The sequence below is a fragment of the Porites lutea genome, chromosome 7, assembly GCF_958299795.1.
Source record: "Porites lutea chromosome 7, jaPorLute2.1, whole genome shotgun sequence".
Lineage (NCBI taxonomy): Eukaryota > Metazoa > Cnidaria > Anthozoa > Scleractinia > Poritidae > Porites > Porites lutea.
Genome location: NC_133207.1, coordinates 33,060,428 through 33,131,698, shown reverse-complemented (window position 1 = coordinate 33,131,698; position 71,271 = coordinate 33,060,428). Strand labels below are relative to the sequence as shown.

The following is a 71,271-nucleotide window of genomic DNA, read 5'->3' as shown; positions in this document are numbered from 1 at the left end:
ATGTGCGAAACAATTAAGGGTTATTTCACAACATGGCGGCTTAATAATATCCTCTAGTGGATTCGAAGTGCTTGAAAATCTGCCGTGTTTCGCGTTTTCCCAACAGTGTTTGCCCTTATTTTAGTAACACAATCGAAGAACAAGTGGTGGAAGACTTGTGCATCAGGTGGCGACCAATGGCTTCAAATTATCTGACAAAATGAGATTTTTCTTTCGATGCTTCCGGCTGAATTTTGATTGTTATTTCGATCCATGAATCATCTTCAGTTTCGAATAACACTCTTGAGAAATTTTTTGACGCCTTAAAAAAATTACTGGGACATTCTAGAGATATTCTAGTTGTGTTGTGTGTTATAAATGTGGAAATGGGCTAGACGGGCGTGAAGCAATGACCGCTTTCGACTATGCTTTGAGGGAGATCACCAAGACTCGATGAATGAACGTTCGATATATACTTATGTTATATTTTTGATGTATTTCTTATCACTGAAGAGTGTGTTGTTGACTAGTTACAATAGTGAGGACTGATACAGCGATAGAAGAAGAAGAAATTGTGCCGTTTCTTTCGAGACAGGATTGAGAGCCCTATGGACATGTCAGGCCGTGGAGCGTAAATATCGGAAAAGATTGCACTTAAATTCACCCATATAAATTCATCCGGTCCGTGATTTGCCATAAGTGCAACGAAAAAATGCTTACTCAATTTCACGCTTTGCAAAAATCGGAAACCTGTTCAGTGGCCACATTACGAAATTCGGCCGACCTTCGATGAAAAACATAGAGCGAAAGCTTCTTCTACGGGCTGGAACACTCCTCAGCGAGCGAGGCTGAACAACACAAAGATGGAGATTACATGTCTTATCTTTTGGAGGTTATTATTGGAAGTTATTTGCTGTGGAAAATTCTTTCTGAATTTGAGTGAGCAAATGCTATATGTCTATTTTTGCCTTTTGCCTCATATTGAGCTAGGGGTCATAAAGCTGGTCTGTTTCACGCTCATTGATTTCCTGAAATTACCGAAATTACGTCATCGATCAACTCACGTGTGAGATTATGGAAAATAAACCACTCGGGTCCCGGAGGTAGCTTTTATGAATTTTACGAGTGGTATATTTCCCCGTAAAACACTCGTGTCTATTTAATAAATATGTATATATATCAAAGTGCAGTGCTCTTCATATATACTTCTTAAGATATATATCTGTGTAGATTTCATACAAGGTGCCTGCACTGAGTCTCTAGACGGCCAAGTCCAAGGAGCAACTACACACCCTCCCCACCCATGAAGCTTATGACTAGTCAATGACTTCCCCCAAGCTCGGCTAGTAGTGTTATGATTATGAGTCACCGCATTGATTTGGCTGACCTAGGCCACAGGAAAAATTCTCTGACTTTGCACTGCTTTCTGACATAAAACTCTAATGAAAGTGACAAAATCTCCCCTCCCTACCCCCCTGGTTTTCACACAAAACTAGGAAGCCACCCACCCACGGATAGGTCTGGGCCTGGGCTCTCTGCTGACACCTAGCAAGACGCCAAGCCCCCTGGTTTTTTCCGGCTACACTGGTTTTAACACGGGCGATGCCCGTGTTCAAGCGAAAACTTAGCAGACACCGTTTAGCAAAATCACACAGATATTCAAAACTTGCTTTCAACATTCGGTTCGACCCGCTCAGATAGGAAAATCATCTCATAAATAATCATTTCTCTTTCCATAAGGTTATAAATTTTTATTGGAAATCCAAGATAGCGACAAAGACGGCTTCCATTTTCAATGACGTCATCACAAGCTAAGGAACACTGCCGACTTTGCGGATCGATAATATTTTACCTCTTTAAATGTTCTCAAAACATAGCCAAAGTCTTAATGATGCTGACAGTTTTGATGACTGTCAGCCATCTTTGTCAAAACTTGGAAATCGTCAAAGGTGTCGCAAGCTTTAGATAGGCTTCTGAAGGTGTTAATTATTGCGATAAACGCGCCAGTCACTCTGTGGACGCCCCCTCCCCTGGTGCGGGGGTGGAGATCACTTGTGTCCATATGAGAGAAAGCTGATAGGCTCCCTCGTTCCTGTTCATATATAGTAGGAGTGTTCGATCTAATACATATGCTTTCCTTGATCCATCTCTTAAACTTGTCGCTTTCCTCCTCAACTATTTCACTTGCTTCCCAATTCATAATATGATTGTTCTGACGGACGTGGTCTGTTATGGCTGATTTATGGTGCTCATTGGTGGAAGCTCTGCGGGTGGATCTTGTGAAATTTCTTGTCAGAGATCTTTTCTGCTTCCTTTCTGTGTTCTGTGCCATCCTGGTTCCGGGCTGTCTCCCTGTTTCACCGATGTATACCTTTTCCTATGGTTGCACGGGATTTTGTACACCACTCCAGCCTTTTTTTGCTTATCAACTTTGTCTTTCGGGTGAACTAAAACCTGTCTGAGGGTGGTTTGAGGTTTAACCACTGTATTTTCTCCGTGAATGAGTATGGGACAGTCACCACTCCTCTTGATTTTCTTGTGCTTTATCTTTCTTGGATTCATCTTTTCTAATAGCTTTCTTCCTTTTCATTTGCTCTTTGACCCTCTTTATCGCCCAATCCGAGTAACCACATGTACAGAGGGCTGTTCTTATGTGTTCTTCCTCTTGTTTACGGTCTTCTTCTTCCGTGACAATGCTGTCACTCCTTTCCAATAACGTCCGTATGACAGCAAGTGTGTGCTGAAGTGGATGATGCGACTGAAACGAAAGGTACTGGTCTGTGTGTGTGACTTTCCTGTAAACCAGTGGTTTGATGGATCCGTCGTCCCTCCTGGGCCCATTTGTTCGAAGGCCGACTAGCGCTTAACCCGGGGTTAAATTTAACCAGGGTTTCTTTTTCTTTTGTTCAAAAGCATTTTCTCGGAAATTTTCTCTGTTATTTTTAGAGCTTCCAATCATCAACTTGTAGACAAAAGGAATTAAAACTAAAATGATTTTTAAGCTTTCAAATCTGAATTCAAATCTGGCACTAACCCTGGGTTATCTTAACCCAGCTTTGAGCAACTCGATTTGATATTTAATATTTAATTATTTAATATTTAATATTTAATTATTTTTTATGTTTAATATTTCGATTTGAATATTTGATTTCGGGCCCGAAAAGTTACCGGGACTCTGGGGCCCGTTTCTCGAAAGTCCCGGTAACTTTTCGGGCCCGAAATCAAATATTCAAATCGAAATATAAAGAATAAGAGCGCGGGTCCTGGCTAGCAAACTACTCCATTTTGTTTCACTAACTGATAGTTCTATCATGCTAGATGCAAAACTTTTGAAACCTCGATCTTTAATATAAACGGAGACGGCTTACCGGGCCCGTTAATTATCGGGACTTTCGAGAAACGGGCCCCTGGCCATTTTTCTCTGGTTCGTGCGTGAATTTGATGCTGTTTGTTTTGTCTATTCCGTTGAGATGACCTGTCAGAGCCTCCACCTCTCCCCTCTTAATTATTTCTAGGATGTCATCCACATATCTTTTCCATAGCTTAGGTTTACGGTCTATGGGAGCAGTGGCGATGGCCTGTTGTTCTAGCCATTCCATAAAGAAGTTAGCCAGGATCGGGGATACAGGGCTGCCCATGGCCGTTCCGAACTTCTGTTTGAATAATTGTCCTCCGAAACTGAAGTATGTGGTGGTGGCAATAAATTCTGTGAGATCCATTATATAATCAACCTCTAGGTTTGTTCTTTTCTTCAGATCTTGATCTTTTTCTAGGCGTTCTCTTATGATGGCTAACCGAATGTCTCCTGTATAGGGGTCTTAGTGAATAGTGACACAACATCGATTTCCAAGTTTTGACAAAGATGGCTGACAGTCATCGAAACTGTCAGCATCATTAAGACTAAGACTTTGGCTATGTTTTGAGAATATTTAAAGAGATATTAACTGTTCTAGCCTGATGAATGTCTTCAAGAATTTACGATAATATTTTAGCCGCCGGCTAGCTGAGACACTTCTGAAGTTAACACTGCGCTTTTTTTAAATCGATAAACTGTAAAATACGTTTCTTTGTACGCCTATTACACCATTTTTTTTGCGCTTAACAATTGATTACGTGCCTTTATATTGATTGAAAGGTGCTTGCGCATGCTTGAATATTTCTTTAACAATCCTCAGATTTTATCGCTATTAGTCAGGCATATAGTGGTGTCTCTTTACTTTATAATGTTGTTTACATGTTATCTGTAAACGACTATTACCAAACAAATTGCATTGTTGGGCGGCAGTCATGATAAAAAATGAACGTAACAAATTCGTCTGTTTGCTTGAATTTACCATACATTTGTTTGCAACATTTTTCCTTTGCATGATTATCTGAAAGGATTTTTCACACATTTTCATTGTGAACAATTATCCCCTCTGCAATAAAAAAGGTGGTCGTTTAATTGTCGCGGGAATTTTCATAAATGGATTCTTTTATGTAGTGTGAGCGAAGACGTATTTATCTGCTTTGTTTTTCATCCACTGAAGGGGAGAAGAGAAAAAAATGTCAGTTACAAAGGTCACCTTTTCTCTCACATTTTTTACTTTTAGCGTTTGTTTGCTATATGTAGCTGTTGAGTCTTAATATGAACTCAGTAATCAATGTGCAGGTGGTAAACAAGCGCTAATATACTAATTTGAAGAAAACCTGCCGGCCCGCAGACCGCAGTATGTATTGATGGATTGAAATGAATCTAATTTTATGTATTGTACATTCACATTGTGATTGGAAACCTTGGCGAATTCTAAATATTCATGATTGTCGACTTTGGTGAGTCGGTTAAATATGCTAGGAAATATTGAAGAGGCTACACGCATGCAATTGATGTCTTTTTTAATGGTGAGAAATATTTTTAAAATTTGACGCAAGTAAAAGTACAGGGTGTGTATTCAAAAGACAGAGTTTACACAAAAAAGCTCTTTTTATTTTATTCAGTTATATTATTGATTTCTCTATTCATGTATTTAAATCCAGGATTTTGATCTTCCTTTTTCCTAGTTTTTTTTAAGGGCTTCGATAAACACTGTTGTGCCCTGGCAATTCGCTTTTTGAAGCTGCTTTCAGCCTGATGCGACTTCGTATACAATAAACACCCCCATATAAGAACACACGATTTCGGAGGCCAGGCTGATTGAGTTCTTATTTATCGGGTGCTTAATAACAAATCAGCCTCAAAATGTTCTTAAAATGTTCTTAAATTTTTCTTTAGTAATACTATCCAAAACATGTTGCTAAAGGTATATTTAGCATATTTTACTGAAGAAAATAAATTAAATATATAATTATTCTGTTATTTGATTATATTAACAAATGAAGTTTTCTGACAGCAAAAATAAACTTACATGTTTTGTAATTATGACACTTTTTCCATTTTATAAGAACAAGTTACAATTTTCAGGCTGATCTTGTTCTTATAAAAATGGGGCTTTATTGGCCAAATTTCAGCCTGGTGTTCTTAATCCATTTGTTCTTAAATGCGGGTGTTTACTGTATATCTGTTTATGCTTCAGTTCGCCTATCTTACGCAAAATATATTTGACAGACTGTTTTTCACATTCACGCGAATTTCTCGATACCGCCAACAATAAAGAAGGGGGTTTAACGACGAATTGAGAAAAGCAAAAAATATCGAGACGTGATCATACACCAAAAATGAACTTCTAAAGTTTTCAACTGTTAATAATATAAAAGTTGTGAAAAGTGGAAGATAGCATGCAACGAAAACAACATAAACGATCAAGGCGTTATAGGCAGACTTGTTTTGACGGGTTATCTCCAGTCCCTGACGATTTTGTACTTGAAATTGGCATCGGATTTGGTTTCGATGAAACCTGACAACTTTGTAAATATAAATATAAACCACAGTAGTCAAAATAATTCCAAGAAAGACAACAACGGCACCTGTTAAGCGACTTCCTTTAAGAAGAAAAATAAGTATGGAGGTACCGATAGCACTTGTGATCCATAAAGCCACCAATACTATAATAAGCCTTTTTAACGTTACAAGCTCTTGGTAACGCAGATGGAGCCGAACAGCGAGAAGTCTATCCAGTGTTATGATGATAACATTTAAAAACGACGCGAATGAGAGCCCAAACATAAAATAATAACATACGGTTAGAACAGTCGGGCAGAATAAAGAAAAGTTGTGTTGTCCATTTGATAATCTTCTTAACATCACGGCGATAATGACACCAAACATTGGTTGCGACAAGATTCCTACAGCAAGATCAGAGATGGCAAGACTCAGAAACAACGTCTTAATGGTGGGTGGTATTAATGATGCTTTCCATAGAGCATGAATAACAAGGAAGTTCCCGAGAACCGCCACGAAAGAAAACACCAAGTTTAAGACACAAAATGAGAGCATGACATTTCCATGAAGGTGGACAAGTTGTGTTAGCTCTTTCAATCTTGTCTGGCAGAATTGCAATTCCATGATGAAGACTTGATATCAGATAGATCCAGTTCATATAACCAAGTATATTAGGGATGGTTGTTTGACTCTTGACTAAGAAACCTGTCATTTTACATATACATGCACTTATTAATTACACTTATAAATAATTTACGCACCAAAGCCTTTTAGTAGGTACAAGCTACAAGCAATCTTAGTTCGTTGTCGTTAAGCTAAGAAATGATCCCCCATCTGATGAAAATTTTTTATATGCCAACCGACGAAACTTTTATCGAGTTTTCACTGAGGCCTCGGTCTATAGTTCTGTTCTATTTTGCATTACTTGTTCTGGGGTGGAAGCTCGTTAATGATAATAAATAACGGCTGCACTCTTGACGTAATCGGTTCATTAAACGCAAAATTCATCAGTAGTTCGCTTAAGGTGAATTATGTGTGTGCTTTTAGCCAATCAAAATCGGGGAAATACGTTGAATGAATAATAAATAAATTAAACCAGAGGGGGTAAAGAACATTATGTGTAACTACAGCTGAATTAGCCGCACGTTTAATCAACTTATTTTTTATCTGAAATCTTTGTTTTCTTCACGCACACGCTCTCGCAATTTCTAGATTTAACCACAGGTGAACCAAGCGTAATATGGGCCACCTGTGGCGTAATATGAGAGTTTGTATGGGAAAAATAGAGTTTGAAACTTAGATGAAATAAATGAAGTAAAAGCGATAAAAGTTATCAATAAAGTGTAATTATTGTTACATGGAGTCGTTGTCTTTGTTTTTACGAAGTTTCAGAGCGATTTGAGTACTTTTACATCATTTGACCTGACAGTGTAATAATAAGAGCACTGTCAGGTCAAATGATGTAAAAAAAAGTTTTGATCCCTATAATATTCGGATCACTAGACTTTCAGCCAGGAAATCCGAACAGATGAAAAATTTTTAAAGGAAAAAATATGCCTATATCTACCGTTTAAATACTAAAATATGTTTAACAATGCTATGTTTAAGTGGATTTGAACTATATTCTCGTTGGGTGTCCTGAAATAGAAAATTAAGTCTTTCACTTCATGCCAGTATGTTAATGGTAGCAGATTGAGGCGAGAAAGGCGCTCATGATAAGAAATATCCTCTTGGCAGTGCGTGTTTAAGATGAATTTTGTTGCCCTGCGTTGAAGACTCTCTATTTTTTTGTTATACTAGCGATCGTACTGGGAGCCCATACCTCGCTAGCATAGCCAATACATGATCTTACAAACGTGAGATATAGTAATTTCCAGTGGTAACTAGTGTCATGAACTAGTCTCATCTCATATCTCATCACTGGAGCAATATTATGTAGGTCTAAATTTAATATGAGTCATGCGCTCCCATTCACGTTCCTCGTCAGTATACTCTGTGAGCAGAGTTATGTTACCGGCATGGCTTTTGGTAGACTCGATTGCCAGCCGCTGTTAGGGAAATGAGCCCGCGCTCCTCCCCCGCAAAGACGGCGAGCTGGACGCCATCTTGGAACCGGAGTCTTCTGGCTGACTCTGTCCATTTCCGTTTCTAAGTGTACGTCCAGTGGTTTAACACAGGTGAACTTAAGAAATTTTACAGTTTTCTTGCATTCCTGAGGACATTGATAGTATCGCAGAATATTGTGGCGAAATATTGATGAGATAAGGGCACTAGCTAATCAAAGCAGAATGAACTAAGCGAAGAATAGCAACGCAAAAGTCTTGTAAGTCCTTTAAATGAAATAAGGCACGGAAATTTCGTTCGACTGCTGAAGAAGCTTAATTTAAAGTAAAGGATCAACGAAGACGTTCTTTCTGCATTGGTTTATTTGGTTATCCCGAGCTCGTAAGACAATGCATGATCCTTTATTATCATATGGCTACAATATTACGCGCGCTCTGATTGGCTGTTTTCTTGTAATGACCGGGCATTGTTAGCTAGGTGTTTGATAGTGGACATCCTTATGGACATCCATGTTATGGTCGATTGACACCCGTCAAAAAAGGTATCCGCTGACCAGTGTCACATGACTGTATCGCGAGCTCAAGTGTACAACTCATTGAGGTGACGTATTTGTTAAAGTTATCCGCTGACACCTGTTAGTTTTAATTGATCGCAGGCTCAGGTCCATAATGGAAACGACATATGATAACTTATCTACCTTGTCCGTTCGATCATTACAGGGAAATCTGAGACCTCGGCCTTGATGTATTGACCTCGCTAAATGCATCAAGGCCGTGGTCTCAGATTTCCCTTTAATGATGGTTAAATGAGTGGTATACATAAAGGTTTCTAAGACTAATTGCAATTTATCTGAAGAAAAGGACTATAATTGTTTAAAATAAAAACTACGCGATATGTCGAACGACACAGTTTTCTTTATACAAACTTAGGGCGCTTTCCATTTAGGAAAAAAAACCCGAAAATTTCGGTGGGAGCTAAAGTGGAATTTCCGATTGGTAAAAAGTTGTTCTTTTTGGTCGTAAACCCCGGTACGTCGCGGTGCCCGTTTATTTCCCTCCGAGCATTTCTTTATCTGCCCAAGAGGTGATTGAGGGATGGGCCATTAGAAAACTTATTGGGGGGGTGGGGGGGGGGGGGGGGCGGGCGAAGTACAAAAAAAATATTCGCGCAAGGCAAAATTAAATGAAAAAAAATTCTTGCACGCCAATTAACCCTTAAAAATATTCATGCTACGGCCCAAAAAAAATTCATACAAGGAATTTGATAACGAAAAAAATTTCCTGCGGCTCAAAAATTCCCCACCCTCCCCATAACTTTTCTAATGGTCCGTCCGTAAAGTTCCTGACATCATAGCCTGCGTAGCAAGCGTTTCCGTGCTGTTTCGAGAGTATAACTGACCGCGCAACATTCTCGCGCAGCCAAAACCGAGAATCCCGTTCCTCGGTCTTTGTTTGCTCCGAAACAGCACGGAAACGCTTGCTGCTGCAGCTACTGACATCACGATCTTCCCAATTTGTTAGTTTGTTAGATCAGAATAGGGTGAAGGCGACAGATTGGAATCTAAAGCAGAAGAGTCCGAAGATAGCAAATGGCGGGAAAAGCGTGTCAGAAGAAAAATTGCAGAGATACGATCATTCAGTGAATACGAACCTCTGAATAAATATTGCTGTTACTCATTACTAGATACTTACCAATTAATCCAAGGCCAGGACACGCACTCGTGGTGAAAAAGTGCCTCCATTGTGGAACCAGCAAAAAAACAAACCGTGCATTTTTATGATACATGAGCTCGAGGGAAGCCATTTTGATTTGCTAACTACTGGCCGTGACAGATTTTCTTGCCGTGGACATGGAACTGGTACAAACTACGAGAAACGTGTAAGTGGGACACGAAATTCCGTTCGGAAATTCCAACCGGGAAAACGGGCCCACCTTTTAGATTTTTCCACTTTTTCTGGGCATTTTCCAGTGGGACGAACCGACGAAACGTGTTCCATTTACCGCCGAACCGGAAATTCCGGAAATTTTGTACTAAATGGAAAGCGCCCTTAAGCCTAGCAGTTAAAACCGGGTTTGAAAATTTAATATGGTTTACGCTGAAACTCAAATTTCAAAAGGTTATATATTTGGGGTGGATTCGTTCCGATACCGTCAACAATGTGGTTCACATCTGTCTGGGACTAGCAAACTAGTTTTTCCGTATTTTGATAAAATCCGCAGAGTTTTCTCGAAGAGAAGATCTGAAAAATCGAAAGCACCACATTTTAGAAAATGACAAGTTCTACACTGGTACAAAACGTCAGTGTAATTTATTTGAAACCCAAAAAGTCATTGCTATTCAGTGTAGCTAAAAATAATTCGCGAAGGATCACCTAGGGAATAGCTCTCTTAACTTTATCTTCTCTTGAATCAGTTTACACATTACAATCACATTACATAAACAATTGAAGAAAAGATAACAGTAACATTTATTGGTCTGTCCTGAATAGCGCTGCGCGCAGTTGCTATGTATAGACCCGCCACTCAGACAAACAAACTGGAATTAACATTAGCGAATTCCTCACTTTTGTCTGACTTTTGTCATTAAAATGTCTTGTTTATCTGTCTTTTGTCGTTAAAATGAGAAAAATGATAAAACTCAGACAAAAATTGAATTTAGTCACTCTGACGTATTCGCGCGCTACGCTTTTGAGAGATTAAAGTTTCCTCTCTTTTGTGATTGGTAGTTCAGTTTTGTTCCCCTTTACCGGGTATTATAATTCTCAGTATGATTATTATTGTGCGTCTAAAAGAAGCATTTATGTTATAATATATATCATGGTGATTACTCAGTTCACGGCTTTTTGACAAAATTTGAGATTTTTGCTTTACAGTGGAAATTGATTTAAGCTTTGACTATAATTATGTTTTCACTTTATAATTGATTTGATGGTTTTACTGTTCACTAAACTGAGCTCGACATAAATCCTTTCTATTTGATTCAATTTGTTTTCTACTAAAATTTCGCGATTCGTCCTTTAATTTAAGACATTTTGATCGATTTTTAATTCTCTGTGTTGTTGCGATCTAAACTTTACATTCTGATCAATGTGTTTTTGTTTAATTTAGTACTTTTGCGACCTTGCTTGCTCAAAACACCAGTTTCCACAAGCTACGCTTATATTTTAATGATCGATTATCTTTTATGTAGGCTTGTTGATAGTCAGTGTGATAGTCAGATTTTGGGCATGATCCTTATTAAATATATTGCTTCTTCGATCCGGTGGGGAAATTTGGCTTTACCGTTTGGCCGACAAAAGACATATGGGGTTTTCTCACGTTGATTGTAACAGACTGGCAGACACACAAAAAAAGCAACCTCGTTCCCAGGTTCTCTCTATTGCTCGTCTCGATCTCTCTTCGCTCCGTAGGGACGGGTAGGAGTGAACCCTGGGAACGGGGTTGAAAAAAAAAAAGCCAATGCTGGATTTTTACTGTGGCTCCGACGTTATTGACTTCGACGAATAGAGACATACGATTATACAAATCATAGTTGGTTTATAAACTGCCCACGTGGGGACACCGGAGGATGAAAAACCAGTCACGGCACGGAAAATAATTTCTTTTCCTTTTTTCCTGTTTGAGCTGATATATTCATGCCCCAAATTCCCTATTTGACCACTCCAGACAATACCAGAACATACCATAATGCTCTTTGTTTATCACCTAAACATTTTGCATAGGCATTGTTTTCAGTTTCTCTTGGGAGTAAAATGGCCCTATTAAAAACAGAAACTGATCTGAGAACAATAAGAGAACAATGCTTTTGCAAAATTTTGGGGTAAAAAACAAAGAGCATTATGGTATGCTCTGGTATTTTCTGGAGTGAGTCAATTACGCACCCGCTCTTACTATATTTTAACGTGCATGACCACGCAGTATAAATAAAACCTTTAATCCGAACGTACGTGATTGAACGTGACGCGTCAACATTTTTGCTTGCATCGTCAATCACAGTACATAGTCTATTAGTTTTCATGATGGATGTTTCTCATCTGTACACAGATTTTCTGCAGCGCAAACGATAATCGACATATTTACAGAGCTTTACGTGCTACGATTTAAACTCTCTTTTAGAGAAGATTTGGATCACAAAACGTACAGCAGCATGACCAACCAGTTCTGCTTTCACAAATTGGATCACCTGAGGAAACTCGTTGAACTGCAAAGAAGTTTTATGTACATCTTGTGTGTTTTATATTTGCTATTTTCGATCGTGGCGTCCATTGGAAATCTTACTGTTATTTACGCTCTGTGGAAAGCCTCCTCAATGCATAGTACCGTAAAAAAATTGTTCCCGAGTCTCGCTTTTTCTGATCTTGCTGTTGGAATACTGTCCCAACCGATGTTTGGCGTTATAATCGCAGTGATGTTGAGTATAGCGTATGCGGATCGCTATATCAGTTATACATCTTTCTGCCCAACAATTTTGAGCGTATTTTATTTTTTCAATTTTCTTCTTTCATGTGCATCGTTTATGAACGTTACAGCCATTGCAGTTGATCGACTCTTAGCTATTTCACTTCACCTTCGATATCACGAATTCATCACGTCCAAACGTGTTATTTCAGCATTGGTGTGTTTATGGATAGTAAGCTTTATCGTTGCGACATTGTTCATTGTACTGCCAAATGGCAATGACATGGTGGCTGCTATAACTGTATGTCTTGGACTTTTTTTGGCAAGCGTGGCATATATTCGTATTTACAAAGTTGTCAAGTATCATCAGAATCGAATACAAGGCCAAACACAGCAGCAAAATCCTCAAGAAATGGAACAACTCCGACAAAAGAAGTCTGCCTATAATGCTTTCTTCGTCTTCTTGGTTTTCGTAGCCTGTTATTTTCCACTATTTATTTTTGTAATATTAGATACGGTAAACAGTTCACAAATTTCACTGGCAGGGAAGCATGCCTCTATTTTCTTGGTTCTTTTAAATTCCTCATTGAACCCCGTCGTGTACTGCTGGCGATATCGAGAAATTCGTGAAATTGTGAAAAGAACATTCAAGGAGGTATTTTGCATAAAATTAACTGGGTTATCATCACATGGAAAGAGAATATTTGTACGCTCGATTGTCCCTAGACAATAAGGATAAATATTTTGTCAGAGTAACATTTTGCACTCGACATATTGTTTGAGTTCTACAGGTGACACGCGCCATGACACGTACTCCTCTTGACAGATTTATAATGCGTGACACGAAAATAGGGTGTACTACCCAAGAATGTAGTGTATTTTAAAAACAAATTTTTTCCGTGTTTCGGCGGTTATAACACGTACGTACTTTGAAAAAAGAGTTAAGCAGTGTAAGTATAGTTCTATTTACAACGTGCCTTTAGCTCGATAGGTTAGATTTCCGGCTGTCGCTCTATTATTGTTTCGTAACTTAACAGGCAGAATGAACAATATCTCTTGCTAGCCTTTTTAAAAGATAACTGAAAATGTTGTATAAGGAAAAATATATAAGTAATCACACACTTAATTAATAATTCATCAGTAAATCTGAAGTATGGCCACCAGTTCAGTTATTACGATATTTCAATGTCTGAGAGGATCAAGACACTGAAAAATTTTTGATGGCACAATTTTCCAAGTCTCTGTCACGGGGGTTTCCAAGAAATGTCGCCAGAAATGGATCTTTAAAACTTTAAATATTAATGTATAAAGAGTCTATTTGTTAACTTTCCTTTATTTAAGCTTAAAGCTAGAACAGCCAAATGTTACAGACTACAGTATAATAGATTGTACGCAACACGTGTAAGGAACGCGTAAACAGAAATAAAGGGCAGTAACGTACTGACAGTCTAATAGTGCTCTCTCATTAGGGACGGACCATTCGAAAAGCTATGGAGGGGCTGGGGAATTTTCGAGCTGCATGAATATTTTTTCGTGGACATTTCTCTTGCATGAATTCTTTTAGGGCCACTGCAGGAAGGTTTTTTAGGGCTACTGGGCGTGCATTGTTTTTTTTTTCTCAAACGGTTTTCCCTTGCACGGATATATTTTTTTGTACTTTGCATTCTTATAAAAAAAAGAGTGTAGTTGGATATAGGCCGCTTTTTTTTTGTTTGTTTTTATGGATCTCGACTTTTCTCGATCAGCCAAAATCGAAGTAACGGAACTTAGCCAATATCCATATCACAGCTTGATCTCAGTCCTGGCCGCAATATTCTTTATATTTTACTTTCCATAAGAGGTGGGATGAAGTCGTAGTTAAGTTAGGTGAGGCCAAATTGTGCAGATCAGGGAGGGTTTTTCACAGTTATTAAACTTTAACAATACTTTTTGCTATAGAGCTGGAAATTTTTTTCCAACAAGCGCGCGCTCTCATTGGTTACGTCGAGGACACATGACACCTAACAATGTAACTGTTTCCCGCCAAAATCTCTGAGTGGGCGACATTGTAAAATCTATGACGTCCGAGGGTAACAGTGTACATGTACCGTTACCCGCGAATGTTGACCGCTCGCGAGATTTATTTCATAAATTTGTTAACGAAAACGTTTTTTTTCTTCGTGGGCTATATATAACAAATCACTTAAAGACTGTTCCCTCGGGAAACAGTTAATTTTGCTTCCGTCGACTCCGCCTCGGCAAACATTGAGATTCTCGGGAAACAAAATTAAGACGGAGTCCTTCAGGAAATTGAGTAATTTCAATTTTCAGTGGACAAAAACCTTGTACCAGAATAATTTCAACAATATCGCATTCTTTTTTACATTTTTCAAGGGCTATAGATGTAGTTAGTTATCTGTAATAACACCAAAGAAAATTTCTTTAGACAACCAGAGAAAATGAATGTCAAATTTCACAAACCGACATATTACACATGAAATGTTCAGATCTTTACCTGTGTTTACACAATTCTTGTGAAATTTGACATTTATTTTCTCGGGCCCCCATGAGAAACAGTCTTTGGTGTTATTATAGATAACTAATTATATCTATAGCCCTTGAAAAATGTAAAAAAAAAAAAAGAATGCAATATTGTTTAAATTATTCTGGTACAAGGTTTTTGTCCACTGAAAATTAAAATTTCTGGATTTCCTGATGACTTCCGTCTTAACTATTAATAGGTGGGTTCATTATCCACAGTTTCGGGTCGTTACGAGTGTTTCTAAAAATACGAGCTTTTTGTGGCTGGGTTCAAGTTAGTGTGTCAGTCTTCCCATCATTGTCAGTATAGTTCGATAGTTGCGTCTTCTCTACGGCGGGTTTGAAATCTTGCCCTCAGCTCTGCACTGCCACAGAACACTGTTCAAGAACAGAAAGCAATGTAGCAAACCTATATAAAAACTGAACCTAAATCTAAAATACAAAAGGCCTCTAGCCATACAATCCATACTGGTGAACCATGTTTCATTCCGAAAAGGTGAAGAGAAAAGCAGTAATAAATAAAATAGTTTATTAAACTCTTGGTGTCTACGTTTTCCCCCAAATTACTGACAGAAGAGGAATACGATACATGTGGAAATTCCTGTGCAATATTTCCATTAAAACATTCTTTACCTTCTGTACATATTTATAATATTCTCACAATTAAAAATCTGTACATTTTCGTATTCGGGAAGACCGCGTGAAACGTTTGACTCCTGAAATTTATCACAAAGCCGTTCCCCTATTCCTTTTCACTATTCCAGTGAAGGCTATAGTGTCACAGTTTAAGATGATCTACAAGCCGTTTCTAACCTCTCTGGACGGAAAGATTTTCTAATATTACAATATTTCTGGAATCTGGCCACATGAAATCATTGACTACAGCTAAAGTACCAAGGGTGTTATATCTCGGCCTAAAGTTCATACACAACTCGATACAGGTAGTAATCAATCGGAAAACAAGTACAGCTGAACCCAAATATATCCCCTGTACTTTACCGCGGTTGTGACATCGCTACTGAAACTTCCCTACTTTTCGATAACACGAGCGGAAGTTTACCAACCCTGTTACTGATTATACCTGCCAAAATGGATATAAATAATGAGCTAACATGGCTACTTATAGAACACTATACAAACACCTTTTTGCACTGAAGTAGGTGTGCACCATGCACTTGTACGACTTTCAAGCCCGGGTACAAAGGTCATTTTTGCATACCGTAATAAACAGTTCTACCGATAATGCACGCGCATTCCATACAAGTCTGCCAAGGGAGCAATTTCAAACCGTAAAGCACGGTGACGTTGCAGCGGTTACATGATTCCAGTACAAGTTCTCGTCTTTGATCGAAATTCTCGACCACTAAGTACAACTGACGGAATGATACACATTAGTAAGACTATGGACTCCTCCGACACACAGCGACTGGACACCTTCTTTAGTATCGGCATAACAGGTGCTCGACTGCAAATAACTACGTCCTAAGAGAAAGCTCTGTCTATGGCAGAAGTAAAAAAACTACTACTAACATGTGCGTCTTAACGCAAGACATAAACTCAACCCCATTGTAACAATGGGACAAAAAACTGTCTCTATTGGGAGGATTATTCCTCCTTTGAGGTGAAAAAATTCTTTTCAATTTTTTCGTTATATCTGTCATTCGTTAATTCTTCTTTCCTTCAAAGACACTGGACAGACAATTTCGCACAAAACAGAGGTAAAAATTGTTGAGAATCTGTGAGTAGCAAAAAAAAAAAAATTGACTTCTTAGCTACTGCTTTTAAGACAGTTCCCTCGCAAGAAGACGTGTTCGTCTCGGCACTGTATAGTGTGGCTCCACTAAACTTCACCTGAAATCTTAAAAGAATAGCTTAACGCAACAGGAGATAGTCTCGTCCATGCGCTTTTTACTGCGCCCATAGTAGTACTCAGCGGGGTTAAAACACCTAAGTGAACATGACTATAAAAGCCGGTCGGTGGACGTCTCCAAAAGGCAGTACAATCCTGTGCTGCTATTATGGTAGTATTTTAATCCTCTAAAAATTTTACTCTTATATGTAGTTAGCCCTTGCCATTAGGGACTTGCTCGCCACTTGTCGGCAGCCTCCCTTCGTGCATCAGGAAGGATTTGATTACGGACCCCTCCCAAGACATTTGAAGTGGCTTCTGTAGCCAGAATAAGGGGCTGGACCACAGTGGCAGGTACCTGGCGAAGGACTCCTCCAACAGCTCCTGTTACACCCTTCTGTTCGTGTTCTTCCTTGGCCACTTGCACGATAGTTGTGGCTGTTTGGCCGAGTCCCTAGAGATCGAGAGACAAGAGAAAAGTCAAAGAACAGATGAAGCGAAATGACGAAATACTTCTGAAGAGCCTTTCTTGATGACTGATAATATTTGAATTCAGTGGCGTTTTGAATCCTAGACGTAAAGCTCTTATCCCGGAGCCAATTTAATAAAACTTTGACAGGTGTAGTTTACAAGTGTACCTATATTTTTAGGGTATAAAAACAAAAGCTACACTCGTAAATTATTTATTTTATATATTTTTTTAAATTCGCCAAACAATAAGATAAGTGACACTACAAAAAGAGCGTAACAATGCACTATATAACAAATCATTTAATGACTGTTCCCTCGGGTCGCAGTTTTGCAAACATCGAGATTCTCGGGATACAAAACTTCTTTTCCAAACTTGGTCCCTCCAAATAGCGGGAAATTACATTCCAGAAACCCATAGGCGTCCCAAGCTCACGTTACGAGGGTTGACGCGAGCGAGTCGGTATCGCGTTACAAGCGATCGTAGAGAAGTTGTATACGAAAAAAAATACTGAGGTCTGCGAACGATAACTATCGTTATATTTTACCTTTTTATCAATTAACTAAATAAAGACGCTTTATATGATATAATTTTTGTGGGTTTTGGTGTGGACGCAATAGAGCCAAAAAGACGACTAAATCAATGAATTCACACCGAAACACACACAAATACATCAAATATAAATCGACTTTATTTAGTTTATTGATCAGAGGGCAAAGTATCAAGATATTTATTATCGCAGACCTCAGTATTATAATTCTCATACAACGTCTCAACGATCGCTTGTAACACAATTCGTAAGGTGAGCTTGGGGAGCCTATGAGAAACCTTGTGAAATCGTGAAAATTAATTCTCACAAAATTCGTAGTCACAAAAGTAAACACAAAATAAGAAAACAGCAGTAAACCGGCACGCCGCTCACCTCTTTGAAGACTTGATAAGCATTCGTAAACCCTTCCCGCAAATCAGCGGGTTGTTGAGCCAACCGATTCTGACCGCGCTTTGCTGGGGAGGCTGGACTCACTACGTCATAAGCTGTCTCGGCCGCCGCCTGCAAACAAAACAGAAATATTTCAGGCTGATCACGACTGTCGCTTGTATTTTATAAGCACTGTACATTGGGTAATCAACACTCTTCATTAGTGTAAAACCAACGCCCAATCATCGATAGTCACGTAATGCTCAGGTTCCTGATGGTCATAAAAACGCTCAGATGGAAGTTAATCTAGAAGACTGTTGGTCACACAACGGTAGTTGGACCCAAACTAAACTCAAAAAATCGTACTACTTGTCACTGACAAATGCACGTGCAATGTCTAAAAATGGTGAGTTTTCATTCTTTCTGTGGGTAGTTGATTACAACAAGGTTAGCAAATTTTAGGGGCTATAACGTTAACATCGAGACTTTTTGAGGATCATTTTTTAGTGGTGTCTTGACGTTGAGGATGGGTGCAATCAGCAAATCACGAAATACAAATGATTGAAAAGATAATGAACAAAACCCACATCACAAAACAATAGCTAACCAACAATGGTTTTCACAACACCAAGAAATACCCTTTGTTGGTTAGCTTGTCCATACACGTTTTTCGTTTGTCAATGAATCCCTCACGGTTTTTATTTCCATATGCGCACTAGACGATCTCTTAAGATAAAACAGACGGTCTGAGAACAGGCTATTTGCTGGTGGTAGGGTATTTTTTCGGCATCTCTCTCCTTACCTGTATCATCTGCACAACTCGGTTTGTAAGTTCAAGGAAAGCCATAGCAGACGAGGTGGTAAAAGAATTGGCCCCTCTCTGCAGTCCCCTCATGACACGCCCATCTCGGCGGTACTGATCAATAGGTAACCACACCAGGTCAACCAATCCCTGGAACAGCTGTAGAAACGAGTGAACAGGGCCAACCCCGCCCAGTATCCGGGGCAACTGAGTGCCTCTTATGTCTGTCATCCACTCGGATAAGGCGTAATTCATGACTCTGTCTATACCCAGCAAGCCACTACGACAGCATAAGCGTTTCAGACGTAGCTCAGAACAATTAAGCTGGCCAAGGCCTATTAATAAGCCAGCTAGAGTTCCCTGTGTGAAACATAGCATAGCCTGTGTTAAAGAGTGAAGTATACCACATGGGCTCTTTATTTCGGCATGAGAAAGCTAAGAACCGAAAACTCGGGTAACGATCACTCGCTGATACAGATTAAGAAGTAACTTGTACAAAGAGGACATTTCAATAGGAATTTTTTGTAATTCCCAGTTCCTAAGAAATTAACTGGTAAGTGACCGTTTAAAGATCGATATAATAATTGCCTCCTCTTTTCCACTACACATCAAATAAACATTTGTAAAAGAACCTCAGTTTCTCAGTGCAGCCAGCTTAACATCTTTATTCCAAAGACGTCTAGAACCCAGAGAGTGCTACACAAATCAAGATTTGCAGCTGAAAACGTTCCTACCTGTTCCATATCAACTCTCTTGCCCTGATAGTCTAATCTGATGGGAACTTCTGGAGAAAATATAAACGACCTAAAGAATGTAGGGGTTGATTCAGGACTATCTGATTCGGACCCAGTGGCTGAGTTCACCAGGGTTGCTTCCTCGGGAGAAGATTCTGTTAACCAATCAGATGACGGGGGTGGTCTGGTGGGACTAGAATCAACAGCCGCCGAACCTAAAAGAAAAAGTTTTTTACATAATTAACAATCATTCACCGAAGTGAAGGTGTCGTGAACAGTGGTGGATATCTCTCACTGACTCACACTCTGGGTGAATATTTGTTTTAAAAGAATATGTTTCACACAAGGTGAATAAACAGAAGACCAAAAAATTACTTAATTTTTGTCAATCCCGATTCGGAAATTCTAAAATCTTGCGCACGATGCAATGAATGCATATTAACGCTCGTAAAGTCAAATGGCAAGTCAGGTTAAACCCAACGAACAACCTCGAACGTTCGACGATCGTCAGTAATAAATTTCAATGTTTTCGGATACGACACTGTAATCAACGAAAAAACGTCCAGTTCAGTTTTCGTTTCTACCCGGCTGCTCGGAGGTGAATAGCACTTGGCTTATATAATTCGCACCAAGCTAAAAGCGCGAAAAGCAATACATGTATTCACTTTTGTGGCGTATACTGACATGGAATAACCAAAGATAGGGCGCTTGCGATCTGAGTAACACTTTAATTCTGTGCATGATGTTGATCCTCGAGTGTGATCTTTTCAGATGTTAAAAGTACTGCCACGCATTGCATTCCAGTTTACCTTTTTTCGCTCTCACGTTAATTCTATTTTTTGAGTTTCTAGACCAAATCGAAAGGTTGGCCATTTCAATAGAACTAGAAATGTTTCTTTACATTGTAGAAACTTCATGTATTTTTGGTTGGCTGTTACGTTGTGGTGATAGGGGTGTTGTCCAGTGTAGGTTTCAAGGATTACCTACAAAAAGCAACGTGCAAAGCTGGCAAGCTTAACAGGAAAAACAGGTAAAGCATGATCTACCTTTCGGATTTTTAGCAGCTTCTCCCATGATCTCGGTGAAAAAGTTCCTCAAGAAAAACAAAGCATCCTGTAATGGGGAATAAAACAGAAGTAAGTTGGTACTACAATTTTTTGACATAAGCATGCAGAGGCCCAGAGGAAGGTAGCAGAGGAGCACCGGCATGTTTTCACTTGAATAACAAATCAATAATGACTGGATATCAAGTAAAAAGTTAAGTGCAGTCTACACTCCCAATCATTTGTTTTAAAAGTGAAAGATTAATTACCTGGTCTACATTCAGTCTCAGCGGCTGAATAGACACTCTGAGGTTACACTCCTGTGCCTTGAGTCCAGCATCAGGGCGAATGTACAGCATCTTGAGCAAAATCTATCGAATAAATTGTTAAACTTAGTTAAACAGAAGAACACAATATGGATAGGTACAAAGCGCGCGTGAAAGCACACTCTTGGCTTGGCTGTTTCGACTATTGGTTTACTCCGCACAGGCCAATAGACACCCCGTGACTACACTCGTACGTCTTGACGGTTCATTTCGCAAATATTCTCGCGGGTGGCCGCCCAAGCTCCAAATATGACCATCAGCACTGAATTATAAGGACTTGTCACGGTATGGGGAAAAAACCATTGTTTTTGCGTTAAGTTGTGTGTTTCTTCTTTCCTGTTTGGTCCCGAGCCGATTTAAGGCCATTTTATGAATCTTATTGGAACCGCTTTGCACTCTCTATAATCCTTTCTTTTAAGCAGAACAAAACGGTTTTTAATTCAACGGAAATTAGCAAAAACAGAGGGAAAAAGGTTCTTCTGAAGAAAATGAAGGTAAAGGCAAACGTCTGGTGGCCAATGTGCCTGGAAACACCAAACCATACATAAAAAAAAACATGTTAAAAATTGTTCGAATTGTGTCTAAAATTAGAGACACCTCTTCTCACCACTGGGTACGATCATAGGAGGCGATATCCTTGGCTCAAAATTGAGATTCTCGCAAAATTTTACAAGTTACCCTAGAAGAGCCAAAAACTAGTAAGGTCCCTCACCATGTTAGCATGGGACTGTTTAGGGCAGGCCTCAGATGTGTACTGGTAAAGGAACTTGTTTATCTGTGAATGAGCCAAGCGGTCCCTTATTTCTACATCTTGCACGAGCACCACCAGTCTGGAGGCTTGCTCTGTGTGCTCAGGGTACTCCTCGTACTGCAAACGAATCTAAGGGAAATACAATGTAAATATTAGAAATGATTTAGAGTTAAGTTTATGGTAAAAGGAATACGTCAATTCCTAGAACGTGATCAAGTTTTCCTTTTACTTATCGTTTACTGTTCATTATGTCTGCACAGATATCAGTATATTTACGCCAGAGTCATGCATAAGAATTGTCTTAGTCTTTATCTGCTCATTTTCTATAATGAGAAGTTTTATTATCAACTAGAATCTGGCGTTTGCCGTTTGACAAAGTTACCTAAGGAGCAGTCATTGGGCGACAACAAACTCCCCCCTCCCCCCCAAAAAAATTATAAGGGATTAGGCAATCAACGCCCTTAAGAGGCCAACACAGCTAATAAGAACGAATCTTTAATAAGTCTTGGATTGTTATTGGTTCACTGAGAACAATTACGGTAGCAGGAAGATACAGGTAGGGTTATCTACGGAACTGTGAAACTACGTCAATGTGGGAGTTAAGTGTATATATTTTAACATTTTCTTCGGAGCTTTACATTTGATTATATATTTGCGACAATTACACACCAGCGCCAGGATGTCTTTAAAAACAGAATGAAAATAATGACAGTGTCTTATTCCTTATATGATTTTGAATTGCCCGAGACGATCATTTTGTTAACTATTATTCCTAAACAAAGAAAAAAGGTGACAGGAATAAAAACCAAAAGGTTTGTTACCGAAGACTGAAACCAGGTTTTTTCCTTGAAAGAAAATGACCTTCCCACATTAAATTTTTTGGAAAGCTCCTTCTTTCACTTGTCGCTAGGTATTTATATAACGAAGAACTGCGTCGTTCATGAACGTTATAAATTGAGCTTTAGTAACATTTTACACGTATTCTATTGCTGGCAAAAGTCACATTTTGATTGGCTGAGGTTTTCGCTCCCCGTCGCCTAATTACCAATCGAGAATCTTCCTCACGCCCTCTAATCGCTGAATACAATTATGTAGTAGTAATTGACACGCACGCTTAACAAATGTTAAAAAACACAGGTGCAAGAATAAAATCGTAAAAGGCCGACAATTTATCAAGTCGCGTTAAATGTAGCCAGTCAACCAACAATATATGTAGAGTTTCACGCAACTAAGAGGAAGAATGACCGTAAATTCTACTGAATATGAAAACTACACTAATGAGCTGAACGAAACAAGAAGACTCATGCCCACAGGAATCGTTATATTTCTTTCAGGTTTAGACATCTGCCTTTCCATTGCCGCATCTCTGGGTAATACATTGATCATAATAGCTCTTCAAAAGGTTTCTTCTATCCATCCACCTACAAAACTGCTTTTTCAAAACCAGGCGGTCATGGATCTTTGCGTTGGTCTAATTGTACAACCGCTCCACGCCTCAATAACAATAATAATGGGTTCTACTGCAAGGGTAGATCCGAACACTGAATACTACGTGGTGACCGCGTATCAAGTTGTCAACTATATCGCTGGTGGAGCATCACTCGTTAGTCCGGCTGCGATAAGTATCGACAGACTTCTCGCTTTACGCTTGGGCCTAAGATACAGACACACTGTGACACTCAAGCGAGCTCGCGTAGTTGTATGTTGCACATGGCTTACTGGCCTTACAGGTGCACTCCTGTATTTAACTTTAGGAGAGAGAATCACTCTGCCTATGATTGTAGTTGTGTTAATAGTTTGCGGTAGTACCGCAAATTTCTGTTACACGACAATATTTTACAGACTTCGGCGTCATCAAGCTCGAGTTCATGATCAGCAAGGACAGTCAAACGGAACAGGAATTCAACTGAACATCAAAAAATATAAGAACACAGTTTCTAGCATGGCGTGGGTACAATTTGTACTCGTTTTAACTCTCGTTCCTTTTATCATTGTTGTTGTAATAATACAAATCACTGGTGCGAATAAGGATTCTTTGCTTCTAATAACAGCAACTGTTACAGTTCTTTACTCCAATTCGTCTTTGAACCCATTTCTTTATTGCTGGAAAATCGGTGAAGTCAGAAAAGCAGTCAAAGACATAGTTAGAAACTTCTGTTGTAGGAGTTAAAGCGGAAAGTTACAAGTCACAGGTGTCCTACCGTACTTTTTTCTTTTCATTTTCGGGTGAAGGTGGTTTCAAACGGCATGCATGAAGACTCAATTTTTATTCAGTAAGAATATGACAAAAAATATCTGATGATTTCCATTAACAGCTAATATCTATTTAACAGAGTCAAAAGCTATTTAACTATTTTTCACATTTTGTATTTAATCATATCAAGCCGGTTTTGTGAAAACCATAATGACGAAATTCGCAGTCATTTGAGTACAAAAGGCGTCAAAAGGCAGGGGTTTTTTGGGCCCGATGAGCTTCAAAATCACCGTAGCGAAGGAAAAGGAAAGGAGAAAAAGAAAGAGCGAGGAGGAAGAAGGGAGGAGAAGAGAAAAAAGCAATGGTTGCACTCTTAGTTTTTCTAATGGCTACTTTGAAGATTTTTTGACCGAAAATAAAAAACTGTTGAAAGGAAAAGGTCCATTTGGCGGTAACGTTTTCAAAAATCCGGCTAGATATACGTATGTTAGTTTCATAACTTTATCACTAAGGAGAGTCTAACACGTTGTACGTTAGTATGATAGGTAATGCGAAAGAAAAGAAAAGAGGTCAGAAAGAATGAAGATCTCTTTCAGAAAGTAATAGCTTGATTTTAAAAGATATCTATTAACTGATTGAAAAGACTTAGCCTGTCATCTGTGTCTCGAGCTGTTCTTTTTTTTTTTCTTTTTCGTCTTTCCCGGTATAGTTGCTAAAACAAACGTGACGTTGTCACAATCCAGCTGATAGGGACAAATAACGTTTCGGGTAATTTTATTTCCTAATTACTCATTTAAATTTTTTGTTCGTCAAAGGGTACTGTTTTTCAAACCGCTGTAATCGCTTCACTAGTACAGCAACAGCTAAATAAAGAGTGCTACTTGTTCAATCAACAAAGCCGTTGCCGATAACAATGTTTTCCGACTCGAGGGATACGAAAACCAAACGAACAGTTTTACTGTTGATGGCCAGATTATAAGTGATAAAATTGTAGTTATAATACCAACCAACTGGACGCCAAAGAACAGCAATTCAGCAATAAAAACAAATTCATTTGAGACTCGCTGCCTCAGGACACTTTGAAATGCGCCATTAAAGACAGGACTTCCCCTAATTACCTTAAACTTAAGTTATTGGGCGGCTGCTTCACTATAATCTACAAATTCTGTGATATTTCCTTTATCTTGTTAAAAAGAAAGGTTGCTTGCAAGAGTGAATATGACCAATTTAGAAAAAGTCGACTCCCTCGGGTAACAGATGATGGGGCAACAAAGTATCTTCCTGATAACCAACTATATAACAACCGAGCAGGGCTGTCAAAGAAGTGGGGGCCGAGGATTTCTCCAGGCTACCGGCTACTATGAACGCGGCCCCCAGCTACTTTCAAAGGAAAATAGAAAAAAATTGATCTAAAAGAAATCCCTAGCTGTTTGATTCTTCGCCTACTTATTGTACCGTAAAATTCCGAAAATAAGCCCCGGGGCTTATATTTTTCAAAGGCCCTTTTTGAGGGCCTTATTTTGGAGGGGCTTATATTCGAATGGGCGTTTCAAAATCGATTGGGCTAGCCTTATAGTTGGAAGTAAATTTACTGTTTTTGCTTCGTTTTACTTTGTGTTTGAGGGCAATTTTCCAAGTAGAGGCCCCGGGGGAGGCTTATATTTGAAGTGAAGATTTAACGGAGGGTTTTTTGCGTTACCGGTTTGGGGGGCTTACATTTGGTGGGGCTTATTTTCGGAATTTTACGGTTTACCCAGCAACTTGAAATCTTGGTGACAGCCCTAACCAAGCAATGTCTGATGGAAATTTACCTTCCCCAAGGTTGGTGCAAACAGAAGCTCACTGACCTTGTTCAAATAAAACTCCATTAACACGTCATTATTTCTGTTGGGTCCTCCACTAGTGCGTGAGAATTTCTTCGAGCTATTAGCTGCGATATTATTAGGAAGCAATATACTGGGTCTGACTGCAGTAGCCGAACAATCTCTTGCCTGTCCTTTTTCATCCAGCGCAAAACTTATTCTGTGAATAGAAAATCGTCCAAGTAAAAAACCTGTGTCTTTTCCCCAAGGTACATAATTAATTTTATCTAAATCCTAGTCAAGGGTCACCTTTAATAGTAAAATGCAACATTACTCTTTTAGGCATTTCGCATGTCACTGATGAGGACGTTACCTAATTTTTATATTATTCTTGCATCACAAGCCTGAAGGCAGTTTTAAAAGTGATCCTTGGGCCGGAAAACTGCTACTGAGAGGCTTGGCAATTGATCATAAGTCTTTGGCGAATTCGAAGCAAGAGCAAGGATGTCTGTTTTACGTTAAAACGAAAAACCTTACAGCGAAGATTTCACTTTAAAGATCTTCTCCAATTTACCGGAACATGCCAGAACTACGATGTTACGTCTCCCAGTCCCTTCGCACTTTGTTATATCAGGGTATTAAAGTATAACCAAACACGGGGTCCAAGTTTGGTGTTCTTAGGAAGGAAGCAGGTAGACATTGCCTTGCTTTGCCATAGGGCAGGTAATATGAAATTCAAAATCTGCAGAGGTTTTTAATTCTTTCACTTCGACTCCCTGAAAATATTTGGTTCTCCTTTGATTTAAACACTCTTTTAACAGTGTTCTTGTCTGGACCTCAGCATATTGAATCCCTAACTAAACCTAGTAACTACATTCCAGTTAATCCGCCCGACTCGCAGAGCAGTAAGGAAGGTAACCTAGTCTCCAGGGCTTTTCCCTTAGAAAATGGGAACGAGGTTGTGCGGGATGAACACAGTGTAAGAAACTGTCGGTAATCGTTTAAGTGTTAAAAGTTTTACATCACTCACTTTTTTCTCTGGGTACGTGAGGGAGTTCCACCAAAGTCTCTGCCGCCAAACAATCGCCACACCACTGACATCTCCTTTAAAGTGTAACAGAACACTGCTGGCGGGTAATGACTTGGGGCGCTCAGTTGATCACTTGGACCCATCTAGGTGGGACAAAGAATTACGTATTATGAAACCCTGCAACTACCGAGGCTGGATGTGTGTTATAAGCAATGAGATAAGGCTTTCTTCCTTCTGCAGACCAGTCTAAAACTCACTCTTGGATGGGCAACGGTCTTGGTGTCAAAGCCATGATAATACCACCGAATGGTACTAGATCGCGCTTTTATATGATGCAGTTGAACCTCTCTGCAACGGCCACCTTGGGAACAGAAGAAAGTGCCGTTGTAAAGAGGTGGCCGTTGTACAGAAGTTTTAAACAAGAGTCAATCTATGGATTTTTTGTTCACCCGGACGTAAAAAAAGTGGCCGGCGTTGTGGAGAGGTGGCCGTTAGCGGAGGTTCGGCTGTATATACAAAGGTAAACGAACGTGGCCAATTCTCTTTCCAAATACTTCAGACTGTATTCCCTTGTTTTCCTCAGACATGGTAGAACCTGCGAAAAACGCGAACACTAACACCCGCGGGTTGCCCCCGCGCGCTCGGACTTTTCGCCTTGGCTCGCTCTACTAATTCCTACTCGTAGTACAAAAATTCTGCGGCGCTTTGAAAGGGTTCGAAGCATTTCGAAATGCGAAATGTCGGAGGCGAAATTCCCAATGGGAGATAGACAAGACAAGACAAGACAAGACAAGATATCAAAGATATCAAATGAAAACTGCGATGCGTGGATGGATGCGGCTGATGTTACTTACTGGAACAGTGAAATGATTTTCCTTAATGCTGACTGGTTCATCTGTCAAACACTTGATAATGACTTCATGACTCAAGCCCTCGGGTTCTTTATCAGGATGTTCTAGAATACAAAAATCGTCATCACTGTCGTCCTCCTCATCCTCTGGCTCTCCTGGAATTCCTAAGCTCGCGTGCGAATTATCTTCAGCCGGGTAATAATCCTCTACTGCATTGGCTAGCAGCTCATCGTCTGGGAACAAGAAGAGATCTCTTCTAGGTGATCTGGATAGCTGGTGGCTTAATTCTCCTTTAAAACTCTGTAAATGAAAAAAGTCGGCAGATGAAGCAGCTTTGTCTGGTTATCTGACGTGACGCCATACAGTTTGTATTAATAACAAACGTGTAACGTGCAGCCATCACCGAGTTGTAGATGCACGCGGAAGCTGCAAAGCACAAAAGAAGCGCAAGAGCTCTCTTTGAGCATCTTTAGCTTCTTGAGTACTTGGCAAACCTCCCAAGTGCATCCAAAACTAGACAGTTCCACAGCTGCAGCGTTCACCAAGTCTTTTCTAACTAAATCCAATGAGGCAAGGTTTAAAACTTGAGGTCGTAGGAGAGTGACGAGTATGTGGTCATTTGCGCGTGCTAAGGCATAAGCATGTAAGAATCAATCTTTGCAAATAATCCGTTTTTTCCTGTGGTTCAACTCGTACAGGGTGTACTCAATACGTCACTATATTCTAGAGGGGAAGGAGCAAAGAGGGAGACGGGCAAAAATACAGCTCCAATTGACGCCCCCTGAAACAGGCTACAATATTCATTTCTAAACACAGACTGATACAGTACCTTGTCATAAGAAGGTTCTTCAAGGGAGTGTGTGTCTACCATGGCCTCTGTCATGATACTACTCAGTGTTCCTTCATCAACAGACCCCTGCTTGACTGGCGGCTCAGCTGGGCAGCGGCTTGGAGTCTGAGAAAATGAGGAGGAAATGAAAGGAGTGTTAAGGAAGTTAAAAATATTGTTTACTTGCCTTCGGCTCATTGTTTTCATGCAGAAATTAGTCACCTCCTCTGGATCGGCCCTTTTATGGACGCAAAATAACCAAGAATCTACTAACGATTAGCCTGTACCACGCTTTCAGATAGTGGAGTGCGGCGAGAAGTCAGAGAGCGCCGTCCCCACAATCTGAACGCCTGCTAAAGGCTATCAAACGAATTTTGTTTACACTGGCAACCTGCCTTGCTAAGCCGGCTCTCCTTTGTTTTCAAAATTGCTTTCCACCGTTTTAAGTCTATAACTTTAGTTTTTACCCTCCCCCCACCTCCCTCACTCCCACCCTACCTCCAAAGTCCACCCTCACCTCCGATACTCCCTTCCAATGATAGTTTTCATGGTTAGTAGCAAAATAGTCAAGGGATTGTTTACCGGCCTCAAGAAAGAAGACTTCCTGAAATCTCCTCTTATTATGTTACAGTTACTTCTTGTACTTACGGATGGTGCTTTAGTCGTGTCAGGTTCTTCCTGCTCATAACTAGGTGCCAGGTCTCCATCTGCTGAAATGTACTGTATCAACTGAAGCAGAGCTGAGCACGAGTCTGAACACGTTCTGATGTTTACTGTATTGTTTGACATGCGCAGTTCCACCTGGGGGTGACCCTGATTGGTGAAAAGTTCGCATTCAGTTAATCAAAGATGTTACTTGTTACATTAAAAGATGAACTAATCTTTCTCTTCTCCGCAGGGGCCGCGTTTGTGTTCCGGCTGCAAGAAGTTAAAGCGTGCGGGAGATGGGGAAGGAGAGGTAACAAAAGTGTGATCTCGCAGCGCACATAAGCGAGTCAGCATAGTTTGTGGCTATACATCTCAATGGTTGAGAAAATGACGCGCTATTCGTCAGTGAAATCACAAGACGTAGACATGCAAGCAAAAAAAAAAAACTAGAAATTTCTTTCGACATTCAGTGGAAAACCGCTCTAACAATGGGAAACGTTCAGAAGATTACAAAGGGGTATCGGTGAAAAATTATGTTCTTTTTTTACCTTCTCACTGCCATCGCACGTCAGGAGAGACAATTCGAACATTCCAAGATCTAAAACACAGACATAATCTGAAAGGCGACAAGACTTCATCAATATCAACACAGAAGGGGTAGGAAAAAAACAAAAACAATCATCACATGGACGCCGTCATATGGAATAAAGAGAAGCACAAAAAAAGGATCCTTACAAAGCTATCGGTACGATGAATATGTGCCACTGATTATGGGAAAGTCAACTATTTTCTTCCGTATTAGTTCTCTCATTGTATTTGTTGTTATTATTTGAAATACTCGGCAAAAGGGATACACAGAAATAAAAAGGTCTTTGAAAATATCACCCAAATAGTGCAAGGGGGTGGCAACATTTGAAAAACATAACTGATGCATCATTTCAATTAAAGCAAAATCCGATAGTGCGCTTTGAAAAGGCTTTGGACTTTAAAAAGATGATTTACACCATCCTTGAACATCAACGTACGGTGGTCATGCATCAGTAGTTTTCTCTTGCAGATTTCTAATTGTGATAATAATGTTATAATTTATGTTCATCAAGTTTCATCACAAAGCATAAACCTACTTTTAATATTGGCTGATCCACTACATTTGTCAGAGAGGTACAATGCAGCGTCATCGATGATGAATCTGCCACAGGAAGAAACGCAAAAATAGCTCATGGCCACTCCTTACAAAAACGTTAACTCATCGTAGGAGTCAGCTGTATATAACAGACAGTCAATTAAGCAGCAACTGGTCATCATCCACAAGGACGATGTTATGTCCAAGTGTCTTTCATGGGGGGCGGGGGTAATCGACCATTTTTGGGAAGAGGAGAGACGCTGAAGGTTTGAAACCCTGACCATGTTTAGGACAAAAATATTCCGAAATAAATGGCCTGTTTAGGACAAAACCCTCAATTTTATAACCCTGCTTTGGACAAAGGACACGTACACTGTTTAAGATAGACTTGCGCGAAATTGCGTACCCCATTAGGGTAGACAGATAAAAAACCAAATCCTGTACAGCGGCACATCCACGTATAAGTCATATAAGGGAGTACACTCCCCCTCCACGGACGTCTTTCAGTGCTAACAAGCTTTCAGTATCGTTTTTGCAACAATACTCTAGTATCATCAGCCACATCTGATGGATCTTCAAGTACCTTTAAATCAACTGATCAACCCGAGCTTTGCAGTTTTTAATATTGGCGTCAGACGAAATTCATTGCTATTTTGTTATTTGACAAGTGAAGAAAAAGTGAAAGTTGGCTCCTCTCAGCATTCAAATAAGGGGAAAATTCAGAAAAGTTAGTCATAAAACGACGAGTTACCTAAGTAACGAGACGGTGGACTCAATTGTGATGTTACTTGAAACACTGAAGGTTTCTATGGTGACCAGAACTCGCAATGGAAGGTGAATCGGCCTGCAAACAACACACGTAAAACTCGAACTAAACAACATTCAGATTCACACAAGAAGATACAGTTTCCTGCCGCTCGTGAGTTAATAGGGAGCTTAAGCAACGACGACGCCGACGGCTACGAAAACGTCAATAAGAATGTGAAGTCGCTCTGCATCAAACCGCTTATTTAGTCTAGTTGAGTTCGTCAATGAATCTTGGCAATGTCTTCTGGAGTTGAATTCTAAGAGACTGTATCGACGTTCAAGAAAAGAAAAAGAAAGTCGTTGTATTCTGTTCACGTGTTCCAAATTACGTTGAAATTAGGTATTTTCACGTCGTCGTCGTGCAGCGAGGGAAAAGAAATGGACAAAAAAGTGTGATGCACGTGCGAAGCTGTTGTTTTGCCCATCAAAACGTTTTGTTTTTTTACCGTTCTCGTTGACGTCGTCGTTGCTGCTTAAGCTCCCCAATTTATACAGGACGGCTCCAACATAAAGTTATAATCGATAATGTGATTCACAATAGTCGATTTAATCATGTCAATCAACGTTTTTGAAAGTCTTGTTTGGTACGTTTACACGGTTATAGCAGGAATACAAAGCAAAAAAATAAATGCAATGTCCCTTTTCAACGGGAAGGGATCGTAACCATTATCACATTACTAAATGTGCGGGAGTCTTCGCGGTTATCTCCTCACTACTTGCACCAACCTGTAATCAATAGTGCCTTCCCACACATGAGTGTGAAACACTGTCACGACCGCCGGGGGACTGAAACCAAGAACCGGATCATCCCTCACATCAAAGAAGTCTTTGAGCTGCAAAAACAAATCCACATGTTCATTAGAACGCGACAACGACAAACTAAGCGGGGCTTTTACTAACTGTCCCGGTGAACAAAATTGTCAGTAAAACAAGCGGCCACTTGTGCCTTACCCAATGGTGGTCGTTCAATATATGTTCATCTGTAACGGTGTTCGACTACTGGGTCAATGAAGCTTTCACATTAAAATGCCAATATCCTCATGGTAATATGTGATGGAAATACAAATCTTTTTGCGGTCTTTCACTCCTGAGGATACTTTGATATGACTGTCATGAAGATCATGCCATGATCATTATTAGCATGGCCGGCTAAAAGACATACTGTCAGGAACCTCTATAATTATAACGAAGTCCTCGGGACAACGGTACGAAAGATTTTCTTTACCACAGTAATAGTAAAATATATGAAAAAGAACCTGGATATATCGAAACCTCGTTATAGCGAACAAATTTTGCTAATCCCTTGGCCCTTCGTTATATCGATGTTCCACTGTATTTTACAGTTACAGGTGGTAAAGAAAATCGTTTGTTATACCGCAAGGATTTCGTTATATAGGGGTTCGTTATATCGAGGTTCCACTGTATTTTACTGTTACTGACGGTAAAGAAAACCGTTTGTTATACCGCGACGATTTCGTAACCAGGTTCCACTGCATTTTAGTATTAATGGGGGTAAAGAAAATTGCTCGTTACACCGTGAGGATTTCGTTATATAGAGGTTCATTATATCGAGGTTCCGCTGTACCCAGAATGCAAGCGCGAGCACGTTCTTAGAAAGTTAAACGTAACTGAAAGATAACACATACCTGTGTGAGCCACAATTGCTTAGAAGAAAGCATTCTGTACCGAACAGTACTCCTGCGAAGTCCCAGAGAAAATAGTATTTCCTGCAAAGTTAACGGTAACACGACTTGACATACACTAACTAGTTAAGAAGAGAGTTGGCTAAAAGGGAATCTCTCGCAAGTTCTTGGTTTTAACGTTCCACATTGGACACCCAGAACATTTGAACGCACAACAAACGGTCAATGGTAATTACCTTGTTTGTGGTATATGTGCAAATCATAGATTTTCCAGTTAGTTTACAGGAGCTTCAAAAAAAAGAAACCAGTAATCCAAACAGAACAAAATGAATTAAAAGTCCAAACTGGCCGGAGGCAACCAGTTGGCTATTTAACAGCATGGCCGAATACTTGAAACCGGGTCTACCGAGAAAAAATAATCCATCGACAGGTCGGAAAAGGACTCGAACTGGTGCTCCAAATTAGAAAGGTACATTGTACACGCATACCCTTCATTTCAATGCTATTTAATTAACAGACCTTATTCACGATACCCGCCATCTTTGCTCGCGCTAAAGGATTGATGGGAATAAAGCAATGTCACGTGGTTTCTCAGAGGGCGAACAAATTATAAAAGCTGCCAATGCAAGAAATCGCGGTCAAGTTTGTTTTAGCCTGCGAGCAAGCTCTCCTGTTTGGGCGAGCGAAGCGAGCCTCGCGAGAACGTCGCTCGCTCGCGCGTTCTCGCGAGACTCGCTTCGCTCGCCCAAATAGGAGAGTTTGCTCGCAAGCTAAGTTTGTTTATACGATGAAAACAAGACGATGATTTAAGAGCCTAGCAAAAAGTACATTTCGAGTTTCGACAAGATTTACGTCATTATTGTTTCCTGTGAGGACATCTACGGTCGCTACAGTATCTAAAGAAGGAACGATGTTTACTTTTACCTCGGCTCCTACTTTTACCCATAATTTGAGGTTATCGGCTTAATTATGATAAGTTCTTTCATTTCTGTTGTCTACAGTAAACAAACTCGACCGTGATTTCTTGCATTGGCAGCTTTGATAATTTGTTTGCCCTGGAGAAACCACGTGACATTGCTTTTTTCCCACCAAACCTTTAGGGCGTGCAAAGATGGCGGGTATCGTGAATAAGGTCTATTGCCAGTGTCTAGAGAAGAACCCAAGCTAAACACAATCCGCGTTAACTATTTACCTTGATATCCTTGGCAGCATCGGAAGAAACTTTAATAGCAAAGGCAAACATCGGTTCAGGGTTTTTTCCGTCCGCTTGTCTTATTCCCGGTTCATTGTGGTACAAAGTAGACAAAAGTTCTGCACCGTTAAACGCCGTCTCCATGGTAGAGTGGGCATACTGTGGTACGACGGGTGCATGCTGAAATGAAACCTTTTGTGACTGGAGGAACAAGTAACTGAGATCAACTTGACTTTTGTAAGAGGCTGCTATGAAAAATGTAACGTCGCTTAGTTCGGCCACTATTTCTCCGAGCACCTCTTCACAAGAGGAACTAGAATCCTTGGGATGTGCATTTGACCATGAAACCTGAAATCAGCAGGAAATATAAAAGCGGACATAAGTTATCAATCACGTTGAAGTACATTTTGTAGTTGTCTGGTGTTTTTGAAACTCTAGCGTGTTTCGTAAACATCTCAAGAGAGAAACACATTAAATATCCTTTGTGAAATGACGCGCATGCACCAGTAACACGTGCTTTATAGCAATATTGTGACTCCGTTTTGCCACAACATAACGCGTCACACGTTCCATATTACATAAATGAACCGTTGCCAAGTGTCAATCAAATGGCAACTTTCAAAGTTTTTAAGCACCCTATTTTTTGTTAGATATGTTCAGGACAGAACTTAGCAACAAAATTTACAAAATCACAGAGTTGCAGTTGCTGTAAAGTCCGCAGCGCCGCTTTGAATACCGTATATGATCTATTAAACGACCGGGGCGTTTATTAAATTTTGCGGGTCCAAGATGGAGCGTTTAATAGATGGGAGGCGTTTAAAGGAGAGAGGCGTTTATTCTTGTAACCTTTAATACAATATGCCAAAAACGTTTGTGTGTTAACAGAATTTCGACTGCGGGCTGACGGCTTTTGCACTCCAACGTCTCTTATTTTATTTTTATTTTCTTTTTTGCTACAATCAAGAGGGTACTTTAACGAGTGCGCACCGAGATCAAGAAGATCAAGGATCGCTATCCTTACTTTGAACTTGAAATTGAACATGACATAACACACAAACCGATGTTAATCAAACAATGAAATTAATAAATTGATTGATTTTCCTTTATTTTGCCATTTCCTAGTATTTTGGAGCAATTTTCACATGGCGGTGGGGGGGCGTTTATTAGACAGGGGACGTTTATTAGAGAGGGGCGTTTAATACAAACTTAACAGATAGGGAGAACGTTTATTAGATGAGGGGCGTTTATTTGGGAGTGGGCGTTTATTAGATCATTCACGGTATGTTTATTATTTGCATAACAAAGGAATAACAACTTTGTAAAATTCGTGGAAGGCCCCTAACGTAAAGTCGTTAATTTTGTAAATTTTGCATCTCCGTCCAATCCCTTAATTTTCCCAAAAGTAAAGATGTACGGAAGGAATGTAAAAAACAAACGTGCACGTAAAAGTCCTTTTCCTTGAAGTAAAGAGTGCAAGGACGTCGACTTTGGAATCTTAAGCCCGGCGGCCAGTAAGTCTCTCTGCATGATTCCCGCCATTTGGCTCGTCTTTCTGCTGGCCAACGTACTCAGACATTAGAAACAAGACTGGTGCGACAAATCGCACAAACTTGGTTTAAAAACACATCATCCGATCTGAAGAAGTGTTTTCGACTTCGCACAGGCACTGGGTTCTAAGATGGCGAATTCCGCTGATCTTTCTTCTTGGGTGGTTAGTATAGAGACAATGGGAGAAATAAGAATTGAATTACGAATCGGAGACGACATAGGTTTAAATATTAGGACTGAATCTCATTTTATTACCTCGCTGACAGGGAAAACAGCCAGTCTGGCCTTGCTGACATTGAGAGAAAGAGTGAAGGGTGTCTGTCCATTAGGAATTGAGTTGTTACGCCTGTACTTGTTTTCCAGCGATGTTATATTGCTACTGCCATCTTCAGACGAGGATACATCTGTTTAAAAAGAAGGACGGTAATAACAGACTGTCAAATACCTTTGGTACAAAAAGGGGGACCCTTGGAACGTATTTCTAAAAGCTTGTCGCTCACAGAGAACCCGAAGTCGGACTATTAATTGTCGAGCGTTTCGTTGACATCTTCACATTAGAGTTCTTTAGATTCTAAGAAGAGGACGACTAGGAGAAAAGATTTTCTCAATACTAAGTAGTGCGCACGCGCGTGCACCAGCGTCAATTTGGCGGGGAAACATAATACCTGTCGATTCTACGACGAGTCTTAGCGAGAACGCCATAGTGGCGGAAAAACGTTATCAAATAGTAGAAGTTTTATCATTTTGTGCTCGGGGGAGGGCTTGATGAACCGTGCTATTTTGTTTGGGTTTGTACATTTTGTGCATAGCTCCTGAGCGAACTCAGTTGCGCTTCTACCCTAAACTCGCAGAAAGTACGGAATCAGGCTAGAAACTTAAAAGTTACCATCATCGTAACTTCGTAAACCAGATCTGCACATGACAAATCGATCAGGTCCTTGCGCCTGTAGCATCTGACTTGCTAGGTCCAACCCTGTGCCAATGTTGAACCCACATTGGTCAGGCCGGTCCACAGGGGAGGGAGCCATAGGTTCCCACAGCAACAAGTCACTCGCCAATCTGCACAATGAAAACAACAATAACAATCCGATTGACATTTCCTTTACAGTTCTAACCTGTTGTATGTTCTCAAACAGGTCCTTTGTGGGTAAGTTTGGGTAGCCTGTGGCATCGACTTTAGTGTATTAGTTTGGGTAGCCTGTGGCATCGACTTTAGTGTATAAGTTTGGGTAGCCTGTAGCATCAACTTACCTGTTGATTGTTCTCAAACACCTCCTTTGTGCGTAAGTGTAGGTAACCTGTGACATCACCTTAACTGTTGTAAATAGTATGTACGTTTGGGCAGCCTGTGGCATCACCTTACCTGTTGTATATGTTCTCAAACACGTCCTTTGTGTGTAAATTGACATCCAACAGGGGAAAGGTACATTCAACATGGACCTTGGATGACGACACTGTCTCATTCTGAAATGCTTTCATTTCTTCCTGGCTTCCTGGCATTAAAAGCTAAAAGGAAAGAAAATAGTTCAAATTCGAGTCTCCTCGTGATAAACTGCTTCCAGTCAGTTCTGACACCAGACAAAAGACGTTTTGACCGTATTGGCTACGATTCAGGCAAGTCACTTTTCAAAACAAAAGGAGTAGCTGCAGACAACCGCGATAATGGGATTCGGTTGAACGACGTCAGGGAAATATAGAAAGCACCAAGCTAGAGTGGATACTACGGTAACAAAGATGTTAGCCAACGCCCAGTAATACACCCTTTGGAGTTTACGCGCCAAGCATTTCACTAGCACAGGTTCGAAGTACCGGAAAGTACTCACCTCTTCGGTTTCAAACATGACCGGTTTAGAAGAAAAAGGCGAAGGTTCGGCTTTCATTACAGGATAAGCATCTAAAGAACTGAGTGGAGAGTTATCTGTTGATTGGACTTCTTCCAAAGCGGACAGAGGAGCGGGTGGCTGAACTGTGATTACAATTCTACAAAAATATATAAAGATAACGAAAGTTAAGTACGCCTAAAACTGCAAAAAGTTGTTGTAAGACTACACACACAAAAATAGAAACTTATTCTGGTGAAGCTCTTTAATACTTCACGAGGGTTCGTGCGACACAGTAACCTCACAAAACTCTGCAAAGACCAACAAGTTCTGAGATCCAAAAGCTGCATGTCAAAGGAAGGCAATTCAAGTCCTGGACATGCCCCCGGGATAATTTTTCCCACCCGTAGGTGTATAAGCCTTTTATACTACTACATGAGAAATTTCTGCAATTTGATTGGCTTAGAGCAGTGGTATTTCAGCTTAATTTGAAATACCTACATGTGAAAATTACAAACCTTTTGCGCGTAGTAATATAAAAAAATAATAGCATGATTTGTACGTGATATTTGACACAAGTACCACTCGTGATATTTCAAAATTGTCTCAAATTTCACTCGCCTAACGGCTCGTGAAATTTCGTATAGCAATTTTGAAATATCACCCGTGGTATTTATGCCAAATATCACTACAAATCATGCTATTACCTATACAAAGTGGACAAGCACCTTATCGATCCAAAAGAAATAAGCAATACTCTTCGTTGCTCCATGCGAAAGAATTTTCCTTAACCCTTTCACACTCAGTACATAAAAAGACAAAATGCAATGCAGTGCTAAGTTTTGCATAGCTTGAATAGCTAAAAACTAAGTTTTTACGCGCATTTGATCATATACATATGCGAATTTGCGCGTTATAAGTAATAAAATTATTAAATTATTACTATTTTTCTTGACTTGAGATGAATGGAAGAGAAATGGCTGAGCCCCAATAGCAGGGTCTTCCTGATGATTAATATGAGTGAAGCAAAATGTTAATTAAAACTTACCTTGGCCAATCAAAGCCACCATTTCCTGCGGTATCATTATCAGACTGACCATGTCTAGCGTTTATAACGGGCACGCTACTACTGCTACTGTCCTTCTGAAAGTAACCTAAGAAAAAGATTAAATAGAAAATACCTTCAGTTAAAAATGTGTCTATAATGTACTGCCCTATCACATAACAAAGCAAGAATACTGCAAAAGCTTGCACCAACATCACCATCTGCTTAATAATTATCACACCTTCGCCATCATCGTCATCGACAACAACAACAACATCACCACCATCACGTACACTGTATTGCCACAATCCTGATTTCAATTCTCATTAACATCACCACTGCCGCGTCAAATGTGACAGATAGCTACGTCCACCATACAACTGATTGGGTACTTCAATGACCTATTCTTCATTGCTAATACCTTGTGTGACTTTTCTAGCCCTTGAAAACGCCGAAAAAACATTCTAAAGCAATATTTGTTGAAACTAAACATGAGTTATAGTACATAATAAATCGAACGTTCATTTAGTGGCAGCTTCCAAGGAGGAAGACGTAGTCGCGTAAATAAGGTTCGTCCCTTAAAAGACGCTCCACCTTAGTTAATTATACTTCTATTTTTCAACAACTTTTTAAGATTTCAGTGTAACTAAGCCTTGTTTTAAAACACTTCTAAGTATGACCAGTTAGAAAGAACAGAAGCAAACAGAAAATGTTCACAAACCGTTTAACTCCTTGAAGCTGAAGTTATAGTGAGAAGGCAGGTCAGGGCCTGTGAGAGAAGTATTAAATTCTACAGCTGAAAGCTCGAACGTTAGGCGCTCATTTCTCAGGGACTGTTTCCACCAGGGACGCCGATCAACAGCAGGCCGTAAATCAGGAATAGGAAATCTGGTAAAACAAAAATGAAAATTTTACAACAGCGACGAGACATGTGACATGTAAATATTAAGGGCTGGCGTTACTGTTCAGGTCCCGGCTGTTCAAAGTAGGGTTTATTCTAGAAATTGGCCAATGAGAGTCAAATGGGCCCTCTTCTGTAATTTTAGGGGGGCCGTTTTCAAGAAAGGGGGTTCCTCAAATGGTATTTTACATGAGTCGGACTCGCCGGACGCTTTGCCGCCATTTTGGAACATTCTGGGCCGGGTTGTTCAAAGCAGGGTTAGCGCGAAATTTGATTTCATATATGAAAGCTTGAGAAGCAAATTCAGTCGTATTCTTTTTGCCTACAATTGATGATTGGATGCTCTAAAAAGAAGAGAGAAAATTATCCGGGAAAATGCTTTTGAACAAAAGAAAAAGAAACCCGGGTTAAAATTTAAGCCTGGGTTAGCGCTAATGGGCCTTCGAACAACTGGGCCCTAAGCAGCTGAAAAAGCCTAGGTTCGAATTACCGCAGAATCCAGGATGTTTGTCTGGTGAAATAATGACTCAAATGAAGAAGAGAAAGACAATTGAGACAGTAAGAGGCTATAAAAGTTAAAAGTAAGTTTATAGAGCGGCAGTTAAATCAGTGTTGTTGTCAGTGATGTTTTCGAATACTTTATCTTAAAAAAAAAAAGGTACTTATCCTTGGGTCTATATTTTTGCGCCCCATTTGACTCAGCAACGTAAATTTTATGCGACATTTTTTTACAAATTGCGGAAATCCCGCAAGGCCGCGCTCTAGAATAAACCCTTTGAAAGGGTGGATAGCGCTATCCAAGGGATAAATTACTATCCATGAAGTAAGTATCGGGAAACCTACTTACGCTATCCACAGGAGAGAGATTTATCCAGTGGATAACAGTATCCACCTTTCCGACAACTCAGCCCAGTGGATGAGCCTGAATAGTGCAATTGGATTTCGAAAGACTTAACCACCGGATAGCGATTTATCCGGTGAATAGCGCTATCCTACTTATGAACAACCAGTGTCTAGATAATAATTTATCCGGCGGATAGCGCAATCCCATTTTTGAGCGACCGGGGCCAGTTTAACATCCCTTTTGACTCTCTCAGATACGATGGATCAGTCGCAATCGAGAAACCGAAAAAACACAATGGTCAAATAAATGTAGTTAATTCGGTATGGGCTACTGGACTTTTGGGGAGTAACTGACACAACTGTTTAGTAAAGGGGTTTAATGGCGAAGGAGGTCTCCGTAAAGCAGGATTCTTCAACCAGATTAGCAACCCACCTCAAAACAATGGTAAGTGAAGGACAGGACAAGTGAAGGTTAAAAGGTTGCTCCACTGTGGGAGTATCTTCCATAGCTTGAGTAAACACTGCTTGTTGGTTCTGTAAGGTAGTGAAAATTATGACATAATCATCCGTTTAATGATAAAGTCGTTTATCCATTCCAACAGAAGCAAATCAAGCTAGCACATCAAATGTATTCTTATTTATATCGAGTCTAATTGAGAAAGGTTTCTCTGCATCACTGCTTTATCACTAAACATTATTTTGTAGTTAATACATTTATCGCATTTTATATCAAGTAAGCGGCCCATAAAGTAACGGATCAGAACTCTCCACGCATGCGCCTTTTGTTCCTAGGTCATGAATGACAATAAAAATAAATAAGCTTACCACTATTGATGGATTATAGGAACGGAACATCCGGGATTGGATGTTTGAGCCATGGTTCATAAACAAAGGCTGCGGATCCAACAGAGCTGTCAATCTATCCACTATAGAGATATCTAACTCACAAAGCAAGCTACCTAGCTCCAGTGATAACTCAGACTTGGGCAACACAACATTTCGACCTTGAACAACACCCTGCAAAATAGAGGGTGACAGAAAACGGTTAACTTGCACTGCATAAGAGGAAAATTACTGATAAGTGTACTTGACATGGAAGACCCACCTAGAGTAAAGAAAAAGACGGGGTGAATAGGTTTACGAATTGATTGAATTTGGCTTAAAATCATGATTGCAAAATAAAAAGAACCTACATGTACACGGATCTAACATTTAGCAGTTATGCGGACTTTTGAAGGCTCAAAGGACCACGAATTCTTTAATGTTTTAACAGGGATGATTATTTGTGGTTGAGCTTTTCTCAATACTAAGTAATGCGCGCGCGTGAACCACAGGTTTTAGCGAAAATGTCGAAATGTCAAAATGTTCGAACTTTTATCATTTTGTGATCGGGAGAGGGCTTAATCTCCCTTAATAAAAGTAATTCGTTCTGGTGATAAAAAGTAAAATGAAGCTTTCTGCCCGGGTATTTATTTTTGGAGAATACGCGAAGAAAAAACTTTGAAGTCAAATCTCGTCCTCGTACGGTAGCCGTCCTCGTCCCCGGGATCTTTAAGGTCTCTATTATACAACAAAGGCGACTAAATTACAAAAGTTTAACTATTAATACAGTTTATCATAACATGTATAATAGAATGATATAATTTACCGGAGAAGTTGTTCTCTGAGTGCTCGTGTACTTGAGTTTGAGACAGGGTCGAGGAGAAGTTGAAGTATATCCATAAAGAGGTGCTGCTTGGCTTTCGCTGGATAAGAATTTTAGCAACTGAAAAAAAAATTAAGAGAGAGAAACCACCCTGCTGAGCTGGGTATTAAAGGGATAGTTTTTATTTACAGTTTTTAAAGAAACTGTTAATCCTATCGAGTTTTGAGCAAACAGGTACGATAGAAGTCCGTAATTAGGAAAGCCGACCGGACGCCGAAGTTGCACCCGAGAGATGGGGCTGGTTTCTGTTATAGAGAAAAAAAATTACCGCAGCACAAGAGGCTAGAGATAGATCCTACCCCCGTACACCCCCTTGTACCACTGTTTTCCGTTCTTTTCTTCATGGCAAGGATTAAATTTTACTTTTTATTATAAACGCTACCTAATAGAAGGACTCAAGGAGTCGGGGTTGTTTTCTTACCTGTGTAGTTGAATAAGGTGTTTGTGAAGGTGCTGATGCCGATGATCTCTCAAATAAACACTCACTCAGCTCCAGTTTACCAGCTGACAGTTCACATTTACCTGTTTGATTTGAACTGCTCACTGTTCTTTCAAATTCAAATGAGACAGGGGCAGCCATGCACCTGTAAATACAAAAAAAACATCTGAGTTTAACAAACACTTTTTGCGGTGCATTGTTGTTTGATTAAAATAGCAAATTATATTTCCATTTAGGTGGGAAATCCAATAATGTTATCTAGCCTACGTTCAGCCGCCCCTTTCCCTCAAACGAGGAGATTCGAGAGAATGAACTGATGTCTTTGTCTTGTTATTCAAAAGCGATTTTGCACATCGGCGAGACTACATTTGCATCTTCAAAAAACTTGGAAGGATTATGTTGACGCTGCAATTTAGAAAGGCACTTACAGTTTGGCATTATAATGCGCATGTTCGGAAATGATAAACGATTATTAACTGATAAAAATCGAAACACTCGATACCACGCGCCGCTCGTGGCAATTTCCAGTTGTCGCGTGCGACTTTATAACGAACTTTTGTAAAAGCTGCGTCCGTTGAATATATAGGCTCTAAGTCAATAGTCCAGTCGGCCTTTGGCCTCGTGGGCTATTGACTCAGAGCCCATTCAGGCTCGAGGAATAATTGTTAAATATAGTACAACTCAAAGGAGTGGAAGCTTTAAAAGACATTTTTGCTTCGTTTACAAGATCATCAGGTACCTCAAATGATCTTTTGTACAAGCAACAGCAAACTTTTCTGCCATGTCCTCAAAGTCTTTTCCCCCAAATCCATAGGTACCAAGGTTGGAGAAGAACTTGTCTGCCATGTGAGCAAGTGGATGGGTGACATCAGCATCATCATCGAGTGACCCTGTAAGCTCTGATGATGGTGGCGATACTGGGTCAATATGGAGAACTGTGATGGCCAGACTAGAAAGCTTGATACTCAATTTAATCACATCAGGGCAGGGATCATCTAGTGCGGCTATACCAGCTAGACCAGGGTTAGCTAATGATACACCGCGTCTTGCTTGAACACCATCTAAAATGGAGCACTTTTTCTAGTTAAAGTATTCAGTAACATTTTTCCTAGCAGTTGATGGCAGTACTTTTCTACTTGTCCAGTTAACCAGTTTCCAACCTTAACCAGTTTCACTTAGGGCTGTAAGAGTTGGAGGCACCACAGCGAAAGACTCGAAAGAGTCTTTGCAAAGAATGATTTAAAAATGATTTGCATACGGATCCATAACGCGCGAACAAAGAAGACACTCTCTTCATTCACCTACTAATCGTGTAAGCAATTAATTGAAAAGAGTAAATGTTTATCTTTGATTATGTTATAAAACTTATGGCAAACGGCCGTGTGTCTCAAGCTTGCCCAAGCAGAGTAACCTTGAAATACTACTGCTAACCTGTTCTCCATTCATGAACAGCTGATGCAGACGACTTGGCTTTGACAAACACTGCATTAGCAGCTTCTGCGAAGGAACTTCCTAAACCAATACAAATTAAAATATAGACACTCAAGTCATCAATTAAATTAATTGTGGTTAGGGGATTTCTCGCACCCAATAGACCTCTTTACCGATATGGTGGCCATATTGAATTAATTTGATTTAAGGAGTATTATAAGATGCCCAGGGGGCATGAGCACATTTCTCGAAAGACCATATTTCTAATACTAAACTAGAAAAAGGCGATCATTATTGCATCCAAACACGGCACAGTGATCCTCTCTCTCATTACATTCTTATTCTAAGAAAACTTTACGAAAAAATGTCCTAGAAAGCGCTCAAAAATACAAACGAAATGTTCTCATGCCCCCTGGGCATCCTATAATACTCGTTAAATCGAATTAATTCAATATGGCCACCGTATCAGTAAAAAGATCTGTTGTGCATGATCAGAAATCTCTTAGCACCTTCCTTGAAGGCCTATCAATTACATGGGGTACATGTACTCACAGAACTACACATATTTCCTACACTACCTGTATGCAATGTACCGGCCAAATGGTCACTGTGACTCTGCCCTATATTAGGTTCAAAAATTGTTCTCAAACTCTTACAAAATGAGTGACTCAAGTGACCCTCAACACTTGAATGTCATGCGACATTTTTAAAACACACTACAGTACATATATTTTTCTGTGCTTAACTTTCCAGGTATTTTTTACCAGAAAGAAAAAAAAAGCGCGTAGTTTCTGAATTGGTAACAGAGTTTTGGTTAGTCTTACTGTCTTACTGATGACCAGAAAACAACCAACAAAAGTACTTTTAACTGGCTATGACATTTTGAGTGAAAAGTTCAGGGCAAATAATAATAATAAATAATAATAATCTTTATTTCTTAAGATAAAATCACATATCCTAAGTTACAATATAAACTCAAAAAACTATTTACATATCATATCTAAAAATTATTCTGTTACTAAAAACGTTCTTAAACCTCTCAGTGTAGATTCTAGGGACAGAGACTGACGTATTTCTAAGATTGTACCTCATGTTCTTTTCCTTAGGTAAAAAATGGAAGAACGGGCACTTTCGGGCACTCGGGCAAATAGGGTAAACACCTCACCATCCATATAAAGGTAGTATGATCATGATCATAATGATAATCTCAGAGCTTACCTTGGGGTTGAATTTTTGGACTCACAAATCTCTTATCACATGCTATAGTGTTCATGAAATTATAAGGCGATGACTGTAGACTTCCTAAAGGAGAGAATTCTGGTGACTGTAGCAGATTTCCAGATAGCGACCGATTTATTCCCAGCATGTCGGCTGGCAAGACAGGTTCTTCTAAAGGAGGGAGCACATCGTGAACTGACGACATTGAAAAGAAAGTTTCCTCCTCCCCCTCCCCTGAGATGCTGTCATATTCAGCACCTGAGGGGGAATGGGAAAGTATGTCATTTGACAAACAAGAGTCAAAGTTAAAATTCCATGAGTCCACCCTCTGCTGTCCCTGTTGATGTCTTTGTTCTTGCTGTTTTTTAGACATAAGCTGGTTCTGTAAGTCTTGTTCTATTTTTTGGTAGTCTTCCGGTTGCATGGGTTTATTGACTGAGTGCCCTTTTACTGCGGTAGGACCAGCCACATCTAGAAGAAAAAGAAAATAGATTTTTGAGATTCGTTTTTACCGATCAAAGCAATAATTAAAATAATATTACAGGTTTCTGGTTACTACCTGTTTCCGAGGTAGGTGGTAATGGAAGTTCATTTGAAAGTTATTAAATCCATGCTGTAAGAAAATCTTAACCTGAAGTTTCAGCAATGCCGCCTTCTTCAGGGTACAAAACTATTGACCAGTAAAAATTTTGTTAAATTAGCTCATGTCATAGATTTGTACCCCAAAGAAGGCAGCATTGCTGAAATGTGGGTTTAAGATCTTCCTACAGAATAGATTTTATAACTTTCAACTGAACATTAAGCAGCTATGCTGTGCAGAGATTTTTAATCTAAAGTTATTACTCAGGGAAAGGAAGTTGTTGATTGCTAATTCTTGCAGAATGTATGACATCAATGAATGAACAAAAATTAATTATTACTGCAAAAGAATCACACACATGTATGTACGTAAGACTCTATCTTATAGATGTGTTGAAGGATCACCAAATGTGAATTGAGCAAAGAAAAAGGCACAATATTGTAATAACAAAGTATTGAAAATATGCAAACTATGCATTGGTGCGGTCAACAGTTATAGAATACAATTAAATAAAATACAACCAGAGAATGAAGTGAGTGTCAACCAAGTGCCTTTTTTTCTAATTCTGCCTTAACTATAGGTGGTCCTTTATCTTGTTTACGGATAGTAAAGCCAGCAAAAAAAAAGACCTCATATGACATTGCCTCAAAACAAACCTGGAGATGAAAAACCACTTGCTAATTCTGTGAGCAAGTGAACTTGTCTGGGAGACAGGAATACATTCAGTGTTCCAATAAAGCATTCAAAATCCATCTGAAAAGTAAGCCATTTTAAATAACTATAGTAAAAGCAAAAAGATTGATAAGTAACAAATTTATTAAATTGCACAGAATTATATCTTGTGGCAGACCAGCTGTTATACATAAAGGTTAGCACAAGGCTCATTTCAGGCCAGGGCTACTACATGTACATATTCCAAAAAATGTACAAGATAAGTCATGGAATTCAGCTGAATTTATTTTTGATAAGAATATTTTCATCAAGTTTCCTTTCTCTCTGAACCAATACCAACGTCTGTTGTGAAGGAAAACAAAATTTAACTTGGTTTTAAAATATTCAATTAAGACAAAAGAGTTGGTGCTGGGGATAAAGTTTTGGAATTATACCAGCCACAAACATGAACTACTGTAGCCACTACTCCACTCAACTGTACAGTCATGGTTGTACACAAAGACAAGATTTCTTGATAATTATTTTCATTTGTCAGGACAAGACCTTCTTTTCACAAAAACCATCTAGTGCAAATTTCATTAACAAACTGTTTGCAAGTTTCTCCGAAAAATATGATTCCAGAAACAGTCAAGTTAAAGTTCATGAATTAAAGCATTCATCCTCTGCATTAAACTAGGTTTTACTGCAATTTTTAACATACATTGTAATTTAGCAGTTTCTTCAAACTCACCCTGGGTCCTGGTACAGCAGCATTCTGCTTGAGCTTCAGTTTGATTTCTGAGTGACCAGCAAATGTGGCAACCTTGATTGGTGGTAAAAGCACCCCTGAGAGAGGAGGGCTGTGGAACTGCTCAGCTGACATGGACACTCCCTCAAGAGAACTGTGGGGGTAGTGGAGAGGTGGAGATGAAGACCCACTACCAGGGGAGGGTGGTGGTGAATAAGGATAATCTGGAACTTGCGGAATGGTTCTAGACTCCTCTGGGAATTCATCTAAGTGAACAGAAACTCCAAAGATCTTGAGATTCTTGCAAGCACAAGCTGCAGGCTCATAGACGCTTTTGGCTTTATAGTGACTATCCCTCTCGGCAAGCTCTGTTGATAAGTCTGAGTAGTCAATTCTGCAATTAAAGGACAGGTTAAATTTAAGTGGAGAATTATAATAGCTTTCATTTGATAACTCTCCAAGCTTTACAATGGATATGCTGTACAAAAGTTAGCAGGTCACACAAAGGTACATGTAGTTTATGACTTTTAGCATCCGACTTGTAGGTTGCTTGTATTTTTATTATTTCTTTATTATTGATTTTTATGGCATCTGTAGCCTACTATCGAGGCTCCGACAGGGACTTAACTTACCTTTTAATGTGTATTTCTAATCCTATTCCTGTTTTTGTGTCTCTGGGTAAATGCTCAAATCTAATCACGGTGTCTGTAAAGGAAAGCTTCACTCTTGCCAACACTGCAAATATTATTAAAAGACACATTTATACCTGACTCTAATGTATGATAATATAGGAAAACTGCTCTTTAATAATGTACAACTGTACACTTCACTTTATAACAGCCAACCCTCTCTTATAAAAAGGGTTACTTAGTCCTACCAAATTGCCTAGTAATTTTATTGTTATAGGGACTTGGATACCAGTGGTGTGCAGCTATTTAAATTACAATCAATAACGGATCAAAAAGCTTAGACAAGGCAATAATCAATCATGGAAAATGTTCAATCCATTGTGGTTGTAGAAAAATAAAAAAAAATTATCGTTCACAAAAAAGATTAGCAATTGGGTGTTGTGTTTTCAATGGACTCCTTTTTCTCTATATTGGTCCGTGAGGGTTTTGTTTCATTTACATTCGATTGGGCGTATATGGAAAAACTTACCTTCAGTTTAAATTACTTTGACTTGCACACAATCACATATCCATGGATTTCTTATAATTAAGGGATTTTTCCAATTTATTATAATCAGTCGGATCAAACAATTGGGTCAATGCAATTCTTTGTGATGATCAATAATTGTATATTACGAAATCTCAGCTGATTCCAAACACCAGTCAAAACAGCTACTAAATAAAAAGAAATTACCACCACCAACAACAGTGAAAAACCACAAGGTATAATTTTCAGATTAAAGAACAAAAATTCCAGAAAGTGGGGCTCAAAATCCGGTTGTCTGGGAACAGTAGCTTTTCTTGCTGGGTGTACTGTAAAATCTCACTTGCCTGATGGGCAAGGGAGACCAGGCAAGTCATCTTCCACCTAAATCATTGGCTAAGTAAAGTAAGTAGTTGTCCCAGGCAAACAAAAAACGTGAGAGCTGCTTGCCCAAAGGGCATGCTGGAATTCAAGTTTTTTTTCAGAGCTGGGAAGAGGACATGATCAACGGGAAGGTAGCAATTTCATGGTAATACTTGTACTTGAAATACGTGTACACTAATATGTACATACCAGATTCTATGGTTTGAGCAAAGGACTCTAGACCCTCAAACGGTGGACTAGCTTCTGCTTGTTCTTCCCCTGTAGATGGACCTTCCTTCAAACATTCTTGTGCCAGCTGCATGCTTGTGGTCATAGCATTCCATATCATAGAATCAGTCATACTTCCTCCTATGCAAAACAGTGTCAATGGTAGTCAAACAACCTAGGATGCACCATTGAGTTACATGACATATTATTATGCAAGCAAGAAATCCTTTTTTTAAGCACAAAAATGGGACAAGTTCAGCTTGAACAACCAATTAAGACCTACAAAACCTTCTAAGTGCATTTACAACTAGTGCCTTTTGACTGTATTTACCACATAAAAAGTGATAACCAACACAGAGAAAAAGAAGCATCAGGCACCACTTGTTCAAAAGGTAGATAGCACTTTAATGTACTGGATAAATCACTATCCAGTGGATAATGCAATTGGATCTCGTAATACGTATCCACTGGAAAGCAATTTATCTGGGTCCAGTTGTTCAAAGGCTGATTAGCACTAACCCAGGGTTAAATTTTAACCCAGGTGTCTTTTTCTCTTTATCAATAGCACTTTCTCAGATAATTTCTTCTGTCCCTTTTGGAGCGTTCTATCATCAAATTGTAGACGAAAAGAATTAAACTGAATTTTCTTTTTGAGCTCTCATATCTGAATTGAGATTTCGCACTAACCCTGGGTTATCTTAACCCAGCTTTGAACGGTTGACTCAGCCCTGGTGGATAGTGCTATCCAACTTTTGAACAAACAGGGCCAGATTTCCAAGTAAAAGACTGACAAATGTTGTGTAAATGAAGGTTGATTAGAAAATAATAGCCAACAAACAAAATTACAGGTATCTACTGTATAGCTATGGTGAACTTAATTCAAACCTGTTTCAATCCTTTGCTTTGGTGCAATGGTAATCTCAAGACCCTGAATGTCCATACAGCAGCTTTCACTGAGAAGAGCTGTCCATGGGACTGAAACTGAGATACTACCAATGAATCCATCAATGATCTCCAGTGGAATACCAGCATTGTCTAACATCTCATTTACAGACTGAAAAAATGTGAAACAGGTGTAAGTAAAAATAAATTAACATTTCAAAGTCTGCTACTATGGAAGTGTACTTAAAAGCTCCTCTGGTGACTTTAGCTTACAGGAACTCAAGTTAAATAATCACGAATTTGTTTGACTGAAGTGCCTGTTATCTAAATCGGCAGCAAACCAGTTTGCTAAACACAAGCATGGCCTTCGCAATTCTGAGGCACAGCTACTAACGCATTTGTTACAATAACTGAAAAATTTCTCATGAGTTGATTGGTTGAAAGCTCTCGATGATGAGAGAAAAGACCATGGAAATTAAAGGATGGCCGTGCAATTTGTTTTTCTTTGTCTCTTGCACAATTTTCCGAAAAAAAAATTCAAACAAAAAGGGAAGTTGAAAACTGTCAATGTTATTATTGCAACACTAAACAGACATGTTCCATTTGGTCTAATATACCTTTTAAAGATAATAGAAATGGCATCAAAATGTTCAAAATTTTTCAGTGTCAGTTGAGGTTCCACGTACAATTCGAACATAAATGTTTTGACACCATATCTAAGGTTTGTAAGACTATAGACCCTGGAAACTTGTTGTTGACTTCTTAAATAAACTAAAATTTAAAAGCTCCCCTACATGTATTTCTGATGCTCTTTCTGAGTGTATGCTTACAATGTACGACTGTATATACATATATCACCATGCATATTGTACTGAAAGCTAAATATGATATAAATATTTTAAACCTTATACCAACTGTCGATGTATACACGCAAAGAACAATTTTTGGCACCGTATATCCCACAGAACAAAGCAATGTTTACCAAAAATTTTTAAAAAAATAAGTTTATCCTGTAGAAGCCATAGCATAACACAAGATAAACCTGACTTAAGAAATCTATCTAAAACTAAAATGCCACAAGAGAAAAAACAACGTAAGCTTAACTCTTACATGTATTTATAAACGATCTCGGATTGGACAAAATAAATTGAAATTACCTGTAAGCTTACAGTAAGTGATGTATGAAGGTCAATTTAGGTGAATTTGTTTTAGGCTGTTTATGAAATCTTGTTACATAAACGTGTAAAGACACCAGAGTTTGTTCCATTTTATCTATAAACTGACTTCACCTACCCAAACGTCCAGAGGAACTTTATCCACTCTTCCGGTTCCATTGTAAAGATCCACAGTCAGCTGGTCTAACGTTAGCTTTTCCTGCAGAAAATGGCCGAGGTAATGCTGTAATAAATACCTACAGGCCCTTTTCTTTATGAAGTCCGACCAAGGGAAGAACCAAGGCATCACTACTATCAATTCCGTGTTTTACTATGAATTACAATACTACTTATTGGCGTAAAATTCGCAATGGCACATGCTATTCGCAAGTCCGCCATTTTCTTCTCATGAGCTTGTTGTTGTTTTGGCGAATGACGTCAGAATGTCCCAGCAGACCTTTCGCGCGATGTAAAACTGCTGATTTTGCATTTTGGGCAGAACAGAAAGTTCGAGTAACGTCTCGTTTTTTCACGAAAAATCCAAAAGAACTATATTTTTGTCCAGTCAGGTTTTGTCAGGATGAATCAGCTACCAGTCATACTTACGAAGCTCTGACAAATTATTTAATTTTAGCAACGATCGATGGTTCGAGAAGAAATCTTTTTGTTATAAAAGGCATGGATTTTGGCTCACCAACCATCAGTTCAAAAAAACCCAGAAGACTCAAGATATCGCTGAAGATTTTTACAACTAAAGTTCGCGACAGTATGGCCCTCGTTTTCAGATTTCCAACCTATCATCCAACTTGGTAAGCTTTTCGAAATTATTTTTTTTTCTCTATTAAGAGTCAATTACGACTTTGAAGAACTATTTTCTGTGTAAAATCTCAACTTTTTTTAAAACAAAATACTCTTTCGCCTGCATGCTTCGATTGATTCTTACTGATGGTGTGCTATAAGTTTTTTGGCTTTTAAAATTCGCTATCGTCCCCATGATCAGGCGGGAATATCATGTTTTGTAATCCAGTTCTGTTACTTTCTTGTTATATTTTTTGGATTCATTTTCCCTTTTAAGATATTCAGTCTTATATGCGTACATAATTGATCAATGCATATTAAGCAATAGGACAGCCATAGGGTACCAAAGCCTATTCTTATGACTTTCAGGCGGTTCGACAACATTTGCAGATATACCTATCAGGCAGACATTAAAAGCTTTTTACTTGTGACTTTTTTTCTGTGGATTGGAGTTTCAGTATTCAAATTATATTATAACTGATGAAAGGTGATTTGTTCATAGTTTGAATTAACACATGTGTATTTCTATACGGAACATTCACTAAAAATATACACCGCTTGTGCTGAGTAAATCAGCTGCAAATTTCAAGTCATCGATCTGTTCAGTCTCAGAAATCACCAAAAATAACCATTTTCTTTTGTTTCATTTTCAGCTACAGCAGCTACTACAATCAAGCTGTCCCAGGTTATGGGCTTTTGCGTGATTTATGGAGAGACATAGCTCTCTCCTTTGAGGATCAAGGGCGAGACATATGCTGTCAGCAAAGGAAACACTCCGGCCCAGTCACAATCGCTTCAATGCCACTGAACCAGTACAAACCAGAAGAAATTTCTCTTGATGTTGATGGAGAAAATATAACCTTACACGGCCAGCATCGATCCGAAGGAGAAGATGGATTTGAGAATAGTGAGTTCAAGAAAATCATTAAGCTCCCGGAAGACGTAGATCCCACAACAGTGACGTCACGTGTATCTAAAGATGACAGCTTTCTTGTCCTCGAAGGCATCAAACGTGTTGAAGAGAAAACAAAAACAGACGACGACAAGTTCGTGGTAAGATTGGATCTACGTGGATTCAAACCAGAAGAAATCAAGGTCCAACTTCGTGGACATGAGCTCACGGTCACAGGAAAACAAAGAGCGGAAGAAGACGGTTCATATTTGTCACGTGATTACAGCCGTCGCGTTTTGTTGCCCGACGACGCAGAACTCAGTTCAGTGACGTCACGCTTGTCCAAAGAAGGCTTGCTAACCATAGAAGTGGCGCGTGACCCAGCTCTGTTACCAAGTGAGAGAAACGTGGAACTTTCCATGGAAGTTGATCATAAGCCACATCCTGAAGAAGAAGAGCAACAACAGCAAGGAGCAAGCGGTAACAGAGAAGATTAAAATAAAAGCTAAATCAACTGCGTTTGCAGATTGTAAGAACATTTTGCCAATTTTTGTTACATTAATTTCTGATTAAAATTTTCTCGAGAAGCTAAGCAACATTTCAGCATAGCATTAAATGCTTGTTAAGTTATCAACACTTAGAGTACAAGTAAAATTTTATTATAAAATAGTAATTTAGAATTTAGTAATTCATTTTCTTGCTTCAGTTTTTGAATTGATTTTTAATAGTAAGCAGACAAACAGGTACCAATGCGCTAGTATATTAGTACTATTTTACAGTGTTGTAGCCAATCTTTTTCCATTAAATTATAGTATCATCAGCTTTTCACACCAGGCCAGGGTTGTCTGGCTATGTGTTAAAGCTATTAACAGATTAAAGCTTTTTTTTGCTGTGCAATTATCGACAATATTTTTTTGAGATCATAAAATGTTATAAAATAGTTAGTCAGTGGTTAAAGGTCAATAAAAGTTTTACCGTTCATTCTGACCCTTTTCATCACTTTTCCTGTTTGGAGACGACATCTTAAAACGAAAAGTCATAGAAAAGAAAAAATCCAAATAAGAAGGATTGGGGCAGTTGGTTAGTGCACGGCCCAGGTTCAACGAATCACTTTCAAACCTGGGAATTTTAATATTTTCAGTACAGGCGTTCTTTCCAGCAAAGTTGGGAGGTTTTCCCTGACTTGTCCAAGTCAAACGTACAAAAAAACCGTGGAAAGGTCTATATTCTCTGGTGTTTCCTCAAGATAAGATAAGATAAGATAAGAACTTTATTTTAGCACGATAGGAAGATCAGCATTGCTGGTGGGGTCGTGCATACAACGATTACAAAAAAAATAAGGAGTACTGAAAATAAATGTACAATTAAAATTAAAAACTGTTTAACATATTTGCAACCGATATCTCTGTTTTTAGTTGTAGCTAAAATAGGTTCGAAATTATCAGTATCAAAATTTGCAAGAGAGAGTTTAAACTCTTTCAAGGTTTTATCCCTTGTCTCCCTGTTCGTTAATCTGTTCCAATGGAGTTTCTTAATAAATTCATTTCTGGACTTGGAAGAATGATGTTCTCATTTCTTCTGCGGCCTGAGTTCCTCTGTAAAAACAAATCTTTACATTCCATTACGGTGTAACCTTTTATACATTTGAAGAGAACTAAGTTAATCGCACTTTGTACGTTGTTTCCAAACTGTCCCATCCAGTTCGCGTTAAGACATCTTCAGCACTTGTGTCCCATGGCAACCCATATACAATTCGTCCAGCCCTTGCATGGAGTTTCTCCAGGTTCTTTATGTACGTCTTGTTGAAAGATCCCCACATTTTCAGGCCGTATGTAACTGATGAAAGTATCACTTTTGTGTAGAAGTCTTCTAATTCCTGGCGAGGGAGCCTATCGCATGCGTCGGAGTAAACTTAACTTGGATGCGAAAGACTTCGCTACATTTGCAGCATGATCTGACCAGGGAAACTTTTTATCAACCTGTTCTCCGAGGAGCCTTTCTGAGGTTGTCCACTTTATGATGTTGTTGCCATTAAATGTTGATTTCCGCTGCATGATCATTGCTTTACATTTTTCTGGGTGTAGTACCAACACATTTCTGTCGCAACATTCCTGGAGTTCAGCTAGAACATTGTTTAGTGTGTTTGTTAGCAAATCCATAGTTTCTCCGATACTGTATTGTTGTGTCGTCTGCATAAAGGTACGTTTCTGCAGAGCGTAGTGATTTTGGGAGGTCGTTTGTGAAAAGCGAGAATAAGGTGGGTCCGATTACCAACCCTTGCGGCACTAAGTGAGTTACGATGCATGTATCGGAGTCGCATCCGTTAATTCTGACGACTTGTCATCGTTCTGTGAGGTAGTTCTTTAACCACAGCCAGACATCTCCTCTGATTCCAATGTCGTTAAGCTTTTGTAGAAATATATTGTGCGACACTGTGTCGAAAGCTTTAGTGAAATCGACAAACAGAATTCCTACATAAAGCTTTTTTTCTACTGCTTCTCTCCACCTCTCTTTTAGGTGACTTAAAAGCTGTTCTGTTGACTTTCCCTTCCTATAAGCCCATTGTCTGTTATCAATTAAATTTTACGTGACCACGTGATTAGTGATATTACTTGCGATGCATGGATTCCATTAATTTACTTGGTATCTTGAGCTTAGGTAGAAGTCTGTATCATGTAATGTCTTCCTCTCGTCCTTTTTTGAACGCTGCACTGACTCTAGCTATTTTCCACTGGTCTGGTGGCTTGCAGGCATCAACACTGTGTTTAAACACGCTCGTAAGAGATGGGGTAATAGACATACCCGCATACTTTAAATGACGCCCAGATACGTCATCTGGCCCCGCAGCTTTACATACATACATACATACTTTGTCATGTAGGTCAGTAAAAAAGGCAGCTAAAGAGCTACAGATCTTTTCCTCGATTTCCATCTGACTAATCGTGATGCTGGTCGTAGTCGGAATGTCTACCTTCCGACGGCTATGAGAGTGTAACGGCTGAATTTCATCCGCGGGGTCAATCAATTTTTCAGCAACTGTGCAGAAATAATCGTTTGACATAGTTGCCTTTTCCGTGTCGTCTGTTGTAAGGTTCCCATCGTCCTCTTTAATTGGTGGGCTTGTCTGTTTACTTTTGTTGTTCTGATGTCTTTTTCATTAGTCTCCAGTAAGCAGCAGCGGTGTCTACTTCGTCAAATAAATTGGAGTAGTAATCGGCTTTGAGTTTTTTCATCATTGTTGATACTTTATTTCTTTTTAGGATAATTATGGTTTCGGAGACGTTATTTTGTTTTATAACCTGAGCATTTATTAAGCACTTGAGCATTTTTAACTTTTGCAACTAAGCAAGGAAGGAAATATCAAGCATATAAAGCTGCAAAATTGTTGATTGATAAAACGTTACGGCTAAGCCCATACATGACCCCATTATACATTCTTCGAAAACTTTCGACACAATTTTTTCTTAATTTCTCCAAAAATATATATTAAGAAAAGTAAAACTGAAAAAAGTAATCACTTCTAGCAGTATACAAATGTCTTGGCAACGATCTCAATGAGTCGTAACGAGAAAGCGATTATTTCCCCTTACTATTACCTACATCTTTCTATTTGAAAATTTTAAGCTACTAGGGGTAATAATGTGAATACAGCAAGGTTGAAATATTTCCTTTTCACTTTTCTTACGAAACCGAAAACTTAGATTTGCCGAGGCAGCTTACATGCACCCAGACTATTTTTGATAAACGGCTTCAAAATGTTTATACTGTTACGAAACACTTTGGCCTATTGTAAGTCATGACAAGCGCACCAACCTTTTTTTTACATGATTCATTTTATTTAGAACACTGTTTTTATTGTACCTAACCGTGAACTGGAACGCACTAAAGCTGAGAAATGAGACTGATTTCATAGCCTTCAGTATCAAGCATTTTAATATTAGGCGAATATTTAGATGTGTATCATTATTAGATGGATTATTCAGGTATTTGTATGATTTAAGTAATTTCTGACATTTTTTAATGAAGCTTACGTAGAACAGTACGAACAACTCCCAATAATACACATTTACACTTAAATTAATTCAAGTTTTCGTTCAGTTCTATGGATTGATCGAGTCACCAGCATGCATTATACTGAAATCTAAATATAGCAAGTGAGGTTAGTGGGTAAGGTGACGGTTTATTAACAGAGTATGCACATTGTGGCTCTTCATCTGTTACTGGTACCTAGAAATATCTAAAGTTCACTATAAAAACATAATATTGAGAAAATTATCAAAGGGATGTAAGTAGCTAAAAAGAAGAAAAGGGACTGGACTGGAAACGACCACGGTGAGCGGGAAAATGAAAAACGGGAACATTTAACCTAACTTGAACTTTAGACCCATCAGTAACTTCGTTAACCACATTTCTCCGTTCTCCCCGTGACATCCGCGATTAAAGTACAAAAATAAAACAGAAATATCTCAGTGCAACAAAACAAAACGAAATAACAAAACTGCCTAATGTACGTTTTTGGCAAAACTATTTTCTCACTGAAAATTAAAAAAAAGAGTAACTTTTTATTCCTGTCAAATTTTGTCACAATTAGTCAGCTCAAGCTAGTCACTCTCAAAAAATGCTGCAAATGATTTAATTATAGTAACGATTGATAGTTCGAAAATAACTTTTATCACCTATAAATTAACTGCATGGGTTGCTCACGGACCAACAATTCAAACAAAAGTCTCAGAAAAATCAAAGAGGTATCCCTAAAGATTTTCAAGAAGTAGAATTGGAACCAAAGTTTCTTCGACATGGCCCTCGCTTTCGGATTTCCGACTTTTCATCCAACTAGGTAAGCCTTTCAAAATTATAATTTTCAGTCTTCGCTGCAAGTAATTGAGTTATTAGTATCTAAGAGTAATTTTGTTTTCACATCGTTTTTTAGGGTCTAACACCGGTTTTTTTTGGTATACAGTATAATGGACTCTCTGAAATTGGTTAAATGGATACAGTGTTTTCTTTAGGTTTGGATATGTTGAAAACAAATTAGTGGGTTATTTTGGTTTATAACCGATCAAGGTAAAACGAGAATTAGAATGGAGAGGAGGCAAGGGGCGGGGGAGGGGGGGGGGAGTATTGCGGGGGAAATGCAGCGGAATGCCCTAGTGTTCTTCCCTGGTTTGGCCTCAATCCAGCTTTTCAGTGCACAGCTGTTTTATAGAAAGCTAATGAAATTCCTCCTTGCAAATTACCTTTCGAAAAATTACTATCCGAAAAAAAGGTCACTAGAGAGTACCGACCTGCCAGACAAGTAACCCCCTGGACCGCTCTGATTCGTTTACTTTTTCTTATGGCCTAATCCACACTTGACTGTTTGTACGTTTGTTATTTTTTTCCAAGTTATGCGCATATCTTTTGGTTAGCTTGTCATCTTTGAGGGCCACAAGTTTTCAGTTTTTAACTGGCTGTCGTCACGCTCTGTGACTAAAGTTGATTATGATCAGAGATCATGATATTAATTATGGCTATGATTATGATTCGGTCCTAGAAACTCTTGCCTTAGCTCACACTGAAAACCTTCCAATTTCGCCCAATTTCTCTCGCTAGGGTCAGGGAAATAGGATCAGCCTGATGAGCTCAGTTAGGCGATTTAGGAACTGGATGGGCGATAAGCCTGAATATCCTCACAGGAGAGTGCCTTAAAGCTTCGATTTCCTATTCTTTCTCTTCTTTATTTCAGACACTTTCCTACTTTATTCGTTAATGCTTAAAGCAAAACAAATTAAACATTTCATATGTATTATCACCACTGATTTGCAAACGCGACAAACCCCGCAATGTTTTGTTCTGCCAGCGTTAGTCAGACAGGCGTTTAAATACGGCAATTCAAAATTTCACGGAAACATTTTGATTTACACTGTAAAGAAAATCCGACTTGCAAATTTTTAAGACAACTGAGATGTTTTGGTCCAGTTAGTCTCACCAACTGCAGACAAAATAACAATTTTCTCTTGTTTCAATTTCAGCTACAACAGTTACTTCAATCAAGTTGTCCCAGGTTATGGGTTTTTGCAAGATTTATGGAGGAACACAGCTCTCTTCTGGGAGGAACAGGCTCGGCAGAAGAAACTAATGAAGACATATTCGGGCCCAGTCATAATTGCTTGGCTGCCACTGAACCAGTACAAACCAGAAGAAATTTCACTCGATGTTGACGACGAAAATATAATCTTACACGGCCAGCATCGATCCGAAGGAGAAGACGGATTTGAAAATAGTGAGTTCAAAAAAATCATTAAGCTCCCGGAAGACGTAGATCCCACAACAGTGACGTCACATGTAACCAGAGATGGTAGCGTTCTAGTCCTCAATGGCATCAAACGTGTTAAAAAGAAAATAAAAGCAAACGATGACAAATACGTGGTTAAATTGGATCTGCGTGGATTTAAACCAGAAGAAATCAATATCCAGATTCGAGGACATGAGCTCATGGTCATAGCAGAACACAGATCGGAGGAAGATGGTTCACGTGATTATAGGCGTCGCGTTTTGCTGCCCGATGACGCAGACCTCAGTTCATTGACGTCACGCCTCTGCTGTAAAGGCGTACTAACCATAAAAGTATCACGTGATCCAGCTTTCTTACAAAAGGAAAGAAACGTGAAAGGTGATAAGCCCCGACCTCAAGACGAGGCAAAACAAGAAGCAACTTGAAGTGGTAACACAGAATTCAATCGGCGCCTCGATCGAATGAACCACGTTCACTTGACAGATTGTACGGAATCAGTCCCTACATTATGTTTTGAAATATTTATTACATTTATGATTAAAGTTATAGTTTTAAAGTGCAACCTCGGCATAGTCTGTTAAACAAAGTGGTGAATAATTTTATTGTGACATCTTTAGCTTAGATTTTTGCTTAATTTTCAGTGTTTAATTTAGCGGTTTTTAATCATCAGACAAACATGTTCCAATGTGTCAAGTACCGATTAAAAGAAATATTTTACACTTTAGTTAAAATGTATATCGGATCAGTTATCAGTTTTTTTTATCCCACAAAGTTCTTTGTCTATACATAGTAACAAGTCAACTTTCTTTCTTCCATGATATTTTAAGTTTTTGGGATAGTAAACCTTTGGAATATAAGTTAACGGAAGTTACTATAGGTCCGTATATAGTACAGGAACAATAAAATGGTTAAAATGAGCAACTAACTGGGTTGTGTTTTCTTTTAATTATCGTTCATTTTGACCACTTTTTACCCCCAGATGCATGTAGTCTCAATGAGGGGATAGCCTGTTGGCATTTTTCTATCTAAAGCAGAAGCTTCTTTGGTCTCTTTGACTTAAAATTTTCTGATGCCTTTCCAGAGCAGTTACCCTATTAATACTGGCTCATGACAACGGTCCATATCCCCAGGGGGTGGTGGGGCGGGTATTAACTATAATGACGTAACACGGGAAGGTACATCCCGAAAGGAGTACTTTCTCAGGCTTCAGGTATACGAAAGAAAGGGTAGGAATTTCACTTGTTGAAGAATATGAAAGGGGAGGGAAATCTGTCATTTCGGTTGGTAGAAAGACCCAAAAGAGCTAACAGATGCATTTTATGGCAGTGACAAAGTCGACGAAAGCGTTCTACTTTTGTGATTTATTCATATTTTAAAGACAATACGTTTACAGCAGTTAAAGTAATAAACAGTAACTACAATTGTAAGTAGGTGAAAGGGGTACCATTTGTCAATAGGAGTTATATGAAAGGAGAGGGGTCCTTTTCTGTTAAAAATGGTATATAAAATGGTAAGGGATTGGACCTCCGGGTGGAGCCTCTCCGTATAAACCTTTTTTGAGTACTCCTCTCCGCTCTCTCCATATATATCGCAGGCTTGAATTGCACGACATTCATTATCCTAATGGTTAATACCATTTACGATAATCACGTGATCAAATTATTTTGATTACTGTCTATAGTGTCAACAAAACAACAGCCTTTAAAGATTTCGTCCCCGGTATCTCTGTTCATCCTCGAGTTTCATTTTATTACCCGTGTCTTCCTTGTTTGTTTCACCTTTGAAAAGGTAGAATATGCTTTAGTAAAATCCAACTAGTGGTCTATTATCAATGCTGCGTTCTGATTGGTTGAGCTGCCACTAGGCTGTATGTAACAGCCCACTAGTAGGGCAAAGCGCCAGCTTTTGGCAGCAAAAAAGGTTTAAAGTCTAGCTTTAACTAGCTAAAGTTGTTTTGTCTCGATATCTTTTACCAACTAGTTGGATTTTACTAAAACAATTATTCCTCTCGCCCACATGAATCACATGATTCATTTCATTTAGAACACTGTTGTTATTGTACCTAACAACGGCAAAGGGAATACGATAACGCCAAGGAAAGGCTGATTTTCTTGCCCGTTCAGTATCGAGCATTTTAATGTTAGGCTAATATTTAGGTATGGATTATTATTAGATGTCCAGCCGTCTCTTCGCGGGAAGGACCAAGAGAGTGGCAGAAATCAAGCCTACATGTATCCTATACTCTGAAGAAAGTGAATCGAAAAAGGCAATTAATATAATTATAGCTGGTTATGAGTTAATGATACCCAAGCCCTGGCATTTTTAACATGTTAAAACTGACATATGAGATTAATTTGAGGTGCAAAATACCACAGATATGTAACAATGTAAGTTGTATATAAGAGTGTATACAATATTTGAGCCAGCAAGGCAAACGTTGCGAGGCATGAACAAACTATTTGAGGCAGTTGAACAAAACATACAAGCTTTGACGGCCCACGCAAATGGATGCAACATTGTTAGCCAACAGCTCCTAACATTATTGGATGTGTTAGTGCACAAGTTGCCCCCATTTGCACACCCTGTTGCATGTTATTGGGAGTAGTTGCGCAAAGTTAGATCTGTTTGCACGGCTCTTCTAACATTTTGGGGGCCACACACACTTATTACACATGGTCCTCTTTGAGTTTACAATGTCTTATGGGTTGTACCCTTCTCACAATGCACTGCAAGTCCCAATATTGTTGGGAGTTGTTGCATCCGTTTGCACACAGCTGCCAACACTGATGCAACAACTCCCAACATTGCTGGCTCATTTAATCTATGATAAGCAGTCTTGTCAAGAAGCTGATCTATGTATTAAAATTGTTGCAAGTTACCGCTGGCAATATTCACTCTTTTTGGATCCATAGTAAAGAAATGCTTCGGATCATGTATCCAAATAGCCTGTTCACAGACCCTCTATTTTCTCTTCAAAGTATGTCGAGCACCCATAATAAAAAATAAACTGTGGGGGATTTATTGACTGCCAGCACAAAGGGGTAGGGGTGGGGGTAGTCTACAAGCAGTCTCCCATTTTTCTTGGTCTGTCGAGCAAAACGCCCGAGACACGCAAATGACTACGCGCGTGGCTGAAGGCGCAAGACGGGAGAGGCCCTCGTTTCTCGCATCTTGCAGCAAAAGCCACTCAAAGCTCGCGCGTGTGTGGACTCCCCTTACTAAATCTGAAGAAAAAGAGAGACTGGTCGCAGTCTAGGGTGGGGGAAGAAGAAAATAGAAAATTTATTTTTCTTTCTTGCACACACCGATGTTTTCCAAAACAACGAAAAGAAAAATAAATCAACATCTGTGTACCGGCTAGTATCCAAAGTATCCGGTTTTGAATATGATCCAAAGAATCCTCCTCCGTTGTAGATCATTTGGATCAATAATTTGTTTTTGGATTAAAAATCCGGATTTCGATTTTAGTACAGAAACACACCCTTATTCTATTTCAGTTTACCTTTTAACTGACGGCAAAACATCAGTGTTAGAAATATTAAGTGCGTGACAATTTTATCATATTGATCATTTAGCTATTTTGGAGATAATCAAGTACCAAAGACGTCAATCAAATGATTTGTAACTTTAGATTTTTCAACAGTATATGTATTCAATATAGATTCTTCGCTTCACTCGAGACTAGAGCAGCTTTCGGGACGGTTATGGGTGTGACTTTTTCACTGTGACTTTTTAATTAAATAATTTGAAGTGAGTGAATAGTGTTGTGGTGACTACATTTCCAACATCAGAATACCCGGCCACTAAAATATTCCTCATCATATTGTGCTACCGCGGTCCGCAGTGACGAGTATTCTGAAGTTGCTCCAGACTGACTTCACCTACCCAAAACGTCCCGATGAGCTTTATCTACTCTTCCTGTTCCATTCTAACAGCTGATTCTAAAGATCCACAGTCAGCTGGTCAACAGCAGCTTTTCCTGCAGCTACAAAATGGCCGAGATAATGCCCGGATAATGCTGTAATAAATACCTACAGGCCCTTTTCTTTATGAAGTCAGACCAAGGGAAGAACCAAGGCATCACACTATCAATTCCGTGTTTTTCTATGAATTACAATACTACTTATTGGCGTAAAATTCGCAACGACACGTGCTATTCGCATGTCCGCCATTTTGTTCTAATGAGCTTGTTGTTGTTTTGGAGAATGACGTCAAATTGTCCCAGCAGACCTTTCGCGCGATGTAAAACTGCTGATTTTGCATTTTGGGCAGAACAGAAAGTTCGAGTAACGTCTCGTTTTTTCACGAAAAAACCAAAAGAACTATATTTTTGTCCAGTCAGATTTTGTCAGGATGAATCAGCTACCAGTCATACTTACGAAGGTCTGACAGATTATTTAATTTTAGCAACGACCGATGGTTCGAGAAGAAATCTCTTTATTATAAAAGGCATGGATTTTGGCTCACCAACCATCAGTTCAAAAAACCCCAGAAGACTCAAGATATCGCTGACGATTTTCAAGAAGTAAAATTACAACTAAAGTTCTCGACAGTATGGCCCTCGTTTTCAGATTTCCAACCTATCATCCAACTTGGTAAGCTCTCCGAAATTATTTTTCTTCCCTATTAAGAGTCAATTACGACTTTGAAGAATTATTTGCTGTGTAAAATCTCAACTTTTTTTATAACAAAATACTCTTTCACCTGCATGCTTCGATTGATTCTTACTGATGGTGTGCTACAAGTTTTTTGGTGTTTAAAATTGGATGTCGTCCCCATGATCAGGCGGGAATATCATGTTTTGCAATCTTCTCTTACTTTCTCGTTATAGTTCTAGGTTCATTTTCCCTTTTAAGATATTCAGTCTTATATGCGTACATAATTGATCAATGCATATTAAGCAATAGGACAGCCATAGAGTACCAAAGCCTATTCTTATGACTTTCAGGCGGTTCGAAAACATTTGCAGATATACATATCAGGCAGACATTAAAAGCTTTTTACTTGTGACTTTTTTTTTTTACAGACGACGACAAGTTCGTGGTAAGATTGAATCTGCGTGGATTCAAACCAGAAGAAATCAAGGTCCAACTTCGTGGACATGAGCTCACGGTCACAGGAAAACAAAGAGCGGAAGAAGACGGTTCATATTTGTCACGTGATTACAGCCGTCGCGTTTTGTTGCCCGACGACGCAGAACTCAGTTCAGTGACGTCACGCTTGTCCAAAGAAGGCTTGCTAACCATAGAAGTGGCACGTGACCCAGCTCTGTTACCAAGTGAGAGAGACGTGGAACTGTCCTTGGAAGTTGATCATAAGCCACATCCTGAAGAAGAAGAGCAACAACAGCAAGGAGCAAGCGGTAACAGAGAAGATTAGAATAGAAGCTAAATCAACTGCGTTTGCAGATTGTAAGAACATTTTGCCAATTTCCTGTTACATTAATTTCTGATTAAAATTTTCTCGAGAAGCTAAGCAACATTTCAGCATAGCATTTAATGCTTGTTAAGTTATCAACACTTAGAGTACAAGTACAATTTTATTATAAAATAGTAATTTAGAATTTAGTAATTCATTTCCTTGCTTCAGTTTTTGAATTGATTTTTAATAGTAAGCAGACAAACAGGTACCAATGCGCTAGTATATTAGTACTATTTCACACTGTTGTAGCCAATCTTTTCCCATTAAATTATAGTATCATTAGCTTTTCACACCAGGCCAGGGTTGTCTGGCTATGTGTTAAAGTTATTAACAGATTAAAGCTTTTTTTTGCTGTGCAATTATCGACAATATTTTTTTGAGATCATAACATGTTATCAAATAGTTTGTCAGTAGTTAAAGGTCAATAAAAGTTGGAAAATGAGGAGAGTGACTTTGTTTTCACTTTTACCGTTCATTCTGACCCTTTTCATCACTTTTCCTGTTTGGAGGCGACATCTTAAAACGAAAAGTCATAGAAAAGAAAAAAAACCAAAAAAGAAGGATTGGGGCAGTTGGTTAGTGCACGGCCCAGGTTCAACAAATCACTTTCAAACCTGGCAATTTTAATATTTTCAGTACAGGCGTTCTTTCCAGCAAAGTTGGCGGATTTTCCCTGACTTGTCCATGTCAAACGTAGAAAAAAACCGTGGAAAGGTCTATATTCTCTGCTGTTTCTTCAAGATAAGATAAGATAAGATAAGAACTTTATTTTAGCACGATAGGAAGATCAGCATTGCTGGTGGGGTCGTGCATACAACAATTACAAAAAAAAAATAAGGAGGACTGAAAACAAATGTACAATTAACAATTAAAAACTGTTTAAAATATTTGTAACCGATTGTTATAGCTAAAATAGGTTCGAAATTCATTTTATCAGTATCAAATTTTGCAAGAGAGAGTTTAAACTCTTTCAAGGTTTTATCCCTTGTCTCCCTGTTCGTTAAACTGTTCCAATGGAGTTTCTAAATAAATTTATTTCTGGTCTTGGAAGAATATGATGATGTTCTCATTTCTTCTGCGGCCTGAATTCCTCTGTAAAAACAAATCTTTACATTCCATTATGGTGTAACCTTTTATACATTTGAAGAGAAACTAAGTTAGGGACTTGTCAGAAATTAGCAGGGGGGGAGGGGGGGTTGGAATTTTAAATTTGGGTTCGGAAATGAGGTGACCCATCCCTGCAATGGGAGTGAAATTTGCTAAACCTCCCCTTGACCTTGGCCTAAAATATCATGACCCTCCCCCCTCTTGTATAAATGATAAAATCTAGTTCTTGCAATACACTAGGTTGAGTGAGTATTATGAAAGCTCAAAATATATTTCTAATCTGTTCTTTGTAATGCCATATACATACATTTTAGATGACAGCATTTTAGATGACAGCTGATCACTCGACTCTGCTATTTCTCCCAGGTTTTTTTTTACAAAATAAAGAACTTCTTTTTTCTTGATCTGTGGGTGAACCTCTACATGATCACGGACACATATTTGCATGACCCTCCCCCTTTTAACGGCCCATTTTTCATGACCCCTCCCTTTTCTGCAGTCTCAAAAAGTTGTAACCCTCCCTCTGTTTCCACCCCCCTGCCCCCCTGCTAATTTCTGACAAGTCCCTTAATCGCACTTTGTACGTTGTTTCCAAACTGTCCCATCCAGTTCGCGTTAAAACATCTTCAGCACTTGTGTCCCATGGCAACCCATAAACAATTCGTCCAGCCCTTGCATGGAGCCTTTTCAGGTTCTTTATGTCCGTATTGTTGAAAGATCCCCACACTTTCAGGCCGTATGTAGCTGATAACAGTATCACTTTTGTGTAGAAGTCTTCTAATTCCTGGCGAGGGAGCCTATCGCATGCGTCGGAGTAAACTTAACTTGGATGCGAAAGACTTCGCTACATTTGCAGCATGATCTGACCAGGGCAACTTGTTATCAACCTGTTCTCCGAGGAGCCTTTCTGAGGTTGTCCACTTTATGATGTTGTGGCCAGTAAATGTTGATTTCCGCTGCATGATCATTGCTTTACATTTTTCTGGGTGCACTACTAACAAATTTCTGTCACAACATTCCTGCAGTTCAGCTATAACATTGTTTAGTGCGTTTGTTAGCAAATCCATAGTTTGTGCGATACAGTATTGTTGTGTCGTCTGCATACAGATACGTTACCACAGAGCGTAGTGATTTAGGAGGTCGTTTGTGAAGAGCCAGAATAAGGTGGGTCCGAGGACCGACCCTTGCGGCACTCAGTGAGTTACGATGTATGTATCGGAGTCGCATCCGTTAATGCTGACGACTTGTCATAGTTCTGTGAGGTATTTCTTTAACCACAGCCAGACACCTCCTCTGATTCCAATGTCGTTCAGCTTTTGTAGTAATATATTGTGCGACACTGTGTCGAAAGCTTTAGTGAAATCAACAAACAGAATTCCTACATAAAGCTTTTTTTTTTCTACTGCTTCTCTCCACCTCTCTTTTAGGTGTTGACTTTCCCTTCCTATAAGCCCATTGTCTGTTATCGAGCAAATTTTGCGTGACCACGTGATTCGTGATATTACTTGCGACGCAGGATTCCATTAATTTACTTGATATCCTGAGCTTAGATAGTAGACTGTATTATGTAATGTCTTCCTCTCGTCCTTTTTTGAACGCTGCACTGACTCCAGCTATTTTCCACTGGTCTGGTGGCTTGCAGGCATCAACACTGTGTTTAAACAAGCTCGTGAGAGATGGGGCAAGAGACATACCCGCATACCTTAAATGAATCGCAGATAGGCCATCTGGCCCCGCAGCTTTCTTCAGTTTTAACTTACAGATCTTTTCCTCGATTTCCATCTGACTAATCGTGATGCTGGTCATAGTCGGAATGTCTACATTCCGACGGCTATGAGCGTGTAATGGCTGAATTTCATCCGCGGGGCCAATCAATTTTTCAGCAACTGTGCAGAAATAATCGTTTAACATAATTTCCTTTTCAGTGTCATCTGTTGTAAGGTTCCCATTGGTGGGCTTGTCTGTTTACTTTTGTTGTTCCCGATGTCTTTTCCAGTAGTCTCCAGTAAGCAGCAGCAGCGGTGTCTACTTCGTCAAATTAATTGGAGTAGTAATCGGCTTTGGCTTTTAATTTGTCATCATTGTTGATACTTTATTTCTTTTTAGGATAATTTTGGTTTCGGAGAAGTTATCTTGTTTTATTAACTGAGAATTTATTAAGCACTTGAGCATTTTTAACTCTTTGCAACTAAACAAGGAAGGAAATATCAAGCATATAAAGCTGCAAAATTGTTGATATGATAAAAACGTAACGGCTGAGCCCATACATGACCCCATTATACATTCTTCGAAAACTTTCGACACAGTTTTTTCTTAATTTCTCCGAAAATATATATTAACAAAAGTAAAACTGAAAAAAGTAATCACTTCTAGCAGTAAACAAGATGTCTTGGCAACGACCTCAAAGAGTCGTAACGAGATTATTTTCCCTTACTATTACCTAAATCTTTCTACTTGAAATTTTAAGCTGCTAGGGGTAATAATGTGAATATAGCAAGGCTGAAATATTTCCTTTTTCACTTTTCTTCCGAAACCGAAAACTTAGATTTGCCGGGGCGGCTTACATCAACCCAGACTATTTTTGATAAACGGCTTCAAAATGTTCTCTTTATACTGTTACGAAACACTTTGGCCTATTGTAAGTCATGACATGCACACCAACTTTTTTCTTTTTTTTACATGATTCATTTTATTTAGAACACTGTTTTTATTGTACCTAAGCGTGAACTGGAACACACTAAAGCTGAGAAATGAGACTGATTTTATAGCCTTCAGTATCAAGCATTTTAATATTAGTCTAATATCTAGATGTGCATCATTATTAGATGGATTATTCAGGTATTTGTATGATTTAAGTAATTTCTGACATTTTTGAATGAAGCTTACGTAGAACAGTACGAAAAATTTACTCTTAAATTAATTGAAGTTTTCGTTCAGTTCTATGGATTGATCGAGTCACCAGCATGCATTATACTGAAACCTAAATATAGCAAGTGACTCGGGTTAGTACGTAAGGTTGTAGACGGTTTATTAACAGAGTATTCACATTGTGGCTCTTCATCCGTTACTGGTATCTAGAAATATCTAAAGTTGACTCTAAAAACATAATATTGAGAAAATTATCAAAGGGATGTAAGTAGCTAAAAAGAGGAAAAGCGACTGGACTGGAAACCCGGGGGGGGGGTACTGCCATATATGGGCTATATAGGTATGTGCCGCTGTGATTTTTCCTGTGAAGGGTATGGTTTTCAAGCAGTTTACTCTAGGATAGGGTATATAAATCAGAGCGTTTGGGTCTAGAATAGGGTATCATTCTTCAGGAAACTGATCAGTTGGTTGAAGATTTTATCTAGACTAGGTACACAGCTACTCTAGGATAGGGGGATTTGGGGAGTTTACTCTAGTATAGGGTAGCAAAATTCAGCTGAACTAGCTCTGGTAAAGGTTAAGGGTTCCAGGCTCCCAGTGGCACATCCCCACCCAGAAATTAATAAAGTGCCCCCCCCCCCCCCCCCCGGGACTGGAAACCACCACGGTGAGCGGGAAAATGAAAAACGGGAACAAAACCTAACTTGAACTTTAGCCCGGCCATCAGTAACATCGTTAACCACAGGTCTCTGTTCTCTTCCATTTCTCCGTTCTCCCCGTGACATCCGTGATTAAAGTAGAAAAATAAAACAGAAATATCTCAGTGCAACAAAACGAAACGAAATAACAGAATTGCCTAATGTACGTTTTTGGCAAAACTAAGAACTTCTCTTTTTTTCTCACTGAAAATTAAAAGAAAGAGTAACTTTTTATTCCTGTTAAATTTTGTCAGAATGAATCAGCTCAAGCTAGTCACTCAAAAGACGTTGACAAATGATTTAATTATAGTAACGATTGATAGTTCGAAAATAACTCTTTAATATCACCTATAAATTAAGTGCATGGGTTGCTCACCGACCAACAGTTCAAACAAAAGTCTCACAAGAATCAAAGAGATATCCCTGAAGATTTTCAAGAAGTAGAATTGGAACCAAAGTTTCTACGACATGGCCCTCGCTTTCGGATTTCCGACTTTTCATCCAACTAGGTAAGTCTTTCAAAATTATAATTTTCAGTCTTCGCTGCAAGTAATTGAGTTATCAGTATCTAAGAGTAATTTTGTTTTCAGATCGTTTTTTAGGGTCTAACACAGGTTTTTTTTGGTATACAGTATAATGGACTCTCTGAAATTGGTTAATCGGATACAGTGTTTTCTTTTGGTTTGGATGTTGAAAAAAATTAGTGGGTTATTTTGGTTTATATAACAGATCAACGTAAAACGAGAATTAGAAGGGAGAGGAGGCGAGGTGGGGGGGGGAGTAGCGGGGGAAATGCAGCGAAATGCCCTAGTTTTCTTCCCTGGTTTGGCCTCAATCCAGCTTTTCAGTGCGCAGCTGTTTTATAGAAGCTAATGAAATTCCTCCCTGCGAATTACCTTTCGAAAAATTACTATCCGAAAAAAAAGTCTTTAGAGAGTACCGACCTGCCAGACAAGTAACCCCCCGGACCGCTCTGATTAGTTTACTTTTTCTTATGACCTAATCCACACTTAACTGTTCGTACGTTTGTTATTTTTTTTCCAAGTTATGCGCATATCTTTTGGTTAGCTTGACATCTTTGAGGGCCACAAGTTTTCAGTTTTTAACTGGCTGTTGTCACGCTCTGTAACTAAAGTTGATTATGACCAGAGATCATGATATTAATTATGGTTATGATTATGATTCGGTCCTAGAAACCCTTGCCTTAGCTTACACTGAAAACCTTGTAATTTCGCCCAATTTCTCTTGCTAGGGTCAGGGAAATAGATCAGCCCGATGAGCTCAGTCAGGCGATTTAGGAATGAATGGGCGATAAGCCTGAATATCCTCACAGGAGAGTGCCTTAAAGCTTTCTATTCTTTCTCTTCTTTATTTCAGACATTTTCCTACTTTATTCGTTAATGCTTAAAGCAAAACAAATTTAAAATTACATGTGTATTATCACCACTGATTTGCAAACGCCACAAACCCAACGTTTTGTTCTGCCAGCGTCAATCAGACAGGCGTTTAAATTCGACAATTCAAAATTTCACGGAAACATTTTTATTTACACTAAAGCAAATCCGACTTGCAAATTTTTAAGACAACAGAGATGTTTTGGCCCAGTTAGTCTCACTAACTGCAGACAAAATAACAATTTTTTTTGTTTTAATTTCAGCTACAACAGCTACTTCAATCAAGTTGTCCCAGGTTATGGGTTTTTGCAAGATTTATGGAGGAACACAGCTCTCTTCTGCGAGGAACAGGCTCGGCAGAAGAAACTAATGAAGACATATTCGGGCCCAGTCATAATTGTTTGGCTGCCACTGAACCAGTACAAACCAGAAGAAATTTCACTCGATGTTGACGACGAAAATATAACGTTACACGGCCAGCATCGATCCGAAGGAGAAGATGGATTTGAGAACAGTGAGTTCATGAAAACCATTAAGCTCCCGGAAGACGTAGATCCCACAACCGTGACATCACATGTAACCAGAAATGGTAGCGTTCTAGTCCTCAGTGGCATCAAACGCCTTGAAAAGAAAATAAAAGCAAACGATGACAAGTTCGTTGCTAAATTGAATCTGCTTGGATTTAAATCAGAAGAAATCAAGATCCAGGGTCGAGGACATGAGCTCATGGTCATAGCAAAACACAGATCGGAGGAAGATGGTTCACGTGATTACAGGCGTCGCATTTTGCTGCCCGATGACGCAGACGTCAGTTCAGTGACGTCACGCCTCTGCAGTAACGGCGTGCTAATTATAGAAGTGTCACGTAACCAAGCGTTCTTACAAGACGAGGCAAAACAAGAAGCAAGTGGTAACACAGATTGAATGAACCACGTTCACTTGGCAGATTGTAGGGAATCACTCCCTTCATTATCTTTTGAAATATTTATTACCTTCCTGATTAAAGTTATAATTTTAAAGTGCAGCTTCGGCATAGTCTGTTAAACCTAGTGATGCATCATGATAATTTTATTGTGATATCTTTAGTTTAGATTTTTACTTAATTTTCAGTTTTTAATTCAGTGGTTTTTAATCATCAGACAAACATGCTCCAATGCGTCAAGTACCGATTAAAAGAAATATTTTACACTTTAGTTAAAATGTATATCAGATCAGTTATCAGTTTTTATCCAAAGTTCTTTGTCTATATATAGTATAGTTCTTGATATTTTAAGTTTCTGG

The 71,271-nt window shown here is 39.1% G+C and overlaps 6 protein-coding genes across 6 annotated transcripts in view; 4 read left to right on the top strand and 2 right to left on the bottom strand.

Annotated features, from left to right (window-relative positions):
- Positions 1–5,349: 5,349 nt before the first annotated feature.
- On the bottom strand, positions 5,350–6,462 carry LOC140942635 (melanocyte-stimulating hormone receptor-like). Its single transcript, XM_073391569.1, has one exon. The coding sequence runs from the start codon at positions 6,458–6,460 to the stop codon at positions 5,537–5,539; it is 924 nt and encodes a 307-aa protein (XP_073247670.1). The 5' UTR covers positions 6,461–6,462; the 3' UTR covers positions 5,350–5,536.
- Positions 6,463–11,904: 5,442 nt separating this feature from the next.
- On the top strand, positions 11,905–13,738 carry LOC140944092 (melanocortin receptor 4-like). Its single transcript, XM_073393206.1, has one exon. The coding sequence runs from the start codon at positions 12,048–12,050 to the stop codon at positions 13,029–13,031; it is 984 nt and encodes a 327-aa protein (XP_073249307.1). The 5' UTR covers positions 11,905–12,047; the 3' UTR covers positions 13,032–13,738.
- A 1,592-nt stretch (positions 13,739–15,330) lies between these two features.
- On the bottom strand, positions 15,331–51,012 carry LOC140943282 (autophagy-related protein 2 homolog B-like). Its single transcript, XM_073392356.1, has 37 exons — positions 50,678–51,012; positions 49,388–49,556; positions 48,485–48,643; positions 47,392–47,494; positions 46,763–47,153; positions 46,017–46,113; positions 44,781–45,251; positions 43,563–43,643; positions 42,871–43,192; positions 42,114–42,276; positions 41,636–41,752; positions 40,813–41,004; positions 40,421–40,521; positions 38,965–39,131; positions 38,247–38,352; positions 37,202–37,358; positions 36,742–36,884; positions 36,265–36,437; positions 35,634–35,782; positions 33,831–34,178; positions 32,642–32,722; positions 31,722–31,828; positions 30,940–31,032; positions 30,190–30,254; positions 29,614–29,681; positions 29,066–29,230; positions 28,418–28,543; positions 27,592–27,888; positions 26,738–26,880; positions 25,753–25,927; positions 21,673–21,840; positions 20,904–21,005; positions 20,638–20,704; positions 19,592–19,806; positions 18,858–19,217; positions 18,059–18,187; positions 15,331–17,121 (listed from the first exon to the last, which is right to left on the bottom strand). The coding sequence occupies exons 1-37, from the start codon at positions 50,843–50,845 to the stop codon at positions 16,894–16,896; spliced, it is 6,366 nt and encodes a 2,121-aa protein (XP_073248457.1). The 5' UTR covers positions 50,846–51,012; the 3' UTR covers positions 15,331–16,893.
- Positions 51,013–51,201: 189 nt separating this feature from the next.
- Positions 51,202–53,209, top strand: LOC140943281 (uncharacterized). Its single transcript, XM_073392355.1, has 2 exons — positions 51,202–51,347; positions 51,990–53,209. Exons 1-2 carry the CDS (start codon positions 51,217–51,219, stop codon positions 52,723–52,725), a joined length of 867 nt encoding a protein of 288 aa, XP_073248456.1. The 5' UTR covers positions 51,202–51,216; the 3' UTR covers positions 52,726–53,209.
- Positions 53,210–56,966: 3,757 nt separating this feature from the next.
- Positions 56,967–64,365, top strand: LOC140944815 (uncharacterized). Its single transcript, XM_073393918.1, has 4 exons — positions 56,967–57,065; positions 58,240–58,922; positions 62,438–62,522; positions 63,524–64,365. Exons 1-4 carry the CDS (start codon positions 57,025–57,027, stop codon positions 63,879–63,881), a joined length of 1,167 nt encoding a protein of 388 aa, XP_073250019.1. The 5' UTR covers positions 56,967–57,024; the 3' UTR covers positions 63,882–64,365.
- Positions 64,366–68,970: 4,605 nt separating this feature from the next.
- LOC140942894 (uncharacterized) overlaps positions 68,971–71,271 on the top strand; it is a 2,391-nt gene continuing 90 nt past the window's right edge. The window contains exons 1-2 of the mRNA XM_073391910.1: positions 68,971–69,105; positions 70,254–71,271. The exon at positions 70,254–71,271 is cut by the window's right edge and continues 90 nt beyond it. Coding sequence (XP_073248011.1) covers positions 69,065–69,105; positions 70,254–70,914 — 702 coding nt within the window. The 5' untranslated portion in view covers positions 68,971–69,064 and the 3' untranslated portion in view covers positions 70,915–71,271. The remainder of the gene's footprint in view (positions 69,106–70,253) is intronic.

Coding starts and splice junctions, on each gene's coding strand:
- LOC140943281 (XM_073392355.1), top strand. CDS start 51,217: ATGGATTTTGGCTCACCAACCATCAGTTCAAAAAAACCCAGAAGACTC. Junction 51,348..51,989: donor CCAACCTATCATCCAACTTG/GTAAGCTTTTCG, acceptor TTTCATTTTCAG/CTACAGCAGCTACTACAATC.
- LOC140942635 (XM_073391569.1), bottom strand. CDS start 6,460: ATGGAATTGCAATTCTGCCAGACAAGATTGAAAGAGCTAACACAACTT.
- LOC140943282 (XM_073392356.1), bottom strand. CDS start 50,845: ATGCCTTGGTTCTTCCCTTGGTCGGACTTCATAAAGAAAAGGGCCTGT. Junction 36,438..36,741: donor TTTGAGAACATATACAACAG/GTAAGGTGATGC, acceptor TTCATTGTGCAG/ATTGGCGAGTGACTTGTTGC. Junction 19,218..19,591: donor AGAGAGTTGATATGGAACAG/GTAGGAACGTTT, acceptor TGTTTCACACAG/GGAACTCTAGCTGGCTTATT.
- LOC140944815 (XM_073393918.1), top strand. CDS start 57,025: ATGGCCCTCGCTTTCGGATTTCCGACTTTTCATCCAACTAG. Junction 57,066..58,239: donor CCGACTTTTCATCCAACTAG/GTAAGCCTTTCA, acceptor TTTCAATTTCAG/CTACAACAGTTACTTCAATC. Junction 62,523..63,523: donor GATAATGCCCGGATAATGCT/GTAATAAATACC, acceptor ACTTTTTTTTTT/TACAGACGACGACAAGTTCG.
- LOC140944092 (XM_073393206.1), top strand. CDS start 12,048: ATGACCAACCAGTTCTGCTTTCACAAATTGGATCACCTGAGGAAACTC.